General features: G+C 40.8%; 1 long non-coding RNA gene across 1 annotated transcript; it reads right to left on the bottom strand.

Moving 5' to 3' along the window:
• Nucleotides 1-23198: 23198 nt before the first annotated feature.
• Nucleotides 23199-57744, bottom strand: LOC116655659. The gene is made up of 3 exons (XR_004310729.1): nucleotides 57633-57744; nucleotides 56647-56942; nucleotides 23199-23409 (listed from the first exon to the last, which is right to left on the bottom strand). It is a non-coding gene; the product is annotated as an uncharacterized LOC116655659 (long non-coding RNA).
• Nucleotides 57745-72089: the final 14345 nt, after the last annotated feature.

Below are 72089 nucleotides of genomic sequence, written 5' to 3'. Positions count from 1 at the left end.
TCGTACTTATGTACGCTGATGACGTTAAGCTTTGTCTTCAGTATAAATTCACTAGTGCCCAATCTAGACTTCAATCCGATTTGGATAAATTTCAAAATTGGTGTTTTGCAAATAACCTAAAGCTTAATGGATCGAAATGTAAACTCATGTCCTTTTATCGAACTAGTCCTCACCAGGCTATGTACTTTCTCTATGGGAACGCTTTAGAACGATTAACTCAGGTTAACGATCTGGGAGTCCTTTTAGATTTGAAACTTAAATTTACCGACCATATATCTACCATGGTTAATAAAGCTATGGGTGTGCTTGGCTTTATTAAAAGATGGTCAAAAGAATTTAATGACCCGTACATAACAAAAACGTTATATACATCATTGGTTCGTCCGATTCTTGAGTATGGATCGTGTGTCTGGAGTCCTCAATATGGAGTACACCGAGATCACATAGAATCTGTACAAAAAAACTTCCTGATTTTCGCCCTTAGGGGACTTAATTGGGATGCAAATCTTCACCTTCCCACTTATCATAGTAGACTTTTATTAATCAACTTACCATCATTAACAAATCGTAGAACGATGCTGGGTGTTATGTTTCTATATAATCTTATATATGGTAATGTAGACAGTCAGCATTTACTAACACGCTTAAATTTTAACGTTCCTAGTAGAAGGACTAGAAACTTCCGTCCTCTACTCCTTAGCCATTGTAATTCGACATATGCCCAACACGATCCGTTCAGGGTATTATGTTCGGACTACAATGGTCTCTACCACACCTTGCCACTTTGCTCCACTAACAATCTTAAATCCTTTATACTAAACGCCTTATCTATGCAACACTCTTCCTCGTAATATCTTACCCCTACTCTTCTCCTAAACGTTCTCGGATCTATCCCCGCGATTCGAGCCGTACGTTATGCGGCAGCGTCCCTCGGTCGGTTGGACGGGAGGTGGGCTGTACGTATGCAGTGGGAACCGCGCGAATATTCGTTTCTTGTGCGGATGAACGAAGACATATGGAACAAGAAAGGAAAGCTAACTTCGGGCGGAGCCGAAGTTAATATACCCTTGCAGTTAAGGTTGTGCCATTTCCGATCGTTCAGTAATATAGTTCAGCTATTGGATATAGTTGGCCAATCCCTATGAAATTTGGAATTATTTTTCCCAAAATAGAATCTGTACCAAGTCCCATCTTTCTAACTTAATAAACACCAAAGTTATGGCATTTCCGATCAATCAGTTATATGGCAGCTATAGGATACAGTCGACCGATCCCGGCCGTTCCGTCTTATGTACTACCTGCAAGAAAAAAAGGTTGTGTGCCAAGTTTCAACTCGATAGCTCTAAAACTCAGAGAGTAGTTTGCGTAGAAACCGACAGACAGACGGACAGGCAGACAGACGGACATGCTTATATCAACTCAGGAGGTGATCCTGATCAAGAATACATATACTTTATAGGGTCGGAGATGTCTCCTTCACTGCGATGCAAACTTTTGACCAAAATTATAATACCCTCTGCAAGGGTATAAAAACACTTATTATGTTATATTTGACCAAAATATATTATGTACAAAATTTCATAAGGATCGGCCGACTATATCCTATAGCTGTCATACAACGATCGAAATTGGCATAACTTTGGTGTTTTTTAAGTAAGATGGGATGGGACTTGGTACAGATTCTATTTTGGACAAAATAATCTGATTTGCCAAATTTCATAAGGATCGGCCGACTATATCCTATAGCTTCAATATAACAGAACGATCGGAAATGGCACAACTGCAAGGGTATATCAACTTTGGCTCCGCCCGAAGTTAGCTTTCCTTTCTTGTTTTTCTGTACAAAACTACTCTAGGAGCTTTTTAAATTCGTTATTTCCGGTTATAAATTTAAAGACGGTAGTTTTTTAGATATCTTGATTGCCGGTCTAACTAGTAAAGAATTTAAACTATTTTAAGAACAAATAATTACACTTATTTTAGTTTATTTTTTAAATCATCTACAACATCTGCCAGAAATATATATTTTTTATTATTTTGTTCTTTCCTCGTCACAAAATATTAATGTTGTTTATTGTTAAGCACGGGCTTAAGGTATTAATTAAATATATTGTCTACTCCCAACGCTGTTCTCAAGGGTTCAAATAATAGCTAATAACAAAAGAAAATTTTGTTTGTTTGTCATTGAAAGAATTGTTATTGGAGGTGGCGTCATCTGTAGAATGGCAGAAAATTCGGAATATGATGGTCGATAATCTAAGAAGTTGAGCGAGCATGCAAATTAATAAACGGTTTTTAGAAGTATTGTTTATTCGTTCTCAAGAATGCGACTGATTACTCAGTATATGACTATGCGATTTATGAATGTACATATATTCTTCAATTTCATTTAAGTGCCTATATTTTGTATGTCAACTGCTCCTAGTGATTTCAAAGACAGTATTTGCATCCGTTCTGCCTCTATTGGGGTTATTTCTATAAGAGGAGTTAAGAGGAAATTAAGAATATTTTTTGTATTGTCACAGACAGTGTTTTTTGGACAGCTATTGACTCTAAACTACTCATTTTTAATATTGCTTTAATACATTCTATTTAATAGATATTGAACTTGCATAACCGCTTATAATGGTAAAAAAATATTTTCCCAATATGCGAAATATGCAAAATCTCGCGTTGTAGGGAAATCTTTAAACTTATATACTTATTTTGATAAGTAGAAGTGAAAAATAATAAAAAATCAACTTTAACATTTTTTTGTCGCACTTTGTAATAGTGGTATGCCTATTTTCGGAATATTTTTCTGCTATTTGATTTTTATTCTCCTGTGCCTTTCTATGCGCTTTATTATGAGCAGTCAGAATTATTTCGTCTTGGTCCGCTTCTTAAAGGATCTTTAGGATTTTACCCATTAAATCTTCCGTTATGTAAATGCCATTTATAACCGAGTGGTTTAGATAATTTTGTAATATATATTTCGGCGCACACTAAGAAATGTGTGGAAGTTGGTATGAGTGTATGGGTATGCTGTCATCCTTATAGGAATATTGAACAGTCATTAATTGCACTGTGACTGGTTTTGTGTGTGTGTGTTGTCGCTTTAAGAAATGTCGTTTTAGCAGGGCGACAGTGTAGTGTCGCTGTCGCCGAGTGTGGTTCGGTGGTAATGAAAGAAATAAGAAGGGAAGACGCAGGCAGGGACACTTGCAATTTGGTCGTCGTGTGTGCAAAACCGAAAATCGTTGTGCTAATACGATGTCGGAAAATAACGGTGCTGCAACATATACATTAAATCATTGTCTAAAAATTCTGACTGTGATATAGTGTTTCATGAAATGTAGGGAATGGAATAGTAAATTTATAGACATGTGGGGGTTCTTTGTGAATAATAATTTGATTTTTAAATGCGTTTATTGGGTACTTGGAATACTGATTATGTGAAGAACTTTGAACACTATGTTGTGTCCCAGTTTTTAAATTGACTTTATCTTGCTTAAGCATCAGCTACCACATTTTCCTTTCCTGGTTTATACAGTAGTTCCGTATTATATTCATTTAGGTATGACTTCCATCTATTAATAGCTATTCCACCTTTCCAATTAAATCATGTCTAAGGGGTTTGTGGTCGGTATAGATATTTACTTTAGACCCACCGTAGAGATAGCTGTTCAATTTTTTTACAGCCCAGAACACGGCTAGCATTTACTTTTTCGCGGTTTCATACCCGGTTTCGCGGATTGGTATTTCAGCTTGTGACGACAACACGGGTCCTATTGCATGATCTAAAGCTTCTGTAGTTAGTATAAATTCTTTGTTAAAATCGGTACATTGTAATACTACTTCGTCAAATACGAGTGCGTTTTTAAGTTTCTCAAAAGTTTTAATAGCTTCGTCATCAAGTTGAATAATTTTTCTTGCTGAGGTTCTCTTCAATATTCGTCCGTCTTCCCCTCTAAGTATTCTTGTGAGTGAATTGGCTATTGCAGCGTAGCCCATAATAAATCTCCTGTAATACCCAGAAATCTCAATAAATGATCTGAGTTTCTTAAGGGTTTTAAGGAAACCACAAACAATACAACCCGAATCAAACAACATAACGTATTTTTAACAAAAGCCTACTTGATTTCTTAGAAATATTTCAATATTGCCATCATTCACAAATACAAATTGGCAACTTTGAATTCTCGAGAACCAAAATTCAGTAACCTAATAATAACATCAATATCCGTCTGTCTACACAGCCGAAAGTGCAAGCAGCCGAACGCTGCCGGTCCTCTGCGATAGACCCACAGTTAGCTTATGTTTAAGAACAAAACAAAAATAAAATAAAAAAAAAATAATAATAAAATTTTCTATTGGTATTTGCTATTATTTGAACCCTTATGAACAGCGTTGTAAGTAGACAATAAATTTAATTAATACCTTAAGCCCGTGCTTAAGTATAAAGAACATTATTATTTAGTTACGAGGAAAGAACAAAATAATAAAAAATATGTATTTCTGGCAGATGTTTTAGATGAATTAAAAAATAAACTAAAATCAGTGTTATTATTTGTTCTTAAAATAGTTTAAATTGCTTATGTTGAGCTATCAGCGTTTTAATAGCGACCGAATTAATAAAACGAGGTTCAATTTACAATTCAATTTATTATGGGTCAATTTAACCCCAAAACAAATGCAGCGGCCGATCCAAACACCGCCGAATATACAAGTGCCTAAAACCTAAGGGCTTGCGCAGAAGCTCCACCAAAGCTCCCAAAGTGCATGCGCTACAAAAGAACAAAAAAGCGCATGCGAATCTGGGAGAAACAAAGAATATGGAACAGCTGATAACGGGCAATTAGTGGACCGCTGCGGCTAGTTACACTGAGAGAATTAAATAGAAATAATTAAGATATTTGATGCTGGCACAAGTCCCAATAGCTTACTAGTTTGAATGGCAATCAAGATACCTAAAAAATTACCGTCTTGAAACCGAATACAACCCGAAATAACGAATTGAAAAGCTCCTACTCGAGCTTTTATACAGAAAAACAAGACAGGAAAGCTAACTTCGGGCAGAGCCGAAGTTGATAAACCCTTGCAGTTAAGGGTGTTCCATTTCTGATCGTTCATTTATATGTAGACTATAGGGTACAATTGGCCGATCCTTATGAAATTTGGCAGATCTGATTCGATTGCCCAAAATGGAATCCGAATAAGGTCCCATCATTCTAGCTTAAAAAACACCAAAGTTATGCCAATTCCAATCGTTCAGTTATATGGCAGCTATATGATATAGTCGGGCGATCCTTTCGGCAGAACAGTTTATTTTAATCAAAATGGAATATGTACCAAGTCCCATCTTTCTAACTTAAAAAACAACAAAGTTATGCCAATTCGTTCTACGCAGCTATAGGATACAGTCGGCCGATCTCGGCCGATCTCGTTCCGACTTATATAAGTTAGTAATAAGTGGTTGTGTTGTGGTTTTTTATATTAATTTATTGCTTAATTTGTTTCGCACAAGCCCGTTAGGGTTAGGGCTACTGACAAATATAAGATATAACGCGAGCTAAGGCTGCGGAGTTCTGCTTAAGACTAAATTAGAATACTACCCGGGCTGTACTTCGAAGCCTTCGTTGGGCTGCGGCGCAGTTGCCCAGTTGCAGTGTCAGCATTCCGTATTCGGCCAGCAACGATCACTTGTTGCGCAAGTGCCCGAGCCGGTCCGCTGACAGTTGCCCTTGGAATGCGTGGTCAGCACCTCTCTCGTTACGCGTGCGGGCCACCGGATCCGGTGTGCAATTTGGCACTTTTCCTAAATTCTGCCTGCGCGTGTTACCCCTCCCTCCCTTAAATGGTCGTCGTCCCGAGGATCTACTTTTTCTACATCGTCGTCGGCCTTCGATTTCCTGCGGCGATTGGCCTTAAGGTGATATTTGGCGATCCACAGGATTGAGCATAGGGAAAGGGCAGCCAGTAGAATAAGGCAAATGTTGAGACGGGGTCCCGATGACAGTCTTTCTCTGAGGGCCCCGATGTGGTGTAGGTTACTTAGGCTAAGCTCATGAAGAAACGGGAGGCTGAGCCGGTTGTAGTGAGCAATGACGTTTATTATTGTCATAGCCGACACGGCAGGTTTTTTCAGTGAGCTGCCCAGCTGGTTTATGAACCAGGTTCCGTTGAGCGCCACCTTGTTGGAGTACGCTAACAGGTAGGTTCCGGACACCTTTTGTTCCCGGCCTTGGTCATCGGTCACCGTTACGTTAGCATCGTTGATGATGAGGGTTCCGTGGTCCACAATGGTGATTGGATCTAGATGACCTGGGAGCGTGGAGCAGTGCGCGGTGGCCCCAGAAACTATCTGTTGGGCACATGTGCCGTTCTTTAGTTCTTTGCAGAAGGCGGCACCTACCGTTGTCTTGCAGTCGCCGATATTGATGTTTCGTGTTGGGCATTCGGCAACTAAATTCCCGCTCTCGAAGTTCAGGATTCTATTATGGCGTTGAACCGGGTAGACTGTTATTCTCTTACATACGAGCTTAGGATTAGGAAATTTAATGAGAAAGTGCAGAATGTCAAAATTTTGAAAAACACTTATGGAGTCTTTTATGCTCCAAATAAATATAACCACGTTGGTTAATAACTATTAATATTTATTAAAGATAACTGCATGAATAGTGTGGATACAAAGATTTGGTTGAATGTATGTTGTCAATATTAAGATGATTTCTTGAAGAGTGAAGCTTCTTGTAGCGAGCAGTCTTTTAGTATGCCCAAAGAGATTTTAGATACTATGACGAAAAAGAATTTATTCGTTGCAATTTCAAATTGTGTCGGTTGACTCGCTACAGTACTCCCCCCTAGACTTCATGGTGCAAAGCGAGCAGGGAGTCTAATTGTACGCCGGGGTCTTGGAGGTGAGGTTGTTTCCGGTGACTCTCCAAGAGCCTGTAGGTCTGGTCCTTTATTTGGTGGTCCCAACGTTGAGCTTTTTGATACTTTGATACCACTGATACTTTGACTAGACGTCCAGCGACGGATATGGTGAAGTGTTTGTCGTTCCTTTCGATGACTTCAAATGGACCGTCGTATGGAGGTTGAAGTGAAGTGCGTACGGCATCATTTCGTAGGAATACATGTGAGGTGGTTTCCAATTCCTTAAATATAAATGGTTTGGAGGTGTCATGATGAGCTGTTTGTGCTGGACGGATCTCTTGCATGATTTTTTCCAATTCTTTGGCATATTCCGTTTGGGATTGTATTTTGTTTGATTGGTGGAAAAACTTTCCCGGCAACCTGTGCGTAGTTCCGTATACTAGCTGTGCGGGAGTTGCTTGAATGTCCGGTTTGTAAGCTGTGCGAAGTCCTAAAAGAATCATTGGTAGTTTCTGTGGCCAATTTGCATGGTTTTTGCACATGATAATATGCGGTTGTACGTAGGTGATCGATTCCCTGTAGCCTTGATAATTCATTGAATAGCCTCGATTCGAATTGTCTGCCTTGATCCGTTGTGATTCGAGCCGGTATGCCAAATCTGGAGATCCAGGAGCGAATGAGGGCGGATGCTACGGTATCGGCTTGCATGTCTTCAATAGCGATGGCTTCTGGCCACCTCGTGTACCGATCTATAATGGTGAGGCAGTATCTGTACGGGCCAGATTGTGGTAGTGGTCCAATAAGATCCAGATTGATGTGCTCGAATCTTTGGTTGGGTAGTGTAAAGTTTTGAAGAGGTGAGCGAACGTGACGGGTGATTTTTGATCTTTGGCAAGGAATGCAGTGTTTTACGAACTCGGAGATTTCTTTGTGCATGGAGGGCCAAACGAATCGTTGTTTTAAAAGTTTTTATAGTTGCCTTAACTCCACCATGTGCAATGTTATGTAGCTTCTCGATGATTTTGTTTCTAAGCGGCTGTGGTATGAAAGGCCGTACGCTAGAAGTAGATATATCGCAAATTAGTGAGTGATATGTATGAGGAATATTTACTGCTTTTAACTGAAGAGAGCTGGTGTTGGAATTGAGTAGTTTTTGGAGTTCTGGACAGCGTAATTGCGCATCGCTTATTTCATTATAATTAATGCAATTATCTCCGATGGCTTCGATGCGGGAAAGCGTATCTGCGGTTGTATTTTCGTCTCCTCTTACGTGTGTTATAGATGTGGTGAATTGTCCTATGAAATCCAATTGGCGAAGTTGTCGCGGGGATGCTTTTTCGGGTTTTTGATCGAAGGCGTATACTAAGGGTTTGTGGTCTGTACGGATGTGAAAAACCCTGCCTTCCAGCATGTGACGGAAATGTTTTATTCCAAGGTAAATTGCTAGGAGTTCCCGATCGTATGTGCTATATTTTCGTTGTGTTTCTGAGAGCTTAATGCTGAAGAATCCCATTGGTTGGTATTCCGAGTTGATGACTTGATGTAGAACCGCTCCCACTGCTATGTTGCTCGCGTCTGTGCTTAGCGAAAGGTTTGCGTTCGGTGCAGGATGTGCCAATAGTGCAGCTTGTGCTAAAGAATTTTTGCAACTGTTGAATTTGTCGATTGTTTCTGTTGTCCAGTTGATTGGGGTGGAATCGTTTTTCTTATTGCCTGGTATAAGCTGCACTAGTGGAGCTTGATGTTGAATAGCATTGGGGAGGAATCGTCTATAAAAGTTGATCATTGCGAGGAATCTTCGTAATTCTTTGGCCACCTTGGGTAAGGGGAAATTTGTAATGGCGTTTACCTTGGTTTGTAGAGGTTTAATACCCTGGTGGTTAATTTTATGTCCTAGGAACTCAATTGTTTCTTTTCCGAAACTACATTTGCTGGGGTTTATCGTGAGATTGTACTCTTGCAGTTTCTCGAAAACTTGGCGCAGATGGATATGATGTTGTTGTATGATGGCCGATGCGACTGCTATATCGTCGACGTAAACAAAGACAAAGTCTAAATCCCTGAATGCTGTATGCATGTATCGTTGAAATGTTTGAGCTGCGTTACACAGTCCAAATGTCATGTGTGTGAATTCAAACAGACCAAAAGGAGTAGTTATGGCCGTTTTAGGGATGTCTTTAGGTTCTATTGGGATTTGATTGTATGCGCGGTTGAGATCGATCTTGGAGAAAATAGTTTTTCCATAGAACACGTGTGTGCAATCTTGTATGTGTGGTAGTGGATACCGGTCCAGTATGGTTTGCGCATTGAGTCACCGCATAGTCACCGCATGGTCTCCATTCGTTTGGGGTTCTCGTGGTGGTAAAGGCTTGGCTTGCTTGGCCTTCTTGACCACCGTCCGGTATGCCGTTCCCCACGGGTCCTGTTCAGCGGCGTCGCACATCTCCAGGAAACACCGTTTTTTTGCCTCCTTTATAAGGGTTTTTAGAGCTCTCCTCTTGTCGGCGAACTCCTGCCGTTTGGGCTCGAAGTCCGGTCTTCCCCTGGCTCTTTGGTGAAGCCTTCGAGCTCGGAGGCATTCCCGTTTCGCCTCGGCAATCTCCGGCGACCACCATAGGACCGGTTCATGGTGTCGGGAATGGTTTCTGCTGAGCTTCATGCTAGCTCGGCATGCCTGCTCCACCGCCAGCATTATATGTTGCGCACCGTCTTCCGCGTCTCCGATCGGGTCTTCCATCCTTATTCCTTGCGCGAACCTTTGGGTGTGCAGCGTCGCTGGGTTGAACCTTATAGGTCTCGAGCCTGGCGTTTCTCTTGCTCCGTTTGAGGTGTCGCAGATAATATATTTGTGGTCGCTGCCAGTGTACTCATCGCTGAGGGCCCACGTCGTCCTCCTGAAGAGCCTGCTGCTGCAAAATGTGAGATCTATCACCGAGCCGCATCCTGCTCTGCTGAAGGTGTGCCGGGAGCCTGTGTTTAGCAGGGCCACATCCAGGGTCGCGAAGGTTTCCAGGAGCGATCGGCCTCTTGCATTGGTGAGGGCTGACCCCCATTCCTCTGCCCAGGCGTTGAAGTCTCCTCCCACTATCACATCGGTTATGGGTCTAGCCGCTTCGGCCACCTCGTCTAGCGTGCGTCCAAACTGCTGGAGTGTGAGACGCGGCGGTAAGTAGCAGCTTATCAGCCAGATGCCATTCACCTTGGCTTGGACAAAGCCTTCGCCGGCGAATGTATTTTCTGGTTGGGTGCCGAAGACCCAGATTGCCGCACTCTGCGTGGAGTCCAAAATGTAGTTTTGGCTCCTTGTTTTTCTAAATGGCTCGCTTATTAGAGCCACGTCTACGCGTTTGTCTCTCGCATATTGCTCGAGGAGGCTTTGCGCTACTTCGCAATGGTTGAGGTTTATCTGGATTATCCTCATTTCCGTCGGCTCCTAGTAGCCTCTATATTGCCCAGGGGGCATCTCTTACTTCCGGCGACGTGTGCCTGATCTGGCTTGTTGGCTGCTGCGCAGAGAAAGCACTTTGCCTCGCTCGTGCAAGTAGCGACTTTGTGTCCTGGTTTCCCGCATCTTAGACACCAGTTGCTCCTATCCGTCTGCTCTTTGCAGAACGCGGCGATGTGCCCGAAGTTAAGGCACCTGTAACAGCGACGCTGGGCCTTGCGCTCCCTGACTCTGCAAACGGTCCATCCTATCCTCAGCCTCCCCTCACTCAGAATCTTGGAGGCGAGATCTGGGCCCGCTCCCAGAGTGGCGACTTGGGTGCCAGAGTAACCTGGTCGGAGGGACTTCACCCTGAAGGCCTCCTCCTGCGTGCTCATTTGGGCTACGATCGCTGCCACTAGTTCGTCCTTTGTGGTGAGGTCGTCCAGATCGCGGATCTCAATATTGGTCTCCTCTGTGACCGCTCGCACGCTCGCTGCCTCGCCTAACACCTGGGATAGCGTCTGCCTCAAATCCAAAACTTTGGCGTCTTTTCCTGCCGCCAGTTCTAGCAGGAGATCACCTTTTGCCGTGCGCCTGGTTTTTTTAACGTTTTGACAGACGTCGTTTAGCTTCCCATCTTGACGGCGAGTGACTAGCTTGAGAACATCCCCATACGTGCTTCCTGCGTTGCCCGTGATAATGAGCGCGTCGGGACGGCTTTTCCTGGCTAGGCTTTTCTTGGCGCCCTTAATTTCAGCGGCCTGTTTGCCTTTTTGTAGAGGAAACTTCTCCGCTGGGCCTTTCGTCCTCGCTACCTTGCTGTATGTAGCTCGCACGGGCGTGGTCTGCGTTGCTTCCTCGACGTGGGCCTTATTTCCGCCTGCTTCTCTGTTGCAGCTGCACCTATCCCCTGCTTCCTGATTTGGGGCCATGAGGGTTTGGTCTTTCAGCAACTCCTGCAGTTCCTTCAGTCTCGCGAAAGAGTTCTTCATCCCCTGGTTTATGCTTCTGACCCTTTGCTCGTTGACCTTAGCGAGGAGGTCCAGGAGGATGGCGCCCATCTCATCGATGGGAGATAGAGGAGTTTTTAGCTTTTTCTCAGGTTGGGAACTGCTGGGCGGTGAATTTGGTTCCCGATACCTTTTCGGGGTGTGGTCGCTTGCCGTCTGTCGGGGGGGGGGTTCTTTTTATTTTGTTACCCCGACCGAAAGCTTGTAGCTCCTCCGCGGTCTCACTTGTAGCACATACTGAGCCACCGGCCAAGTGTGCCACCGGTGAAGCAGTTTTGGTTGGAATGATGGTTAGGGCCTCCAGAATCCTTGCCCTAGCCGCGGGGATTTCCGCGGGTGGATTTCCACTATTGTGGGTGCCACCTGGAGTAATTTTGTTTTTTCCCTCCATTCCTTTTTTGGTTGTTGTTGCATTTTATACCTGCTGCCAGGCTTGCAGTTTATACCTCCTGCCAGGTACCGTAGCTGCCGGCCAATGTGGCACAGACGCAGACCACGCTGCCGCCCAGTATGGGACAGACGCAGCGTGGATTTTAGGCGGGGGAGAGGGACAAGAAGAGGTGGGACATCCATCGAAGCATCGATGGGGGATATACCGCCCCTGCTCGGTCGCCAGTGCCCCATTACCAGGGTGTACCGCCGCGGCGGTGGGGTTGGCAATCGGTCCGATCCGTGACCTTGTACACCTTGTCCGCAGCACTCTCAGGGTGTCACTCTCAGGCTGTTAGCAGCTCTCTTGTCTCCTACATGCGAGCATACATTTAGGCGCGACATATGGTAGCACCTGTGCACCCGGAGAGTGAGAGGACACCCTGATGGACGATGTGTGATTGTGTTGAATTGTGTGATGTCTTTGAATTCCTCCAACAGTTGAGCGAATGCGTTGGATTTGTTGAATTTTTTAATAATTGATGAATTTTGATGTGTGTGGATACCACAGCATGTCAAGCGTGTTTTGGCATCAACTAACTTAGCCTCCTTAATGTTGACAAGAAGGTTGTAGTGGTGTAGAAAATCGGATCCAATGATTGGAGTATTGGTATCAGCAATAACGAAGTTCCAAGTGTAAGGGCGACGTAGTCCTAGGTCCAGTGTCAAGCGGATGGTGCCGTATGTTTTTATTTCTGTGCCGTTCGCTGCAAAGAGTGTATGGCGATTAGCGTTTTGTATATTGTTGTGAATAATACTGTATGGAATGATCGAAACGTCGGCTCCTGTATCGGCTAAAAATGTTCTCCCAGATTGGGCGTCTGGTACAAAAAGTCGGTTGCAGTAAGAAATTCTGTGAACATTAATTTGAAATGCTTGATGATAAGAAGAGGCGAAATTACTTAGTCCGTCAAGGCTGCCTCCTGATCCTCTGACGGTTGCATTTAGTTTTTTTGGTCGTCCTCGTTGAACGCTGTAAAGGAGCATGGTTGGCTGCAACGCTGTGCATCTCTGCCGTACTTGTTGTGGTACCAACACAGTTGTTGGGGCGATCTATCGTTAGAAGGTGCATTGTTGAGGTAATAATTTTGGGGTCGCTGATTATTTCTGCCACGCGTTTGATTGTGATTTAGTAACTGTCCCAGTTTGTTGTTAATCTGCTGCAGAGCCTTGTCGTTATCGTCAAGTCGTTTGGTCAGCGTTATGACGCGTTCTTCTTGATGAGACTGCTGTTGTTTGTTTTTTGAAAAAGCATATACGTGGTCAGACGCATCGTCGTTTAAGGAATCCATAACCGCATCGGCTGCTTTTGCAAGTTGTGAGAGTTTGGTCTGCGGTGAGCTTCCTAACATGCCGACAATTACCGCGCGTACGGGAGGAGGCAAACGTTTGATCCAGTAGCGTCGTACTACTGATTCGTCGCAGGTTGCCTTGGTTTGCTGCAGTTGGCAGAGTAAGTGGCTTGGGCGGCTGTCGCCGAGCTGAATTCCCGTTGCAAGTCGGTCCAAACGTACCATTTCCGAGTCCGTGAACTTTGAAAGGATCGCTTCCTTTAAGGTGGAGTAAGGGGCAGTTTCGGGTGGATTGTTCACAAGATCGTGTACTTGTTCCAGGTATTTGGGGTCCTTGTAGTGCGAACCAACTTTCTAACTTCGTGAAGAACATTTCTAAGAACGGCATCTTTCCAAATACGGATTGGATCATGGCTGTGCTAGTGAATTGCGCAGCGTCTTGCGCGTCAGCGAAGTCTTCGTTTTCGGCCATGTTATGAAATACTTGTGTGTATGTACTCAAGACTTTGATGTGATTTGAAATTGTTCTAGTTGTCGAGGGTCACTAATTATGGAGTCTTTTATGCTCCAAATAAATATAACCACGTTGGTTAATAACTATTAATATTTATTAAAGATAACTGCATGAATAGTGTGGATACAAAGATTTGGTTGAATGTATATGTTGTCAATATTAAGATGATTTCTTGAAGAGTGAAGCTTCTTGTAGCGAGTAGTCTTTTAGTATGCCCAAAGGGATTTTAGATACTATGGCGAAAAAGAATTTATTCGTTGCAATTTCAAATTGTGTCGGTTGACTCGCCACACACTTATGCTAGATACTTCTAATATTTCTACCAAACTAATATTAATATTAATAGGCTGTTTGTCTCTGAATTCGCTTACATCGGCACCATCTAGAATAGCTGGGTTTACAATATTTAATTTTGCTGGGGTTAGGCCCATAAGGATGTTTTCTAGGTCTGTAATGATGATTCTATTCTTGGCTAAAATGATTTCTAACAAGTGTGTTTCCTTATTTGTTTCGTATTTCTGAATCTGATTCATTGCGTTAGCGAGCTCATTTAGACGTTCTTGAAATTTTATATTTAATTCTGTCTGACCTTCATCTGCCCTCATTAACCTGTCCTGATTAAATCTTACCTGCTCCCAATCATTAAAGTCTGTACCAATTAGATTGATACTTCTAGAAGCCCTATGGTGGAACTTAAGGGTGGTCACCAACTTGCGAATATGTCCGTTGCTATAACTGGTGTTCTGTGGTAATCCGTGAATGTCTTCGTCATTGTTTCTGTCTGGTCTGCGTAGTCCTGGTAGGTCGTCATGTTCGTTGCGTGCTGTAGGTATCCGTAATTTTCCCAGATTACAATGTCATTGTCTTCTATCGGGATATAGTCCGCGTTCGTGTAATCGTTTAGTTTTAATGTCGCGTCCGTCTTAACAGCCGTTAGTATGAAAATTAAGAAATATTTCTGTAACCTAGAAAGAATAAAGAAAGAAAAAGGGGGTAGGTCAAAATTTTGTGAAGACGATTAACGTAGATTGTCCTTGTGGACCACCCTCCCTTTAATAAGGACCGTGGTCCCCAGGTCTGCATCAATAACCTCTTCTGAGAACAGTGGTGTAAGCTTATTCCCCAGGCGTTTGTTTGCTTTCAGGAAAACCTTATCGCCCACTTGGTAAGTTTTATGAGTTCTATCTTTGTTTACGTGTTCGAGGGTTTTCTCCTGAGCTTTTTGAATTTTTTTTCTAATTTCTGCCTCGAATTCTGCGGGTTTTGGGTGTAAAACGTCTATGGGTTTTTCGTTAGTCACCGAGTGAATGGATTTATTATATTTATTAGTTACAAGAAAAATTATCTCAGTGGTGTCAATTAGATTTTTTTCCAGCTTCAAACATCGTTCTATTTCAGCTAGGGTGCTATGGAATCTCTCTACCTGGCCGTTTGAGGTGCTGTGTAGAGGTGGGGCGTTAGAAATGGTAATGTTATAGTTGTCCGGGAGAATGGATTTTATGGTCTCGGAATTTAAGGATTTCTCGTTATCGCAGTAGATCGTTTTCGCTTTTGGAAAAAAATTCGCTATTTGCATTATTGGAGTTTTTAAGTCCACAATAGCTATTGACGCGATCACCTGTACTGTGGCGAATTTCGAGAATTTGTCCACACACGTAAGGAAAAGTGGTAAAAATGTCAATGTGGAGGATTTCCCCTATAGAAGTAGGTATAGGTGTTTGTGCTACTGCCTGTTTGGATGGGTGGCGTTTGTACTTTGCCATGGAACAGATTTTGCAGTTTGATGCCACATCTGTTGCCAGCCGGAACATTTTTGGAAAAAAATAGTCCCTTAGGAATTGTTTCACATTTTCCTGGGCTGCTCGATGCGCTCTATTGTGTTCGGTTACCATGATCTCTTTCTGTTCGGTTCCGTCCGTTATGTCCTGTACAAAGCATTTTGAATGTCTGAACGTAGTGTTTCGGAATAGCTCCACGAGTTCGTGCTAAATAAATGCCAGGATTGGTAGGGAGCAATATATTGCGTTTACCACTTCGGCGTTAACCACCTCTTGCAAGGTATTTAGTAGGTTACCGCGGTCATTTATTTTAACTATGTGTCTAACTTTGCTTTTAAACAGAATGAACGTGTCTATGGATGAGCTCTTACTCTCTTCAATTATTATTTGATTCCTGAAACAGTTAACCGGGGTGTCCGTTGTGGCTATGGTGTACGTTAGCGATTCCTCGCTATGTATGGTAGCCATATCGGAGTCCTGTTCTTCCTCTAAAGCGTTAATGTTTTGGCAACGGGACAACGCGTCAGCGACAAAGTTTTCTTTGCCGGGTGCATAAATCACCTTTGCCCCGTGGTCGTCAATAATTTCTTTCCAGCGCTTTAGTTTAGCGTTAGGATTTTTATCAGAGACGGCGTAAGTGAGTGGCTGGTGGTCGGTAAAGATCTGTAAGTTTTTTACTCCATACAAATAATTGTGGAGTTTTTGTAGTGCCCAGACTATGGCGAGGAGTTCTCGTTCGTTGGTTGCATAGTTCTTTTCGTTATCATGCAGAGTGCGTGATATCATTGTAAATGGGCGACCAGCCTGCGATAGAACCGCCCCTAGACCAAAACCTGATGCGTCCGTTGTTAGATCGAACGGTTTCTTATAGTCTGGGTAGGAAAGTAAAACATCTTCTGATGCTAGGATTTCTCTTAGTCTGCAGAATGTTTCCATCTGTTCCTTGTTCATTTCAAGGCTTATTTTTCTTGATTGGTATTTACTGGTCTTACCGTTTTCGCCCTTAAGAATGTTAGTAAGAGGCCTTGCAATTGCTGCAAAATTCTTAATAAAACATCTATAGTAGCTTGCTAATCCAATAAAAGATCTCAGCTCGAAAAGGGTCTTTGGTTGGGGAAATTGTTTGATGGCCTTGACCTTTTCGGGTGAGGTCCGTAAGCCCCCTTGTGTCACTATGAATCCCAAGTATTCAACGCTCTTTTTGAAGAACTTTGATTTTTCTTGAGATACTCTCATACCTGCTTCGGAAAGTTTTCCTAGAACCTATCTTATGCCATTAAGATGGTCCTCTTTCTTCTTTGAGTATATTATGACATCGTCTACATAAACATAGCATATCTTTGAAATTCCATCTCTTAGGACATCATCGATAGCTCTTTGGAAGATACTCGGAGCATTCTTTAGTCCGAATGGCAATCTACAGAATTCGAATTTACCATTGTTTATTGAGAAAGCCGTTTTTTGTCGGTCTTTCCCTGCCAGCTCTTTTTGGTGGAAGCCGGATTACAGGTCGGGTGTTGTAAAAAACTTTGACTCGCCCAGGTTCGACAATATTGTCGTAATCGCAGGGATAGGGTATCTATCGTCTACGATTTTTTCATTTAGTTTCCTAAAATCGATAACGAGTCGATTCTTCTTGGCCCCGTTCTGGTCAGTTCCTTTTTTGTCGACAACCCACGTTGGATTATTATAAGGAGACTTGGATGGCCTTATTACGCCGTCCGCTAGAAGTTGTTCAACCTCTGCGTTGACGAACTCAGTTACACTCATGGGGTGGAGGTACGACTTTGAGTACACCGGTTCCCCATCTGTTTTATGTGTAGCAACAGTATTTATATTGAAAGGAAGTGCTTCGTTTGGATCAGCGAAGGCTTTGTAATTTTCCCCTATCATTTTGTCGAAGGCGGTTTTTACCGCGAGGGGAACGTCCTCGTCATCTATTTTGATAAAGTTGACATTTTCTGCCTTAGCGAACTGGATCTTTTCGGATCCATTATTAGTGTGGAAAGTATTTGCAGTAAAATCGAGTTTCGCATTCACTTGTTTAAGCAAGTCGAGACCGATAATACCGTCAAAATCCTTTAGGACTTTGAGAATAAAAAATGGTGATTTAACATTCCTCGTCATCTATTTTGATAAAGTTGACATTTTCTGCCTTAGCGAACAGGATCTTTTCGGATCCATTATTAGTGTGGAAAGTATTTGCAGTAAAATCGAGTTTCGCATTCACTTGTTTAAGCAAGTCGAGACCGATAATACCGTCAAAATCTTTCAGGACTTTGAGAATGAAAAATGATGATTTAACATTAAATATGGAAGCAAAACATTTCTTCTTGATTTTTGTAAAGCCGTGGATTGACTTTACGTTAAAAGGGGTGTCCACAGCCCCGGGAGTGGAGTAATATAATTTTTTGATGTACCTGTATCGATTAAAAGCTTTATTTCCCTTCCTCCCAGCGTACGTGTAATGCACGGGCAGGGACTTTACCCTAAAAAATTAATAGAGTCTTCCGCGTCCAGGTCATCTTCTATTTCTGTGGCGCATGCCTGCGCAACGGAATCATAATCTTCTTCGCCGGACTGCTCCTCGGGCATGAAGTTGATTTTCTGTTGGGGCCTTGTCGATTGCCCTGCTACCCATGCCGAAGGCTGTCTAAAACGGGATGAGGAATCTACATCCATAGGCTCCGCCCTTGGTTGTTTCTGGGTGTTTCCCGTATTATTGTATGGTTTTTGTTTAAAAGAACCGGGTTGGTTATTGCCTCCTTTTTGAGGTCTGGCAAAGTAAGAGGTTTTTTGTATTGCCCCCAAATTTCGACTTTGTTCCTGGTCTGCGGGCCAATTCTTCCAGCCCGCTTGTCGCTGGTTGTTTGGTTTACCCACTTTTTCCTCGCTGTGGCGAGCAAAACTAGCCGCAAAAATACTTCTTTCGTTGCTCGATTCGGCTTCTTGGGCCAAAGCCAATGCCGATGGCAAATCTTGTGGTTGCGCGGGAAATACGGCCATTTTTAATGATTTTTTTAGGCCGGATATAAACGCATGCAGGGCGTCGTTCCTGAATTTTTGGTTCAAAACGGCTGCTGCGTTAGCATCGTGGGTCATAATAATTTTATTTGTCAAAAGCGTTAGCTTCCGTTCTACTTCATCATAGTATTTAAGTAAGGGTAAATCACCTTGCCTTAACAAACTTAATTCTTGTTGAATTACGTGTGTCGGAGTTTTGTCCGCATACGTGAAATCTAAACGTGCCAAAATGGCATGGAAATTTAACACTGTATTATATGAAGACAGTGCAGCGGACGGTGGTCCTCTTATTTTGTTTCTGAGGATTGCGACTGCTTGATAGAATCGACTGCTGCCTTCGTAAGGCTCGAATACCCTGTATGCTGCTGTGGCAGCCTGCCTCCAGGAGACGTAATTCTCCTGTTTCCCTTCGAATTCCGGGACGGATTTTACTATATGTTTTTATTCGTACTCGAATTTCGGAGAAAAATTTATTTTTTCACACTCAGGTTTCATAAAAAAGGGAAAAATATATTTTTTTAAATCTTGTATTTCCTTAATGTATTAATTTTTTATTTCTCTTGAACGATATGTTTAACAAGTTTTAATTTTTTTGGAAACGGAGAAAAAAAAGAAATTTAATTATTTTCTCTTTCTTTTTTTTTTTTTTTTACGTAGTCACTACGTAGTCACTACAGACCTAGCGAATCTTTTTTATTTGTTTTTTTTCTTTCTTTTTTTTTTAAATTTCTTTTCTATATTATTTATTTTGCACGACACAAACAGCCTACTTACATTTTCTTATATTTATTTTCCAAAGTTTTCTGCAAGTTGCCGTCGGCTTTCCTCCGCTTCAGTGTGTTGATTCCCGCGGAGGGGGGCGAGGGTTACCCTACAGCTCCCTTTACTTGTATTATTCCCGCGGAGGGGGGCGAGGGTGTTCTCTGCAGCTCCCTTTCTCACTGCTTCGTTGTTTATTTAGAATTTTATGCAAGATCCAAAATCTTGCAATACAATTAATTTCATTTTAGAACTTTTCGTTTTTTTTTTTTTTAATGTTTTTTTTTTTTTTTCACTGTTTCTACAATTTTTCGTGTAGAGACAAAATATATTTTTTGTCCGTATTTAGAAGTTTTTGGGGTTTGATATTCTTTTCGTCTTTTTTTGTTTTGTTTTTTTTTTTTCGCACTTGTTTATTTCTTTTATTATCGACTACTTTTTTCTTGTAGCCGAATTTTACACTTTATTTTTATGTAGTAATTTTCTGAATTAGGGTGCGGGTTTTTTTTCACGCTTGGGCGCCAGTTAGTAATAAGTGGTTGTGGTGTGGTTTTTATACCCTTGCAGAGGGTATTATAATTTTGGTCAAAAGTGTGCAACGCAGTGAAGGAGACATCTCCGACCCTATAAAGTATATATATTCTTGATCAGGATCACCTCCTGAGTCGATATGAGCATGTCCGTCTGTCCGTCGGTCCGTCTGTCTGTCTGTCTGTCTGTCTGCAAACTTATCTACGCAAACTTATCTCTCAGTTTTAAAGCTATCGAGTTGAAACTTTGCAAAGCTTTGGTGTTTTTTATGTTAGACAGACGGGACTTGGTACAGAACTAATTTTGGGCAAAGTAATCTTGTTTTATATGATATCCGGTGTTTGTTCTGTATATATCATAAATTTTAATATTTATAATCATTTAAATAATAATTCAAACAAGAAAGGAAAGCTAACTTCGGGCGGAGCCGAAGTTGATATAGCCGTGCAATTAGGTAGCATTTTTTATCATTATTATATATATATCGGATCGTATATATAAACCCTAATAACCCTTATAAACTATGATTTTACGAAGCAAGCGAAAAAATGTACGGCAACAAATACGAGTATGAAGATTCACATTATTTTTTACACGGAGTCAGATGTTTAATTTTAATAAAAGCCAATAAAAAATTTTAAAAAAAATTTTTAATTATGTTTTTATTTATAAAAAGATTTTATATAACAATGGTCATACTCGTATATATATTCTGATTTATGACCTGCTAAAGTATATTTTATGACGCTTTTTTTTTATTAGTTTATAAGGGCATAACAAGGAAAATCTGGGACCTATCCTCTGTGACATCTTGATTGGTTACATCTTTGGGTTTTGAACCCTTTCCAGTTAGGAAAACCAAAAAAAATTTGCGGTAATATGCATTTCCTAAAACGATCCCTTTTTTCCAAACCACATAATTATGCAATTGAAACTTTATGGTGTACTGGTTCAATGTACCATAGGTATTACATACATACACAGCTGGCCAAAATAATAAGTACACAGATATAGTGTTATATCGATATAACTCGATTTTTATGTAATGCACACCCGCCATTTTTTTTATATTGATAAGTTACAATGTTACACAATTTCTAAGACAAGAATGAAATATGGGAACCTCGTGGATTCAATACTAAGCTTAATTTTCTGCTGGGTGGGCGATTTTGGTCTGGTCAAAATAATAAGTACACCTGTGTATTTGATAAATTTTAAAGGATTAAAGCTAGATTCGAGTTAAGATATGTTGGTTTTTATTATTTCCTAGCATATTTAAGTATATCCCAGGAAAAAAGAATTCTATAGTTGGGCAAACAAAAGAGTTGTACAACAGAAAAAAGAAAAATTGCTTTAATTCTGCAAAAGGAAAGATAAAATCTTCGGGAAATCGCTAAAAGACTTGGGCAGTCATTATGTTTGGTCCAGAATGCCCTAAAATTCAACATTCAATTCGAAACTCGAGGTCGGAAGAAGAAATCCTGTCAAACGACCGACACCCGAATCCTAAGTTTTTACTGCTCATCCATTGCTGCTCATATTGACCATGAAATATCGTCTAGATCAGTTCGTCGAAGACTTACTAATGCTGGCTTACAAGGACACATAGCCAGAAAAGTTACTCTCCTTCGAGGGAATAAATTAAAGATGAGGAAACAGTTAGCCCAAAATCATTTGGCATGATCTGGAACAGAGGGTTCCAAAAAGTGGAATAATGTCCTATGGAGCGACGAAACAAAAATAAATCTATTTGGTAACGACTCCAGAAAGAATGTACGACTTGTTTCGTCGACCCAAAGGCATAGAATTCGACGCCCGGTACTCGAAATAGACCGTTAAACACGGAAGCGGAAACATTATGATTTGGGACTGTTTTTCTTGGCATGGAGTCGTCCCGATTTACGGATTACCGATACTATGACCCAATTTGGATATAAAATTATATTGTCTGACATAATGCTGAGGAAGACATGCCCTTGAGTTGGGTCTTTCTACAGGACAACGACCCAAAACACACATCAAAGCTGGTCAAAGCTTAGTTCACCGAAAACAAGGTGGACATTATGAAGTGGCCAAGTCAAACTGCAGACTTAAACCCAATAGATAACCTATGGGGAGAGCTTAATCGTCGGATTGGCACAAACACATTTCAAAATATAGAAGAATTGCAGCAAAGACAAGGTACGAGAGTTGTTTGGAGACGTGCCGTAAATTAAATGCCCAGCATGCCGAAACGGATAACAAAAGTTATACAAAATATGGGGGGATATACTGGGTATTAGCATAAGATTACTATAAAAAGAAAAAAATTGAGAAAATGTTTTTTATTTTTAAGTTAGAGGCTTTGAAGAATTGCTGTACTTATTTTTTTGACCAACCCTTTTTTATGTTTTTTAGGTTTAATCGACCATAAATTCTACAAATTTCGTGAATTATTCTTATGTTAAGTATTTTTATAATCAACATTATGCCAGAAAACTAAAAGAAATTAGAATTGGTTCGTAACGGTTATCAAAAAAGATTTACGTGACATAGAAGAAATCTTATGAGCATGTACTTATTATTTTGTCCAGCAGTGTAAATAATTCATATAAATGTTCCTATATCAAATATGTAGCAAATTGATCACACAAGAATTCCAGTGTAAATCACTATATGCTTAGTCGGCATATCTAGCATGCGCGACAGCGGTATAGATGCATGACACCTTCTAACTCACATACACACAAATGCACTTGCATATACTAATTATTTACGTGTAAAATATATAATGTCGATCTAGTATTCAGCAGCGTCTCTGCCGGCAAAACCGTGCATTATTTGGCTATATAAGTAAATGCCAATAGATATAAGAATTCATTCTTATTATTCAACAAAGAACCTCCAAACACAACGCCAGAGACATGGACCTTTCCTTGGGCAAACCATCATTGCAAGGAATTCAGTACAATGTAATCATCTCCTTTGGAGTTATAAAAACTTAAACGTATGATCTTAATTAAGTGCCTCAAATAGAATTTATCTGGGCTGGTTGTAGGCGTGTTTTATCTGAAACCAGGGTTAGGTTTGAAGCAAGATTGTTAGGCTTCTTATTCTGGCGGGATGGCGAGAAATCAATTATTACAACAATTTCCACAAATAAATAACATTCAGCTCATTTAGTGGCTTTAACATAAATAATGAGCATATACTTTTGAAGAATTTATCGAAGTCAGAGATTATTTTTTAGTAGTTGATGTTCAACCCGATCCATTTGTTAGATTTTTAGCTCAGATTTGAATCTTCCCGACGTCTTCCATCCTACTCGGTCGAGTAGACGAACGAATGGAAGAGATTCTACGAAGATAGAAGAGAAACGGTATTCATCCTGGTATTCATCAAATAATTTAAACTTTTTGACCTTGAGAAAATTATAGTATTATTAAAAGTGCATTTAAATTAATTTGACAAAGAATTTCACATTAAGAATTACTAACTAAGAAACAAATTCAATTTCAAACAAATATTTGTATCAAATATAACAAATAAATATTTAAATTAATATAATATAAATCATAATGTATAAAATGTAAAACTGCATGCCCGAGACATTTTTTTTATAGATCTTAAACAATCAACAGCACTTTTATACGAAAATATAGTATTATTCAAATCCTGAAGCTTCAGTAAATTTATTTTGTGTGTTTTAGTGTTTTCTCTTTCGTACTTGACATTTCCATGTAATTTCGAAATTAAATATGATAGCCACAGCACATTTGTTTTTGGAGCGAAAGATGACCAGTTGTTTCTGCAAAAAATATTATTTTTGTTAGATAAATAAATTATAAGATTTTAATAATGTCTTACATTAATATTTTATAATCGTACCTCCATTTATTACAGAGAGGATTGTAATTTTGAGTCGATTTAAGCATGTCCGTCTTTTCGTCAGTCCATGTCCGTCTATCTGTTTCAACACAAACTAGTCTCTCAATCTTAAAGCTATCAACAGCTATCAACACAAATAGCCATCAGTCCCGATCAATCAGTTATATAGCAGCTATAGGATATAGTCGAGCGGTCCCGGCCGTTCCGACTTATATACTGCCTGCAAGCAAAAGAAGGATGTGTGCTTTAAAACTTTAAAACTGAGAGACTAGTTTGCGTTGAAACAGACACACAGACGGACAGACGAACATGCTTATATCGACTCAAGAGGTGATCCTGATAAAGAATACATATACTTTATAGGGTCGGAGATGTCTAAATCACTGCGTTGCACACAAAATTATAATACCCTCTGCAAGGGTATAAATATGTAGGCAATGAATGTGGCCAATAAGAAAAAAATTAAATTTTCATCCATAACATGACATAATACCGCGATTTTAGATTCACTTTCGATTTGTGGTTAATCTGCATATCTAGAACTCTCTTAATCATTCGTGACGTTGTTTTTCTATGGCTTTATTATGGCCCAGGTGATCTTTTATAAGATCAGAGAATTACATATTTTGTGGCTTAACTTAACTGTTTAGGTGGTCAATGTTAATGAGGGACTAAATCCAATGCGACTGTACGTTTTTGTTGAACCGTCTTAGTGACCCGTTGTGTACCTTTATACTAGAAAATATTTTGATTCTTAAAACTAATAACTGAAATGTTATGTTAATACAAAAAAAAATATTTCAATCATGTGGGTGAGACCTCCAACATTGGTAAGATACCAAATATATTTCTATTCGGCCTGTTGTCTTCTCCGTCTTGTTGCGCGGCCTTTTAACTATTCTCCTTGGTCATCCCATGTAGTACGAGGCGTTTTTTCTGGTTCGATTCGTGATTCGTGAGTGGCTCGATTCATAATACTTATAGAGATACAGGGTAGAGCTACTAAGTAGCTCTAAGTATGAGCGCTGGCTCGTTTTTTACTCGCGAGATTCTGCGCAGGCAACGGTCACGCGTTTGAAAATTCAGATGATAATTATTTTCGCTCTTGATCTATTATGCAACAGGTTCCAGACCTATGTATATGAGGTCTCCACCTTAGAGTTGTGGACCCCGGCTGAGTTAGAACCCTTTGCGAGTTGTAAGACAGGTTCAATGGACATATGTCGGCATTGATGAGTTCTGGATCGCCAAAGGAAATACCAGGCTTCCTCCTGGTGCACATCCTAGTCTAGAAGCTGGATCCTTTAACCCAGGTTAAGTGGGAGGAGACTCAAGCGGCTGCAAGGAGGATACTTTTCTTACTTGGGAAGCTATGTCCCGGTTTTTGGAGCAGCGTTGTCTCTCTTGAGATGGTGAACCTCGCGATCGACACATGCGCCAGCCAAGCACATGACAAGACGTAGACCAACGTAGATAGACGTAGACGTCTACGTCCAGTACATGGTAATTAAGTCTCTTATCGATGCGTGCTCTGTGTGTGTGGCTTCAACTCACGCAATATTTGCAATATCTGCCCGGGGTTTGATGCCCTGATGAAAAGCCACGCAGAAAAGCAAGGAGAATGTCGAATTTGTCATCGCATGCATCACATCTCCCTGCATTACCGGGATTTTCCGCCTAGACATGTGGTGGGTGCATTCGATTAAGACCCGGCTAGCCAGCCAGATGCAACTTCGCCACAAGGCTTGGCAATAAAGTGGTTTCAACCGAAAGAAATTAATTTGGTGTCTTCCTTCTGTATCGGCATTCTGATTATTCGGCACGGCAATCATCGCTTTCAAGATAATGAGTTTAAACCCAACGATCATATAAATATTTTTGACTGGAGTATCCCAGCAAATTTTGTGCTTGGTGCAGTCTCTCCTACGAGCTCTTCTATATTCATGCTTTTGGAAAATTCCAAGCGTTTAAGAGGAAATTAAGTCGTTGCCAGCAGTTGTGGATCCAATGTGGTGCATTTATGAAGGAGTATCTGGATTTGGGCAGCCTCATGTCATTGGTTCTGGCAGCCTCGAAGGACTGTTGTCTGTAACTTTTGCCTCATCATTGCGTTCTTAAGGACAGTTCCACGACGACGCTCAGCGTTTGGCGCAACTGCCACCGGATACTCTCGTAATGGCTGACTGGTGATAAAAACCAAGCTGTTCTATCTTTCAACTTAGATCCGGTCTCATTGGTAGCAACAACCAGGAGCTCTTAAACAAGGGTCATTTGCACTTGAGGAAGTGGTTCAATGTTTTTGCTATTCTGGAGCGTATACTTGATGAGGACATGGACGCTCGATTTTGTCGTCTGTAGCGCCCTTCTATGAACCAATAGGACCTTTTTTTGCAAAAAAATTCTAAGCAACAGATACATGAATTTTACTGATCCGAATGAAGACGATAATGTTCAAACACCCAAGGTCAAGGCCACACCTATATGTGTGCGTCGAAAGAATTGTACTAAATTGGTTCACAAAATTCAATAATGTACATTAGAAGAGGCAACATAAAAGGTCAACGATGAGAAAAATTCTCGATCCGTGACTGTAACGCTATCAGCTTTTTGATAGCGGTTGAATCTAGCGGTTGAATTTCGATTCGTTTTAAATATTTATTATGGGTCAATTTAACCCCAAAATAAATGAAGCGGACTCAATGGCGAATATACAAGTGCATAAAACTAAGAGCTTGCTCTACAAAAGCTCCCAATGTGCATGCGCTACAAAGAACAAAGCGCATGCGAATCTGGGAGAATCAAAGAATACGGAACTGCCCATAACGGGCAATTAGTGGACCGCTGAGGGTAGATACACGGGCACAAGTCCCAACATCCTCCCCCGTTATATAATACAATATTGATGATGATCGCAAAGTCTATAACTCTCGGTTGCAGGCTTTCGTAAATAGCAAATAGAGTGGCGGGAAACATATTTCTGGGATGGCGTGGAGGCGGACCTTTCGATTGCTGCAGCACACTCGTCGACAATTAAAACATAATTATCGTCAGTACAGTTAAGGTTGATGCAGGATTGGGAGGCTGGAACAACAGCCTTGGCAGCTGCAGGCGGTAGCAGCAGTGAAGCAGACAACTTCCCTCTATTGGAAGGGTGCAGGTTGGAGTCCAGAATGGAGTTAGACCTGGGCGCTGACCTAATCGGCACCGGTGACAATAAACAAAATCCCAGGCCAGATGAGGCATTAGGAACAGAAGTTTCAGAAAATCCATCGCAGACCACTGCCAGACGTGACGTGGAAATGTCGACCTCGGGCAGTAGCGTAGATAGGGGGTGGATCAGGGGGATCAATCCCCCCATTGGGTCTGAGAATTATAAGATGATATAATCTCAAAATTGAAAAAGAAACACATTTTTACGCGATGACTGTGCAGTACAGCATTATTATTATTATTATCGCAGATTGCGGATTATTATCGCAGTGTAAAATAAAACTAACAAAAAAACAGGATATTATTCTGAGTCATATCCCCCCCCATATCAAAAAGCTATCTACGCCACTGACCTCGGGGGGAGCGGGGGCATTGATAAGATACAATTGGCCACTTCCTGGTTAAATAGACTCGACTGGATGTCGCGGTCCAGCGGGGACCATTGGTGTCGTCGAAACGAGTGGAGTGTGCAGCTAGCCTCATAGAGTGCTTGGTCATTCCCACCTGGATGTCAACATGCACATCAGCTGCAAGCTCGGAGAAGTATCAGAATAATTCACTCCCAATTTCACTTGAACTCAATCGCTCTATTTATTGAATTGAAGTGAATTTATTTCGCAACAAGACTTCCAATGGCTCCAGTACAATGATAGTGAACTCGTACTTCTGCACTGCATCCTTGACTTTATGATGCAGGGCTTTCATCTTCTGGTAGGTCACCTTTGCTCTTCGCAGCAACAGCCTTTTCCTGCTTGCAGGAACCGAGGCACTAGCTACGTCTCCAGACTCCATTACGTAATTATCGTGCAAGGTGCAAAGTAATGGAAACGAAAGCAACAAGTTTTCCTTTACAAGGTTTCATTTAAGCACTTCAATGACCACAAATAAATGGAACTGCTGATAACAGGTAATTAGTGGACCGCTGCGGTTAGATACACTGAAAGAACTAACTAAAAATAATTACAATGTTTAATGCTGGAACTAGTCCCACCAGTGACCAAATATCTCTTCAATGGAAAACTTAATTACTTCACAAATTGACTCAAACTACTATGACAAATATATAATGTAGGTTTAAAAAAAAACAATGCAGAATCTTCTCACGTAGTTCTTAATCGAAGACAAATCTGTTTTAATGCAATCGATGTAACTATTGATTTAACATTGATGACTATTGATTTAGTTTGTCGCGAGTGGCAAGCCCATAGATTACCTGCCTTAAAATAGGTTCTAGAAATAGCCACGGAATTTGTTGGCACTTAATGCCTTTAATATACATCCCTAGCATTACCAGCATCAGCCGAAGTGGTCTTACTGCTGCCAACAAGGCGTTCAACTGAACCACAGATTCCTATATATTTAATGTTAATGGTGGTGTATTTCTAAAGCTAAAAATCGGCTATGAAACATATTGAAGCTCCATGGAAGTGATTTGTAAAATGGAACAATCTATTTATCGCCACTTTGAGAGTGAGTAATCTCATATAAGCTTAGTCTTGAATCCTCAAGTACCTCAACCCATAAATAGGATTAAAACCGATACACAACTGATAAACAACCGACATACAAATCAATGGCTCCTCTGTCATCTGTTCCCGCACGGGGACTACCATCAGGACCGTTTTAGGTAAACTTTCTCTGTCAACCTTTGTAGGCCCTGTATCAATTTTAGGTGAACTTTCTCAGTCAACCTTAGAAGATAATGGTTGTTATTCCAGGACCTACCGTTTTTTCCCGTGAGCTTTCCCAGTACCAAGAACAGATACCGAGATTACGAATGATTTTGTATAGGTGCACCCTACTGGCGGTCCGCATCGCGGGAGCAACACACGACGCAGGTTAGGTATAAGTACCACGAACTGATACCGAGATTACGAACGTTTTGTATAGTTGAGTCCTACTGGTGGTCCTTTTCACGGGAGAAACACACGACGCAGGGTAGGTATAAGTACCACGAGATGGTACTGAGATTACGAGAGATTTCGTATAAGTCCTACTGGCAGTCCGTTTCACGGGAGCATCACTCTAAGTAGGTTAGTTTTAAGTACCATTAGATGATACTGAGTAACGAACCGATTTAGTCTGTATTCGCAACTATCTTTATTGTGGACCAGATAATATTTTATAAGACCAGAAAATCACAAGTTTCGTAGCTTAACTATGGTTAGCTGGTAAATGTTAATAAAAGTACGTACACTAAGGTCAATGTTACAGAAAGTACGTGCTATGGCTAATGGTTAATGTTAAAGAATGTACGTGCTAGGTACTCGTTGTGGGTCTGCTGACTCAGATCGCTTTGTATCGGTTTTCTACTCAAGTCGCCGGGTTTGCTTGTTCCGGTCAGTCGGCCATTCTTAGCGCTGATATAGCTGATTTCTGTTTCTGGCGCAGTCTATTAGAGCTGGGTTATTAGGTATTGGCACTAGGTGCCAAGAACTAATTTTATTAGTATTAAAGTTCAAGTCAATTAAAATCCGTGGATATTGCTTAGTTGGTAAATTAATGGAAATGTAATCAAACGTAAACATGATAAATAAACAATTGAAAAATGTTGTATTACAATATTTTTTCGATTGCATTAAATTGAAATTCTGTTCCAGTCTTGTTATTAAATAACTGGAAACCGCATCTAACCGGATCTAACAAAATTTTTTGCATTATCGCAATGGATCGTCTGGCACTTTCCTCGACGTCCAAGGAACCGGCGTAGAGTGGCCAAAAAGACGTCTGTTGTGAGGTCGCTTACCAACTCCAAGTGAATCGCTTTCTCAAATTAGTCTTGTCAGGTCGTTTTCCTCGAATCTTATGATGAATCCATATGGGGACGCAGTAATCTACTCCCGAGTTAAAAAACGGGAGAGTCTGTGTAACTCTTTCGACTGGTAGATTTCCCATAATTTGACTCATTAATTGGGCTTAAATCTGGTACATCGTACGCAGTTGTGTAAAATGCTTCGTGCCATTGTTTTGTCATTGATGATCCAATATTGTTGACGATTAATGCCTTGCAAGGTTGGATATTTTGCATCAATATGCATCTGTTAGCCTTATAACAAAACCTCAGCATCTACGCAACAATCCGTTGCAATTTGTAAAAGGAATTACTGTGCCTATAGTTGAATACCGCTTCTCCCAACGCATCCTTAGCGGCCATGCTCGTACATGTATTGCAGCGCCATAGGACTTTTCTGAGGCGTCCACAAAACTGTGTAGTTCTTGCGTGACTGGAACCTTTCCGTTTCTTGTCATGGTTGCCATTTATATCGAGTTTGCAGGTCAGAACGATAGTTTTTCCATTCTGACTGAAGTTCTAAGGGCAGTTCATCATCCCAAGCCATTTTCAATTCCCAGAGGTGTTGCATGAATAAATTTTCTTTTACGCGTAAACATACCTATTGGGTCGAAGATTTGTAATAACTCAGAGCAGACCACTCGCTTTGTTATAACCAGAGCTTTCTTTGCACTAGTTCTTCATTATTTGAGCACCATTTTCGTAGTTTGAAATCGGGGGTAGTAGTATTTTGTTCATTTAAAAATTTTGTTGCCAAATATGGGTATGTTTTGGTTCCATACGTGACGGTTTTAAGTCGATAGTACTTAAGATCCTCAGATGAATCGTTTCTTCAAAATATAAGTTAATGGAACTTTTTATCTGGATTGACCCATACTTTTTCTATGTGCTCCGTAAATACATATCTGTGTGTTCTGAAGCGTAGCAGTATAAACAAAAGCTCGCTCTGAACGATGCGACCTGTATGTAGCTTTGCCCGAATGCATCGAAAACCCCTCATAATTTGGTGCTGCTGCTGTTAGGTTTGAGAACACAGTGATATGGTATGAAATAGTGATTTTTGGGCACATGTGTTGTTGGAACAAACTTCATAAATCCCAAAGCTTCATATTCATTAATAGAGCCGGAATACCCTTTCCGAGCATCACCGGTTGATCGTCACTCTATTGTTAAGAACATTTTGATGGCAATATCTTTCGACTTCGTGTTTTGTGGCAATATCTCTTTCGACTTTCTGCTGATTTGGAAGGAGTAGCGAGTATTAGTGCTCGGTGCCGATTGGTAGATCTATCCTTTCAGGCTTATCGAACTAGGGATCAGCTAATGGACACTCATTGGGTATTAACAATTAGCAATGAGTAATTGGTGGAGCTTGTTAGTCAGCTATGATGTGGGGAAGAACAAAGGCTGCTCCTCGCTGGCTGAAAGAGAGTTACATACTCAGTTACTCTTGCTCTTCTCATTCTTGGTTATCCTCCAATGCATTCTATCCGAGGCTTTGTATCGTACCGTTTTAGTGACAACATTGATGGTAGACGCTCAATGATCAAATTTATCTATGATCCTGAGTCTGGCAGGGGTCGAAATTTAGATACTTGTCCGTTATCTGCCTGGACCGCTACTTTGCTGTCGCAAGAAACTTGTAATTCTTGTTAGTTGCTGCACCGACAGCTGGGGAATGAAGTCTTGTGGTTTCCAGGTGCAAGAGGGTGTTATACTTTTTGACGCACTCGAAACCATTCCTTCCTTTACATTCCTTTGATTTGTGGTCGGTCTTGAAACAGTTGACTCACATTTTTCGTTTTTGTACGGAATTTAATATTTAAGATACTGTTTTTGCGCGAAAATTCTCACATTTATATAACGCGTGATATGGAGACTTCCATTAGTAGGTAGATGCTTGTCTTCCTGACGTACTGGATGCGCACGCCATATTTTTTGACCTTATTGTAAATGGTGCCGTTGTTTTTCCTGAGCTCAAGGTTCTGATTCTTTGCTCTAGGAATTCCTGCGTCGTTTGTAAGGACTGTATTTACTGAGTTGCCTTTTATGAAACAAGCGGATAACTATATTCGAAATGAGCTGAGGATTTTCATACGATCCAACTATTACGGGGGTACTCTAGTCTAGAAATTTAAAAAATCTATGATTTTTTTTCATAATTCGATAGTTTTGATATTCAAAAATAGCGTTTTTCTAGAAACTACTTTTGTTGATCCGGTAGCCATAATATCTCAAGTTCTAATTAGTCGATTTACTTGAAATTTGGCATGGTTTGAAATTTATTTTTAATATTTTTAAAAAATTCAAAAAAAATGAAAAATGTTGTGAAAAAATAGACCTTCGTTTGGGTAGCCATTTTAAAAACAAAAAATTTGTTTTTTATTTTGCTGATTCATGACATAGCAACATTTGTATTCATTAAGAATCTATCATTGTTTTATTTTTCAAATGACGAGAAGACTTGAAATCTTGGCGATTTCAATGCCTCGTTGCTTATATATATGTATATAATTTCACGAAGGGGGTACGAATGGGCAACTCATGAGCAACGCGCTGACAAATGCATGCTCGCTCAACTTTTTAGCTTATCATGGTATTCCGCTATTTCTGCCATACCACAGATGGCAGTTTCAGTGGATCCACTATATATCTAATAATAATATATGATGCGTGGCGCCTTCTAGCGGACTGCGACTAAACTGCAAAAGTATATAAACTTCGGCTCCGCCTGAAGATAGCTTTCCTTTCTTGTTTGTTTTTAAAATAGTTAAGAACAAGAAAGGAAAGCTAACTTCCATTTTTCAACTAACCATTTTTCAAGCCAAAATTGTAATGAGCAAATTTGCCATTGGCAATAATTAGCGTCTCACCTACTACCAACGGTTTCATTACCTAAAATCATATTTAAATGTAGAAGCCCTCGTCATAAAGAAACGGGAATAGGAACAGGATGGAAAGCTGAGTTAACAACCTTACGACACTCCTCAGCGCGGAAGCTAGCGGATAGTGCCGACGAATACTGGAGTATTTTTGTTTTGTCATCCGAATTAGACATCGATACGCGCCAAGCTTGGAATGAGTGCAATGAGTCACAATCGTCACTAATCACACTTTGGAGCATATTTCCGCACCAGGCATCAAAGGCCCTTCTGCCCACCATCGTAGCAAATGTCGTCTACTACTATATGCAGGATAGTAATTAAGACGGGATCTACCATTACATTGGCTTGGGAAGCATTCATTTAACAAATTGGCGTACGCCGCAAGATTGCTCGGGTCTAAGTCCATCTTCTCTACCATTGAAGCAGATTTACACGCTACCCTAGGCACGCCCGGCTTAATCGACACTCTCATATAAGCATTTGAGAATTTATACACTGGAGAAACTGGATATCTTGGTAATGATTAATCGTGTGCAATTAATAAAGTCTTTGGTTGGGTCGTTACAGGTTCTTACCCATTTAAGGAACTTTTCTCGCCCTTCGGGCAACCCTACCATGAACCGACTATGAACTGAAAACTTATGTAGTCATCACTTCAAATTTCAAACAAAATATGACCACGTAGCGGATGTTTATAGTAATTCAATTTTTTCCCACCAGCTAAGTTGTGTGCGTTATATGTAAATATATATAAACATACATGTTTATGCGAACGGTGCAAGTTTTAACCTTTTACTTTGTATGTATGTAGGCAGCCACGCCGCTGCCGACGTAGCCGTCAACGCAGCCCGCAAAGCAAAGAGTATTTTAACACTTAAAAATAAAGATGTAAAGTTCATTCGGATAGCTCTTCGGAACAGAACAATAAAACCCCTCACTCAGAATATTAAACCTGAAAACCATTTATTTTTGGCGTACATACATATATATAATTCAAAATTGTTTGAACAGCTCTTTGTAAAACTGTCGGCTTACTGATTTCTGGTTCGGTACTAGAATTTTGAAGCGTCCGACGGGACCAATGCTATCTGCAAAGGTTTATTTTGCCTAAGTCGATGCATATTTTTCTCCCCCAACGTTCCCCTCTTTCTCCTTATTTTTCAATGTCGTATATATTTTTATTGTTTTTTACAACTTTGGTGTAGGGAACAGCATTTCTCCCTCACTTTATTTTTTTATTTTTTTATAGAGTACATCAAGTGGTTTTTATACACAAGGTGCGTTCCATGGTGAAGTGTGAACACTCTGGTTCAAGAAAGTGTGAACACTCTGGTCCAAGAATTTACGGAAGCCTGAAATAATGCAAATGCTATACGTCTCCCTTATGGTCGGCGATGCTAGAAATGGTCCGAACGACATGCAGAACGGTATTCAACAGGGTGAAGGACGGTGACAAGTCAGCCCTCTAGACTGACTACAAGGCGTCCCTGGCCACTGGCAAAAAAGCCATCCGAAAAGCTAAGAGCTCCTCATGGTGCTCTTTCTGTTCGGAAAATGAAAATAAAGGTCAAGGAAAATCCTATCCCAATCAGCCACGATCCTAGGCTATCTTAAGAGGGCATGCGCAGTTGGAGCGCCAAAAAATAGACATTTTTCCCGAATTTTTTTCTCGTAAACTATAAACTTAAATTTGAAAAACAAAAAAGTAGAAAATATTGAGCAGTTTCAAAGCTACGCCCCGTCGAAGTGACGTCCGTCTGAAAAACACGGGTCGCGGTGACCAAGACTGTGGAAATCTGGATCGTTTGAAATCAAAAAATGAAACGGATTTACATTTATTGATAGTTTGTCTAGTACTTAATCGATGGATATTAAAAAAAAAATATTCGACAAAATGGCGACCTATCAAAGATGAACAATCGTTTTTGTAAAAAAAAGCGGTAGTTTTTTAGCTGTAAAAAAAAAGTTTTGCATAAAAAAATCAATCCTTCGATTAAGTACTAGATTATTATGTATTAAAAAAGCATGCTAAATTTCAAGACAATCGGGTCACTAGTTTTCCAGTAAGAGTGGTCACCGACTTCAAAAACGTAGTTTTGAGAAAAACGTACTTAAGTTTCAACTCACTATTAGATATACCGGACGCCCCTACCTTTAAACATGTGTATCTCAATGAATTTTCACCGGATCATTTCAAAATTTTGTGAACACATTTCTAAATATATACACTTTCAGAATATGCAAAAAAAAAATTAGATTTTTTGAAAATTACAAGTGCGCATGCCCCCTTAAGAAAACAGATGACATACATAGATATTATTTTTAATCGTTAAAAAAAAGTTGTACCGAGAAAATGTTGTTTAAACCTATTTTTACATGGCATATATTAAATGAATCCTTATTGAATGAATTTTTTATTTATTCATAGCGAACACTGAAATTTTGAAGTCCAATGTCGAAATAATACAAAAGTATCCCTTTGTACATTTCCATTACACATTTTGTTTTTATTATTGTCTACGGGCCATGCATATACGGGCATTTCCTAATGCCACAAGCGTACGCACCTAACATCGAGAGAAACAGAAGTTAATATTGCCTTGCAGTTAGGTAGCAGCCAATATTATTATATATATCTCGAAACGTATATAGTTGGCCGATTCTTATGAGATACAAATTTTGGATAGAGCCATAAGCAACTTAAAAAATAGCAGATGCAGATATTGGATATAGTCGACCAATCCTTCAAGTCCTTAAGTGTCCTTAAAAAATTTAAGTGAAGGAGACATCTCCGACCCTATAAAGTATATATATTCTTGATCAGGATCACCTCCTGAGTCGATATAAGCATGTCTGTCTGCCCGTCTGTCTTTCAGTTTCTACGCAAACTAGTCTCTCAGTTTTAGAGCTATCGAGTTGAAACTTTGCACACATCCTTCTTTTGTTTGCAGGTAGTATATAAGTCGGAACGGCCGAGATCGGTCGACTATATCCTATAGCTGCCATATAACTGATTGATCGGAAATGCCATAACTTGGTTGTTTTTTTAAGTTAGAAGGATGGAAGTTGCAATGGATTCCTCTTTGGGCAAAATAATTCGATATGCCAAATTTCATAAGGATCGGCCGACTATATACGATCCGCTATATATCTAATAATATAAGATGCGTGTCGCCACCTAGCGGACTGCGACTCAACTGCAAGGGTATATAAACTTTGGCTCCGCCCTAAGTTAGCTTTCCTTTCTTGTTGTAAGTTGTACCAGTTGTGCCAGTTGTAAAACTGGCGTCAAAATCCGAAAAAACACGAATAAAAGGCAAAAATTGCAGTTTTTTGTGTAAAAATGTTGTCCTTCTTGTTTAAAAAATATGAAGATCTATTTTTTTTTTTCAAAAGCTAAAACCTTTAACTATTAAAAAAACCGGCACTTTTGAAATCGGTTTAAAAACAAGAAAGCAAAGCCAACTTCGAGCGGAGCCGAAGTAACCCTTGCAGTTAATCTTGCTGATGACGCAGTTTTTTCTTCCAAATAAACCAGTTTCTTTAGTTTTTAATTTAATAAAAATCTATGCAAATACCAACTGCGTTCTAAAATATGTTTTTATTAAGAGAATTATGGGGGCAGGAAGGTTTCAGAGGCTGAAAAATAGCAGATTTTTGCGATTTTTTTTTTATGTCTGAGTAAATATATCAATTCAATTTTTTTACACGATTAATGGCTATATTTGGAGAGTATTTAGGAATTTTTATTTTTAAGAAATAATTATAATTTATCCCGTGACGGGTAGTCGGCCGGAGTCGCTTCCAAAAATTGGTCTCTTGCGGTGCGTAAAGTCTGGCCTTACAGTGTTATCGGATATACAAAAATGAATTGATTTACTTAAAATATTAGTTTCTTGTGCGGATGAACGAAACCATTTTGAAAAATATGCGATTTTGAATTTTTGGCGCGGTTTTAAAGTCGGAGGTAACATTTTTACATAAAAATCCGCCCATTATTGCCCGTAAAAATGGTAAACAAAAATTTCAAAAAAAAATTCATCCGCAAGTATTTATTGTATTAAAGATGAGTGCAAAATTTTATTTAGATCCGAGCATTACTTTTTGAGTTACGTTACGCACCGACTTGAAAAAGTTGTTTTGAGAAAAACGCGTCTAAAGTTTTAAAAGCTTTCCATTGCTTTGTATATTGGAGTATATGGAGAGAAAGAAACTAGAAAATCGGTATCTCAGCAAGTTTTAGTCTGATCGACATGAAACTTTCACAGGATATTCCTAAGATAATGTTCTATTATATAAAAAAATTTCTGAAAAAAAAATTTTTTTGAAGTCTCAAACCATCCTGCCCCCTTAATCGACTTGTATTAAAAAATAATTGTACAGTTCAATCTTTAATAGTTTTGATAATATTTCACTTCAAACGCGAACACCAAGGGGGCGTTAATCTGGTGACGCGCAGTGTATATAGGCGAAGAATTAAAAATTTTCTGTAGGCAACCGATCTAAATGATTGTAGGTTGATCGGTTGTAGGCAACCGATCTATACCAATCGAAAGGTATTATTTCAATTAGATAATTTTTGTCCAAACATATTCCAAAAGTTATTTGGTTTGGGAGAAATAAGGGTGAAAGTAAAAAAATTTTTAATCACTAAAGTGGGGCTGGTGGACACATTTTAGTCCCCAGACAGAATATATTTCTAATGCTAAATACGCGTCGATTGGTATCAACCGACCCGATCCGACATTTCTTTCAAAAGTTATTTAAAAAATTCGTTATGCGACCTAATGACAGAGAAGCTCGAAGTTCTGTCGGCCTGGGCGCAAAGGAACGGGCTGGGAGTCAATCCGTCCAAGACAGAGCTCGTGCTGTTTACCAGGAGGTACAAAATACCAAATCTAAGGCTTCCGAAGCTCCTAGGGGAAACACTAGTTCTTAGTGATAGTGCGAAGTACCTAGGCATCACACTAGACAGGAAACACTGGACTGGAAGCTGAACACCGCAAATAGGACTAAGAAAGCGGCAATAGCACTCTATCCTGCCGCAAGGCGGTAGGCCTGAAATGGAGAATGTCCCCCAAGATAGTCAGATGGTTATACACAGCGATCATGAGACCAATCTTATTCTATGGAGTTGTGGTCTGGTGGCTTGCCCTGGACAACTGCTTATGCAGGGAAATGTTCAGGAAGACGCAGCGCATGGCGGAAGTCTGTATAACAGACAGTCTACGCACTACGCCTAGCGATGCCCTAGATATCATCCTTGACCTACTACCGGTAGAACTGATGGCGGTAAAGATATGGAGCAAGAATAGTTTTGGTCGACCAACCCACCACTAATTACAAAATCATCATCCCCTCGAGGGAGGAATGGGATGCCCGGACACCGGGACTTCATATCTACACAGATGGATCAAAACTCAACGGCCAGGTGGGAGGCGGTTACTTTTGTGAGCATTTGAGCCTAAAGGAGTCCTTCAGACTTCCTGACCACTCCAGGCTGAAGTAGTAGCCATTAGGGAAGCACTGGAATCCCCAGCACTAAGGGGCAATCGGGGTACAATATTCATCTTCTCAGATAGTCAGGCAGCGCTCAAGGCACTTGACGGATTCTCGTCCAACTCCAGGACAGTCAATGATTGTCGCAGATCTCTCAACGAGATGCTTCCTCTACCTAGGAGAAGCACTTCGGTGAAACCCTTGCCCTAGCGGTAACACAAGGAGCCCTAGCGGCTCAAGTGGAAGCGGGGGGGTCTTCTAAGTCCCCCTAGCATCACCCTAACTTAACCTATTCAAAAAATTCGATGTTTTCTTCTTCTTCAAAATGCCAGTGTGTGTCCGTTTGTCTGGTTGTCTGTTTGCACTATTTTTTCTTGGCAATCCTGAAAAAAATTGGAGATGTTTGTTACTATCATATGAGCAACTATTGTTCTACAACTTTTTGAAATACCTTAAGCTTACGTCAAAAAATTAAAAAAAAACGTTTTTATTTAAAAACTTCATAACTTTATAATTAAGATATTAAAACGTGCTTTACACCGTTGAAAAGGTTTTTTAAATATCTATTTCACTTTCTTTAGTAGTGAAAATAGTAAACAAGAAAAAATACTCTGAAAATAAATTTTTTTTTTAAGAAACAAAAATAATTTTTTTAAATTTGCTTATTTGATCTTATTTATATTGCATGTGGAGATAGCTTTTGAGATGACGCAACTTTTGATATATCGCTTATATCTGGCAAAATTCGTTAACTCAAGATATAGTCCTGCAGCTACCAATTTTGGGCAGCGTCCTGAGAAGCTTACTTATGTGTGTGTATTTGATTGGCATTTTTGCTTTTTGGAGTCTGCATATATTTGGTCAATACCCTAACAAATATGGAGTATATCTTTTCAGCTTTTAGTTTATTTATTTAAAAATAAAATCCAAATAAAAAAAGGGCTTAAAAAGTAAAACATAAACACATTGGCTCAACTAGGACTCGAACCGTTCCCTTCCGTGTTAGGAACCACAACGTTCTCCATTCGGCTAACCTCGAACTTTTCAGCTAGAAGGCAATGATGTAATTTGATGTAATTCTACTTTGTGTTTCCGTGTCTAATGTCTTAATGAGAAGACTCACAAATGCACAAATTTACGAGTAAACATTTAATGCATATAAATAAAACACTGTTTTACTTAAATTATAGCCACCACCGTTTTTGGGCCAAATAATGGACTAAAAGCTATAAAAAAACTAGGCAAAGCAACTCCGCCAATACTTTTCTAATATTTATTATTTTATATCGCACACCCAAAAAAAGTGTTACATTCAACAATTTGTTTAACTAGAAAAACTGGAAAATCTTTTTTTTTTTAATTTATATACCAATCGAAAGGTAGATATTAAATTGTATTGTATTTATTTAGATAATAAAAATATTAAATATATCAGTTTATTTTGAGACTGCTATATTAAAAAAAAAACAAGAATGGAAAGCTAACTTCGGGCGGAGCCGAAGTTTATATACCCTTGCAGTTGAGTTGCAGTCCGCTAGGTGGCGCCACGCATCTTATATTATTAGATATATAGCGGATCGTATATAGTTGGCCGATCCTTATGAATTATGGCATATCAAATTATTTTGCCCAAAGAGGAATCCATTGAAATACCCTCTGCAAGGGTATAATAAATTAAACAAAAATCTACCCATAATAAAGATTTTTCTGCTTGGAATCGAACCCACGACCTTACGATTCACAGACAGATACCTTAATTATTGAACCATGGGGTTACAGTTTTTCGCGCAAAATATTTAGAATGACATCAAAAAATTATTAGTGATTAATAACTAATATTGAATATGCGTAATTTCGAACGAAGTTTGACATTACGGCCGGAAAAGGCGGTGACATGAATTTCAGTACTGCTGGGTTTTTTGAGCTTGTTCATGTATGTGTGCAATAAACTTAAAAATATAGAGTAAATTCTTTCAACTTTTACTTTATTTGTCTATCGGACGACTATATCCTATAGCTGCCATATAATTGATTTTATCGGAAATGCCATAACTTTGATTTTTTTTTAAGTTGGAGGGTTGAGACTATCCACACATGTTACATCTTATGGTCAAAACATCTTATGGGCAAAATTCATAAGGATCGGCCGACTATATCCTATAGCTGCCATATATTTATTCTGTGGCATGTTTTTTAAGTTAGAAAGATGGGACTTAGTACAGATTGCATTTTGGGCAATCTTCTCCAATTTGCAAAATTGTATTAGGGTAATTGGCTTAACTTTGTTGTTTTTGAAGCTATAATTATGGGACTATCTACGGTTTCCGTTTTGGGCAATCTAATCCTATGTTTCATAAGGATCGGCCGACTATATCCTATACCTGCTTTGTAACTGAACGATCGGAAATGGCACAACCTTGCTATTTTTAAAGAGGCTTGGGGCTGTTTATATAATTTTATTAGACATTTCCTTGTTGGTGAAATTCTCTTAAGGATCGGACAACTATATACGATTCGATATATATAATAATAATATGAGCTTCTGCTTAACTGCAAGGTTATATCAACTTCGGCTCCGCTCGAAGTTAGCTTTCCTTTCCTTTAATTTTTTTTTTGATAATTTATTATGTATAGAAACTCTCGTAGGGATTGGCCTCTCATCTGTTAATTTGTTTAAACAACTTTGTTTCCAATAATTACGAACAATTTTGGATTTTAAATAGAATTTTGGGAAAATTTTTAATTAAAATTTTTGAACTAACCAAATTACAAAACCTTTGTAAATTAAAAATACGTATAACTCAGAACCACTGAAGCTATCGAAAAATTCTTTACGTCTTTGGAAAGGTCAAAATGTCAAAATCGTCTTTGAATGTCAAAATATATAGAGATAAAAAAAAAGAGTTTTGGTATTTATCCTTACAATTAAAGTATTGCTAACTGGGAATCGCCTGTCCAGAGGTTACTTTAATATTCTATATATTATGTGTTCTATTTTAAATAACTGAAGATCAATATATACAAAAAAACAACTGATATCATAGAAAAAAACCTCTTGACGAGGTAAAGTACCGGTGACGAACCTGCATGCGAAACCCAAAATATCTGATATCAATTTTAGTGACGAAAATATGCTATATAGGTGTACAAAATTGCATATAAAAAATATTCATTTTCGGCACGTGCAAGAAAAAAAAAAAAAATAAGAAAGAAAAGCTAACTTCGGCGGAGCCGAAGTTGATATACCCTTGCAGTTCAGTCGCAGTCCGCTAGGTGGCGCCACGCATATTATATTATTAGATATATAAAAGATCGTATATAGTCGGCCGATCCTTATGAAATTTGGCAAATCAGATTATTTTGTCCAAAATAGAATCTGTACCAAGTCCCATCTTTCTAATATAAAAAACACCAAAGTTATGCCAATTCCGATCGTTGTATGACGGCTATAGGATATAGTCGCCCGATCCTTATGAAATTTTGTACATAAGATATGTTGGTCGAATATAACATCTATCTTAAAAAACAACGAAGTTATGGCATTTCCGATCAATCAGTTATATGGCAGCTATAGGATATAGTCGACCGATCCCGGCCGTTCCGACTTATGTACTACCTGCAAGGAAAATAAGGATGTGTGCAAAGTTTCAACTCGATAGCTCTAAAACTGAGAGACTAGTTTGCGTAGAAACCGACAGACAGACGGACAGACGGACCGACGGACAGACGGACAGACGGACATGCTTATATCGACTCAGGAGGTGATCCTGATCAAGAATATACATACTTTATAGGGTCGGAGATGTCTCCTTCACTGCGTTGCACACTTTTGACCAACATTATAATACCCTCTGCAAGTTTAAAATTTGAAAATTCCTCTGAAAATTTCATAAGGATCGGCCGACTATATCCTATAGCTGTCATAGATCGATCGAAATTGGCATAACTTTGGTGTTTTTTAAGTTAGAAATATGGGATTTGGTACAGATTCTATTTTGGGAAAAACAATCTGATTTGTCGAATTTCATAAGGATCGGCCAACTATATCCTATAGCTGCCATATAACTGATTGATCGGAAATGCTATTACTTCGTTGTTTTTCAAGTTGGAAGGATGGGAGTTTCAATGGATTCCTCTTTTGGCAACATAATTCGATATGCCAAATTTCATAAGGATCGGCCAACTATATACGATCCGCTATATATCTAATAATATAAGATGCGTGTTGCCATCTAGCGGACTGCGACTCAACTGCAAGGGTATATCAACTTCGGCTCCGCCCGAAGTTAGCTTTCCTTTCTTGTGATTATTAATTTTGACCCATGTCCATGGGAAACTACGTGTCGTCGGACGAAGAAATAATAGAGGATGACCTAGACGCAGAGGACTCTATTAATTTTTTAGGGTAAAGTCCCTACTCCCGTACATTACACGTACGCTGCCAGGAAGGGAAATAAAGCTTTTAATCGATACAGGTACCTCAAAAAATTATATTACTCCACTCCCGGGGCTGAAAGGAGTCGTGGCTGTGGACACCCCATTTAACGTAAAGTCAATCCACGGCTTTACAAAAATCGAGAAGAAATGTTGTGCTTCCATATTCAATGTTAAATCATCATTTTTCATTCTCAAAGTCCTGAAAGATTTTGACGGTATTATCGGTCTCGACTTGCTTAAACAAGTGAATGCGAAACTCGATTTTACTGCAAATACTTTCCACACTAATTATGGATCCGAAAAGATCCTGTTCGCTAAGGCAGAAAATGTCAACTTTATCAAAATAGATGACGAGGACGTCCCCCGCAGTAAAAGCTGCCTTTGACAAAATTATAGGGGAACATTACAAAGCCTTCGCTGATCAAGACGAAGCACTTCCTTTCAATATAAATACTGTTGCTGCAATTAAAACAGATGGGGAACCAGTGTACTCAAAGTCGTACCCGCACCCCATGGGTGTAACTGAGTTCATCAACGCAGAGGTTAAACAACTTCTAGCAGACGGCGTAATAAGGACATCCAAGTCTTCTTATAGTAACCCAACGTGGGTTGTTAACAAAAAAGAAACCGACAAGAACAGGACTCACAAAACTTACCAAGTGGGTGATAAGGTTTTCCTGAAAGCAAACAAACGTCTGGGGAATAAGCTTACACCATTGTGCTCAGATGAGATTATTGATGCAGACCTGGGGACCACGTACCTTATTAAAGGGAGGGTGGTCCACAAGGACAATCTACGTTAATCGTCCTCACAAGATTTTTACCTACCCCTTTGTTTCTTTCTTTATTCTTTCTAGGTTACAGAAATATTTGTTTAAATTTCATACTAACGGCTGTTAAGACGGACGCGACATTAAAACTAAACGATTACACGAACGCGGACTATATCCCGATAGAAGACAATGACATTGTAATCTGGGAGAATTACGGATACCTACAGCACGCAACGAACATGACGACCTACGAGGTTTACGCAGACCAGACAGAAGCAATGACGAACACATTCACAGACGACCACAGAACACCAGTTATAGCAACGGACCTTAGACATATTCGCAAGTTGGTGACCACCCTTATGTTCCACCACACGGCTAATAGAAGTATCAATCTAATTGGTACGGCAGGACCTGTTAATGAGGGCAGACGAAGGTCAGACAGAATTAAATATAAAATTTCAAGAACGTCTAAATGAGCTCGCTAACGCAATGAATCAGATTCAGAAATACGAAACAAATAAAGAAACACACTTGTTAGAAATCATTTTAGCCAAGAATAGAATCATCATTACAGACCTAGAAAACATCCTTATGGGCCTAACCCTGGCAAAATTAAATATTGTAAGCCCAGCTATTCTAGATGGTGCCGAAGTAAGCGAATTCAGAGACAAACAGCCTATTAATATTAATAGTAGTTTGGTAGAAATACTAGAAGTATCTAGCATAAGTGTTTTTCAAAAATTTGACATTTTGCACTTTCTCATTAAATTTCCTAATCCTAATCTCGTATGTAAGAGAATAACAGTTTACCCGGTTCAACGCCATAATAGAATCCTGAACTTCGAGAGTGGGAATTTAGTTGCCGAATGCCCAACACGAAACCTCAATATCAGCGACTGCAAGACAACGGTAGGTGCCGCATTCTGCAAGGAACTAAAGAACGGCACATGTGCCCAACAGATAGTTTCTGGGGCCATCGCGCACTGCTCCACGCTCCCAGGTCATCTGGATCCAATCACTATTGTGGACCAAGGAACCCTCATCATCAACGATGCTAACGTAACGGTGACTGATGACCAAGGCCGGGAACAAAAGGTATCCGGAACCTACCTGTTAGCATACTCCAACAAGGTGGCGCTCAACGGAACCTGGTTCATAAACCAGCTGGGGAGCTCCCTGAAAAAACCTGCTGTGTCGGGTATGACAATAATAAACGTCACTGCTCACTGCAACCGACTCAGCCTCCCGTTTCTCCATGAGCTTAGCCTAAGTAACCTACACCACATCGGGGCCCTTAGAGAAAGACTGTCATCGGGATCCCGTCTCAACATTTACCTTATTCTACTGGCTGCCCTTTCCCTATGCGCAATCCTGTGGATTACCAAATATCACCTGAAGGCCAATCGTCGCAGGAAATCGAGGGCCGACGACGATGTAGAACGAGTGGATCCTCGGGACGACGACCATTTAAAGGAGGGAGGAGTTAACACGCGCAGGCAGAATTTAGGAAAAGTGCCAAATTGCAAACCGGATCCGGTGGCCCGCACGCGTAACGAAAGAGGTGCTGACTACGCATTCCAAGGGCTACTGTCCGCGGACCGGCTCGGGCACTTGCGCAACAAGTAATCGTTGCTGGCCGGATACGGAATGCTGACAATGCAACTGGCAACTGCGCCGCAGCCCAACGAAGGCTTCGAAGTACAGCACGGGTAGTATTCTAATTTAGTCTTAAGTAGAACTCCGCAGCCTCCGCAGCTCGCGTTATATTCTTTGTCAGTAGCACTAGCCCTAACGGGCTTGTGTGAAACAAATGATTAATAAATTCAGTCAACTCCGCAGCCTTAGCTCGCGTTATATTTTATTCTTTGTCAGTAACACTAACCCTTACGGGCTTGTGGGAAACAAATAATTAATAAATTAAATATTGTAAAACCCACACAATAATATTAACTTATATATACACTAGGGCGGTTCGATTTGTAGGGGGTCAAAAAAATCGCCTAGGCACATATGATTTTCGGATTCTAGGGATCAAAATAAGAAACTTTGCTCAAGAAACCATACCTCTAAAATAAATTCTGATGTGCCTCATTTTAACGTGTAGGTACCCAAAAGGTAAAATTCCAAAAACTCCTGTTTTGACCCATTTAGAGTGCCCCAATCGAGTCCAAATGTATGAACGACACCCACTAACTTTGGAGGGTTGACCCACCTATGCTAGTGGTACCCCCCTGGGACCCCCCTAGGGATTCTCCCATACAAAAATATCAAGAAATCACCATTTTTGGAGATCGTGTATATCAGACAAACCGTCCTTATGTGCTTTGTAGTGAAAAGGTTTTTTTATTTAAAAAGATTGTTGAGCTATCAGAGTTTTAATAGCGACCGAAATAATAAAGACTCCACAATTCGATTTCAATATTTTTATTGGGTCAATTTAACCCCAAAACAACGGCAGCGGCCGATCCCAACAAAACCAAATATACAAGTGCATAAACCTAAGAGCTTGTGCAGAAGCTCCACCAAAGCTCCCAAAGTGCATGCGCTACAAAAGAACAACAAAGCGCATGCGAATCTGGGAGAAACAAAGAATATGGAACTGTCAATAACGGGCAATTGATAGACCGCTGATCTAGTTGCACTGAGAGACTTAAATAGAAATAATTATGATATTTGATGCTGGCAAAAGTCCCAACAAGGATCATGTCATAAAAGTATTCGATTTTTCGTAAACATTATAAGAATGTCATCTAACGTCTTCTACATTTATTCAAAACATCAACAACAATGAACCTGCAAGGTGAAATAGCAACAACATCATCAGCTATCGGAATCCCAATGAGTCATATACCCAAGCATGATGTTGCTGTTTTTGGTGTGTCTTCTGATTTGAATGCTCTTAATTTACAAACCGATCTGGATATCTTGAGATATTATTTGTACTTGAGCGAACGTGCTAAAACAGATCAAAAAAAGTTTTCCTATAAACAATTCACTAATCACGTAACAGATAGGTTGGTTGGAATTTGGGAAAAACTTGGTATGGAAATAATTTCAAAAAAATATGTTGCTGTTAAATTGAATAGTTTGGTTGTCAAATACCAAGCCGAATACAGACCTTTTAGTATTCAAAGGTACTCTGAACGAAATTTTTTATATTGGAGCATATAAATGCGATTTGACGGCAGCTCAATGTAGCTGCGGTTTGGTTCCAGAACGCCGCAATGAGTTTATGCAAGATCAACATAATCAGACTAACAATTGATGCATTTCTAATGAAAATTCAAGGGCAAGGGACATCGTCATGAATGCCAACATACGAACATACCGATGATACAACATATGTAACGATGATGGTTGATGTTATGAATAGAAGTACAAGTTCACAATACACCGAAAGATACGATTGTTTTAACTTTGCCTTGATGTGTGACAGATTTGTTGTGTCTAATAATGTAGCGTCAACATTGGCAATCAGTCTATTCAAATATTTTGAAATGAAAGATTAGCATGGCGAACCTCTAATCATGGATTAATCGAAAGTTCGTAAAGAAAGAAAGATAGACAGACGAACAGTGCTCCGCAAAACGTTTAATGATTCCAGTTCCGACGACAGAAAAGATGATACTTTTACGAGAGAAAAAATTTATGACAATTAATTATTCTTAATTAATAATAATCAATTAACCGAATCGTGTAACGGTATTAGCGATCATTCCTAGACTCTATACTTGCGGGGCACGCTTTATTATCCGTCTCTAGCTCGCCGGCTTTGGGGGTGGTGGTCTTGCTCCGTATAGAATCCAATACCAACTACTCAATATTATTAATAAGATGAAAATTTATCGTGCTGCGACAAAAAAAAAATAATCAAACAGGAAAGTTGTGAAAATTTTCAAAGAGTATACGATAACCAGAAGAACGAAAGGACAAATTCAGCGAAACTATTTGAAAGAAAAAAAGGTGAGAAATGAAAGGTATGAAATCATATATATTTTTAGGTGGTGAGCGACTTTGAAAGAATTGCGTTGGAAAATATGCCTCCTGTTGCAGAACAGCACAAATATTCCACCGATTCGCAGTACTTATAAGACATGGCACATGCAATTTCTAATGGCGTGGTTTCTGTGGATCTGGCTAACATCAAACCAGGGAAAATTGTACATTCTCGCTGGTTCTCTAAGGCCGCTAGATTATTACGATTATATGTGATAATGAAAAAACCATTAAAAAATTTAAGAATTCTGGTTGTATTTATAATTAAGGTTTATGTGCCAATGTATTTTAATATCAAGTATTACAGCTCTGTCGTATACGGTAGTGTATTATTTTTCAAGTACATTACTTGGGCACAATTTCTGGAGCCAAATTTACGCACTGTTGTCAATCTTGTAATTCAAAATAATTCATATTTTGCACATTCGGAAAATATCTTGCTATCAATGTTGTTTGATGATAGGAAAGAGGTGCGCGACACTGCTATCAACAAAATTTTACGATATCGAGACAATGTTGAAGATCCATCGGAACTTAGAAAATATAAAAAACCGGATATAAACTTCCATTGCTTCGATTACACGAATCTGATTGATTTGAATGATATAAATAAGGTATTTGAACCACCATTCACCCGAATCGTTCCGTATGAAACATTGAAAGAATATTTAAATGAAGATGATTCACCATTTACTGATCGGAATATTCCATTACATATAAATTATATTTAAGATGCCGTCTTAACGGCAGATCCCCTTGTCTCCTCGGGTGGTCCCACGCAGATTCGTTGGATATTCTTTGGATAGTCCCACGAAGATGGACGACCTGATCGCCGCTGGTTGCTGGCCGGCTGGCTGAAGATTTCCCAAAGAAGAGTTAGGGAGATTAGGTTGGAAGGGTGACTGCCCTTCATTAACCGCTGGCCTAGGGACTCAGTCAGTTACCAATGATAAGATTTTACGACAAGTTGTCGGAGTAGAATTTGCATATACGAGCTTTGGCTCTTTATTAGTAGAATGTCAAATCAAAACTGAAAACTCTTAACTGTACTTTAACTTAGCGCGGCCGGCAAACCGACCGCTCGTCTAGCGAAGTGCTGACCTAGCAAAACAGCATATCGTACCATACCGGGAGTCGGGTTCGGCCACCGCCCCTAAAGACGTTTATGCTGTATCTGCATATAAACATTAGGGTGATTCAATAATCGCCCAAGATTTTTATCGACTTATATTCTACTCATTAATAGTGTTAACTACCCTCCCCTTAAGACTATGACCGTCCTCGGTCATCTGGAACTTGTCGACGACCTGCTGGATTTCCTGCGCGTCTCGTTTCCTCTTCAAGTTCATCATGAGGAGAATGGAGCAGCTTATGAAGATACTGGCTGCCACGCCAACCGCGAACCAGATATCTGTAGAACCAGCCGATTTCACTTCCTCCTTAAGGCCTTGGATTTCTTCCAGGTTTTGATTGTTAATCCTTTGGAGGAATGGCATGCTCAGCATGGGATTATGGCCGATGATGTTCAGTAGCGGGGATGCTGCCATGCCTGGAGTTTTTCTTATGGCTTCCCGTATGTTGGAGTATTTTGTACCATTGATGTAAGCCACCCGCTCGAATGTAACAAGGTGCGTACCGTTGGTAACTATTTCGGGGCCATTATCGGTGCTGACCTTGGCTGGGCACTCGTTGATTATTATTACTCCTTCGTCCACCAGTGTGATGGGACTTAAATGGCTGGCCTGTGTTTCACACAGTGCAGTGCCGCCCGCGTGTAGGCCTCGAGCACATGAATCGTGGGTCGCCAACTTGCAAAATGATGCATAAGTTGTTGGTATGCAATCGGTGACCGCTAGGACGTCGTTGTTGCACTCGGCTACTATGTTCTCATTTAGTTGCAGGATGGTGTGTTGGTGTGACACCGGGAAAATTGTGACCTTCTTACAAGTATTTTTAATGCTAGGGTATGCGATTATCATGTGAATCATACTATCGGACTGAAATATTTTAATGCTAGACGCCTCAATTAAGCTAATAATGGGGACTTCTGTGGGGTGATCAATCAATATAGACTTCAAATCATTGTGATTAAAAATAGCTGGATTTATAATATTGGCTTTAGCTAGTGTGACTGTAAGTATCAAATTTTGAATTTCAGTTATTAATATTCTATTTCTGGCCAAAAGGATCTCGAACAAGTGTGGAGTGTCAACCATATTATTTTGTTTTGCCCTTATAATTTTGTTAACAGCCTCTGTTAATTCATTAATTTTGTTCTGTGTTTTCGTATTAATAATCACCTGTCTGTTATTGGATTCTATTAGTCGTGAGTCGGATATTTTTAACATTTCAAGGTCAGCGGCATCCGGGGTGCCCGCTATTATTTTAAGTGCCGTGCCTAAAAAGTCTAGGCTCCTGGCAATCCTATGGTGTACCTTTAATACGGACAATAAGCTTCTTAAATGGTCGGTGTCGACGTCTAACAATTTTCGCATATGCGACTCTGGGAAAAAATCGGATAATCTACTAGTTTCTTCTATCATTAATGCAAATTCTGACAAATTGCTTGAGTGTCGCAACAAGTTTCTCTGTTCCCACACCAGTGCAACTCCGTCCGTGATTGGGATATATTGGGCATGAGAGTAGTCCGTTACTCTAGCGTTAACTATAGTTAAAGTTATTAACATAATTTCCGCGATCCTGTAAGAAGGCGAAAGGTTAGATCTACTGTGTGTTAAGTGGCGTAAAGTGTACTGTGTGTGAAAAATAAGGAAAAAGCTTGAGAGGGGCATTATCTAAGGTTGTCCTTATGAACCACCCTCCCTCTAATGAGGACAGACGTTCCCATGTCTGCTTGTACATGCTCTTCCGTGTACAGTGCGGTCAGTTTGTTTCCTAACCTTTTGTTATTTTTAGGTATACCTTTTCTCCTACCTCAAAAATTCGGTTTTGTCTAGTAGGGTTGCACCTATCTAGATTAGTTTGTTGGGCCTTCTCGATATTATTTTGAATTGTTAGTTTTTGGTCGTCGTTGGCTAAGTGCAAGGCATACTTGGGTTGCAGCTTTGTCACTGAGTGTAATGTTTTATTATACTCTACCGTGGCTCTCATAATGAGCTCGATGGTGTCGTCAATTTTTTTGTCGATTTTAATGCACCTAGCTATCTCCGTTAAGGTACTGTGAAATCGCTCCACTTGCCCGTTGGAGCTGCTGTGTGAAGGGGGTGCATTAACAACGTCAATATCATACTGATTTTTCAATAATGAGGTTATGGTCTCCGAGTTAAAGGACGCCTCATTATCGCAGTATATGACTTTAATGTTTGGAAAAAAGTTTACAAGTTGCAGTATGGGGCTGCGTACGTCAACTATAGCCCTAGAAAGTAATGGCTGTACTACAGCGAATTTTGAAAATTTATCTACGCAGGTTAGGAATAATTTCTTATCCGTAGAGTAGATATCTATATGTAGTCTTTCACCCGCGTATGAAGGGATAGGTGTGACTCCCAATTCCTGCTTCTTGGGGTGTCTGTTGTACTTAGCCTTGGTGCAAGTCTTGCAGTTTATGACCACTTCATTAGCGAGTTTGGCCATATTCGGAAAATAGTAGTCCTGGAGGACTTGTTTAACATTTTCCTGGGCAGCCCTGTGGGCGCGGTTGTGTTCGCATGTAATTATTTCTTTCTGCTCATCTGCATTTGTGATATCACCCACGAATTTCTTGCAGTGCCAAAACTTGGTTGCTGGGAATTCCGCAATTAATGCATGTTGGATACATGCTAGTGTGGGGAGGTCGCAGTAAATGGCATTAACAAGATCCACATTAACTGCCTTCTTAACCAGTTCGAACAGAGAGTCTCTGTTGTCAAAGTGGATAATGTGACGGTTTTTTGTCCCGAAAACTATGAAATGTCGCCGTAAAGGCTGTTTTGCTTCTTCCAGAATTATTTGATTCCTGTAGCAGTTCAAGGGTTTGTCGGTAGATTCGACCGTGTAGGTCAACGAAAGCTCGCTGTGGATAGTGGCTGCGTCAGATTGGGGTTCGTTTTGCATAGCATTAATATGCTGTCGGGACAAGGCATCAGCGACAAAATTTTCCTTGCCAGGCTTGTAAAATACTTTAGCACCGTGTTCTTCGATGAAAGCTTTCCAACGTTTAATTTTTGAATTAGTATTTCGCTCGGATATAGCGAACGTTAGAGGTTGGTGGTCCGTAAAAATGCGGATCTCCTTTGCGCCATATAGGTAATTCTGTAATTTCCCTAAAGCCCAAACAATTGCTAATAATTCTCTTTCATTTGTTGCATAATTAAGCTCGCAGTCTTTTAATGTGCGAGATATCATTGTGATTGGTCTGCCGTTTTGGGACAGTACCGCACCGATGCCGCTTGCAGAGGCATCGGTGGTCAGATCGAAAGGAAGTTTAAAATCCGGGTAAGCCAGTACAACATCTTCTGATGATAAGATGTCTCGCAGGCGCTTGAACGCTTTGCGTTGGATCTCGTCAAATTGGATAGAAACCTTTTTTGACATGTGTTTGCTAACCGTGCCATTTTCTCCCTTAAGTATGGAGGTGAGTGGCCTAGCTATGGCAGCAAAGTCTTTGACAAAATTTCTGTAGTAACTTGCTAATCCTAAAAAGGATCGGAGGCTAAACAAATTCTTTGGTTCGGTGTACTCTTGTAATGTTTTTACTTTTTCAGGGTCTGTTTTGGTTCCATTGGGAGTGACAATGAACCCTAAAAATTCGACAGTTTCCTTGAAGAATTTGGTTTTTTCTGTCAATCGCCCTTTGGAAAATGCTTCCTGCATTTTTCAGTCCAAAGGGTAAGCGGCAAAATTCATACTTTCCTCCATTTATGGAGAAAGCAGTTTTTTCGCGGTCTTTTTCGGCAAGATAGATTTGGTGGTACCCTGATTTTAGGTCTAGGGTAGTGAAAAATTTTGCCTTTCCTAGGTTCGCTAAAATCATAGGAATACTTGGCATGGGATAACGATCGGCGATGGTTCGTTCATTCAGTTTCCTGAAGTCGATCACCAATCGTTTTTTTTTGTTGCCATCGTTATCGAGCCCTTTTTTGTCAACAACCCATGTCGGGCTGTTAAATGGCGACCTAGACGGTCGGATAATGCCATCCTTTAACAGCTGTTTGATTTCTGTGTTAACAAAATCCGCTGCTCCCATTGGATAAGGATATAGCTTGGAATATACGGGTTCACTAGTCTCCGTACGAATTGTAGCAATGATCGCTGTGTTAAATGGTAGCGCCTCGTTAGAGTGCGAAAACACTTGTTTCCTCTTAATGATCATTTTTTTAAATTCAGCTTTCACTAAATTTGGAACAACTAAGTCGTCGATATTTGTGAAGTTCACATTATCGCACTCGTAGTATTTGATCTGTTCAGATACGTTTCCATATCTGATTACGCTATTGCATAGATCTAATGCCGCTCCGGCCTGCGTTAGTAAGTCGAAACCTATTATGGCATCAAACGTATTTTTAGAATCAAGTAAAAAAAATGGAGCCTTTAGGCCGAATATGTGCATTAAGCACTTTTCTTTTACCTTACTGGAGCCATGGATGGAACTCACAGTAAATGGGGAGTCGACAAGCATTATATTCTTCAGCTCCTTTAGGGGCCTTACATAATTTTTTGCCGCTCCAGTGTCTATGAGAATTTTCATAGTTCTCCCCGCCAGCCTTCGCTCGATGAAAGGTAAGCGGGACCTTCCTCTAAAAAATTGATAAGGTCGTTGGCGTCGAATGTGTCACTGTCGTCGTCAATTGCATTCAGTGCGGCTTCAGCCGCGCTGTCGTAATCGTGGGTTTCCTCCGCATTGGCGGTTTGCCCGATATTATTTACTCGCTGGCGCCTTTGGCCGGTCATTCTCTCTGAAGAGATGGGTCTCTTCTGGGTCTGCGAATTTTGGACCTGAGTATTATTTCCCTGCCTGAAATTCGTAGGGTGTCTAAACTTAGAGGATGATGGGTCTACGTCCATTGGTTCTGCGGCGATCTCTCGATCCCCCCAGTTGTCTTGTTTACGCCAGGGACTATTATTTTGATTCTTGTTTGCCTTTTTGAAAAAATGAGGATTTTTTTCTGAGCCTCCGTCGGCACCAGAGTTTTTTCCTTGTTTCTCAAACGCGCGGTTATGGCACTTGTGAGGGTCAGTATTCTGATTTCTTTGCTCGACTGCCTTGGCATATGTGGCCGCGAACACACTTCGTTCAATGCTGGCCTCTGCCTCTCTAGCTAATGCCAATGCTGCTGGCAGGTCTTTGGGCTGTGCTGGAAAAACAACGGCCCTGAGCGATTTTTTTAGCCCTGAGATGAATACGTGTAGGGCATCAGCCCTAACTTCTGTATTGAGCAGCGAGGCTCTTTCATCGTCATGCGTCATTACAATTTTGTTGGTCACGAGGGTCAATTTTCGCTCGACCTCATCGTAGTACTGCATTAGGGATTTTTCACCCTGACGGACCGACTCAAGTCCCTGCCGCAGTAGGCGCAAGGACGTTTTATCTGCGTAGGAGCAGTCTAATCTAGCCAAAATGGCTTTAAAATTAAGCACTGTGTTGTGTGAAACTAGCAACGCGCGCGCTGGGCCTTTAATTTTGTTTCTAATAATAGTGACGGCTTGGTAATGCGCGCTACTGCCTGGATAGGGTTCGAATAATTCATAGGCATCGGAGGCGGACTGCCTCCAAGCCACATAATCGTCCTGTATACCGGTGAAGTCTGGAATTGATTTAACTATATCTAATGGTATGTCGCACTGTGCCGCTCCCGGTACTGAGGCCACCCTCTGATAGGATTCTACCTCTGGCACTTCTACACGCATATTTTGTAACTGTTGATTAACGGCACTGATTTAACTCGCAAATTCGGCCCTAAGTCTCTGTTCCTGATTGGCCAATGCGGCCTGAACTAACGCTTCTATTTGAGCCGCGTTCATGGTGTGTAAGTCTGCCTTTGCTTGTGCCCTATATCTTTGGGACTCTCGAATTATTTCTTCTTCACTATCACTTTCAAATGCACGTCTATTTTCCCTGTATGGGCCCTGAAAACTCATGGGGCCACTAACTTGCTAACACAAGACACCAGTTACTTTGAAGCCGAATATTTTAATTCGACAGAAAATTGTTTAGATTAACAGATTAGATTAACAATTAACAAATGGGAGCTTTACTCCTGCAAAATTACTCAGAGAGGTTTATTTTTATTTAAAAACATCTTTTTGTTTTTTTCAAATTACAGTCACACTTTGTTTATGATTTTGAATGATTATAATTATTTACAATTATATTTTATTTATTTTTTTTGTAAAAAATTTTTTGTGTACGAATTTTTATTTATTTTTTTTTTTGACAATATGTATTGAAGTTGTATATTGCTTGTTCAGCCCACTTACATTTTTTTGAGCCGTGGGTTCTTGTTGTTGTTGGGCGCCAATTATATTTAAGATGCCGTCTTAACGGCAGATCCCCTTGTCTCCTCGGGTGGTCCCACGCAGATTCGTTGGATATTCTTTGGATAGTCCCACGAAGATGGACGACCTGATCGCCGCTGGTTGCTGGCCGGCTGGCTGAAGATTTCCCAAAGAAGAGTTAGGGAGATTAGGTTGGAAGGGTGACTGCCCTTCATTAACCGCTGGCCTAGGGACTCAGTCAGTTACCAATGATAAGATTTTACGACAAGTTGTCGGAGTAGAATTTGCATATACGAGCTTTGGCTCTTTATTAGTAGAATGTCAAATCAAAACTGAAAACTCTTAACTGTACTTTAACTTAGCGCGGCCGGCAAACCGACCGCTCGTCTAGCGAAGTGCTGACCTAGCAAAACAGCATATCGTACCATACCGGGAGTCGGGTTCGGCCACCGCCCCTAAAGACGTTTATGCTGTATCTGCATATAAACATTAGGGTGATTCAATAATCGCCCAAGATTTTTATCGACTTATATTCTACTCATTAATAGTGTTAACTTATACAAGGAACGGAACAACACGTTCAACCGTTAGCTAGCGTTTCCAAACGAGTAATACCGGAAAATGTAGAGGCTGTTATGGAGGCGACATTAGAGAGCCGGGCGAAATTGCCCAAGGTTGAATCCAAAGAAGACTTCAAACAATAATTTTTTAATTTCTTTCCTATGTTCTGATCAAATAAATTGTTAAAGAGAAAATAAAGATCCAAAAACAAAATAAAAACATTTTTTCCTAGAAACTTCCTAGAAACATTTCACTGATTTTACCTACACGTACCTACACGTTAAAACGAGGGACATCAGAATTCATTTTAGAGGTATGGTTTCTTGAGCAAAGTTTCTTATTTTGATCCCTAGAGTCCGAAAATCATATGTGCCTAAGCGATTTTTCAATCGACCCACCCTAATATACACCCCTGCTAAACATGGCAATTCTGCTAAATGCGGAGGGACATTCATTGGTTAAAGGTATATAAGTCGAAAATAGGCCGAGGATACACCCAAAGTGGAAACAAGCAAAAGGGTGTGAATACACAAAATCGAGCAGTTGAAAGAATTATTGGCCTAAAGTGGCAATAAAAAAGAAGTGAAAAAATCATCAAATAAAATGTCCGCGGATTCATTCGTAAATGATGTGAGTAATTGCGATGGTTCTCAGTTCTAGTCGAACTCTCAATACTCAGTTCTAGTCGAAAACCGCTTTTTTGAGCTTTTTGAGATAAATTTCGACCAGTATGAACTTCCCGAGAAGCTAAAATACGTAAAAGCGGAAAAATAAATTAATTTACAGGCTACGCTGTTGTTAGAATCGAAGAGCGTACGTGATTATGGCGATTTAATGCGATAATGGAAGATGTTCGAGGATCGCTTAACAGTACAGATGTGCACAACGGTAAGGGCAGGTGCGCAAGAGGTTGAAAGAAGAGTTCCTCCATAAACATATGCGGCATATAAAGTGGTAATTTATAAGCATTTAATATTAAATCAAAAAAACACAAAAATACAAACAACAAAAACAGAGAAACAAGAATACCTACATAATAAAGAAGATTTTAGGTTATTGCTTACAATACCTTTTTTCGCATCATTAAGACTTAGAGAACACAACACTACACCAACAACAAACTGAAACGGCAGCAAGAAACTGCTGACATGCAATCGACAAAATATTGTAACACAATCCACACTTATAAAATAATTTACCATTTTTACGTTTTGCTCGTAACGTCACGTCGCTGCCTGCAGCTTCGTCTCTGCTTCAAGTTAGCTTTATTTTTTGTTTCTGTGAAATTAGTAGCCACGACCAGGGCCGTCGAGAGCCATGTCGGGCCCCGGGGCATGGATTCCTCATGGGCCCCTTTTCGTTTCGCTATATAAATGACGTTTGTAAATTAGTTTTGTTAATATAAAATGACTTGTTAGTGAGATCAACCAATATCATTTTCAATATTTATTCATTCTAATTAAACATTCATATATTTCTTTGTCAATTTTGGCCCCGGGAAAATTACCCGGCTGACCCCCCCTCTCATCGGGCCTGGCCACGACGTTTAGTGTCAAATATTTACTCACCCCAGTTTTTTTCGCATCATCCTGTAAATGTCATATTGGTAGTCACCAGTTGCAGTAAAAAGTTCAGCATCAGTTGAGAGATCATTAAAATGGCAACATTTATCTATAGTAACTCTTGATAAGGTGTAGTCAATAAGTGTAACGATTACTCCTTTTGAACAAACAGCAAAATTCTTGCCGTTAAATTTGTACAAAATACGTTTTTTGTTGGTTTTTTCAATTAATATATTGCCCCAATGAAGAAATCTGTGTTCGAACTCATATACTTCCTCGCCAATTGCCAAAGTTATTATCACCTATAATTAGCAAATATATTTTTTTAATGTTTTTGGTAACTTGCAAATTTTCCAAAATCCCACATCTAATTCGTAAATACATAACAATACATATTAATTTATTGATTTTATTAAGACTGTTTTGCCTAATGCTAAGACCTAACCTTCCAACGCCAAGACATACCTCAGCAACAAAAGACGCCCCAGCAACTGTGAATAGTCCGGCCAATGTATAATCCAGAACGGAGGCAAACTTAACTAGCAATCACAGCCTAAAATCCGAGTCGAACCCGGGAATATCTGACCTAGCTACATGCAGCTTTCTATAAAACCTAAGTTTAGCTAAACATCATATAGAGTTTCCTCGCGCACGCCTAGGCATGCAGGTCATCACCTCGTGGACTTCCGTCCACAGTGATAAAAGATTATTTTCTCTACAATAAATACAGTCGAGAGCGAACTACAGCCAGCGGTAATACCAGCGGTAATTAACATTTTCAGCATGCTGCATCTGTCAGAACCACCAACACATTGAACCGAAACACATTCAACACACATCCGAGGCCAGTCATCCGTATCCAGACCTCAACTTCTTATCATGCCCACCTCCCCTGGTCTCAGCAAGCGGCTAACTTATAGCGGCCAAAAGACAATCCAGGAATACATAAGTCAAGCCTTTAATAAGAATTTGACTCCGACTAAGGGACCTACCGTTACTTCCGCGATTCCAAATTGGAAGCTACAAGCAGCATAACGCTCTACGGATGTACAGATTAGACTACTGCATGAATGCATCCAAAACGACAAATGAATCACTTATTCTAAAAGTGGGTACACTTTTTTTTGTGCACAGTATATTTGGGTGTGAGTGAATAGGGTAGTATTGTCTGTTTTGATTGACAGTAGTCTCACTCATTCCATAGTTGTACAGCTGTTAATGAGGACAGCAAAATTGGTGTGCAGTAGTCAAAGCACTGTACAATGTTTTGGTGTGCAGTTGACTTACTGTACAGTGAGTGAAACTTCATGACTGGTACATACACACATATATGTATAGTTCTCATGTGTATGTATTTCCGATTAAAAAATTGATTTGTTTTTTCGTTTTAAATGTATTTATTATAAAAAAAAAAATTTTGAAATTATTTATATTTAAATTTAAACTAATTATAATAATTATTTTATGTTATTAAAGTATCTACATTTAAATTATCAAACTTGTGAGTTCATTGCACGAGAGTGCAATGTGAGTTCTTGTGAGTTCTCCTTAGAATCCATGTTTATCCACTTATTACAAATAACTGCACTCATCTGTACAGTTGTTCACAGTCAACAATCAAGCTGTACAGCGTGTTTAAAAAAGGAAAAATATAGTACTCCCTACGAAGAGTACAACCATATAATGAACTCACTCGAAGTGAGTACACTGAAAATGTTGTGCTTTCTTATTGTGACCTATAGAGTATACTGTACAGTAAAGAATGAGTGCAGTGTTTTTGAAAACACTACATTACTGTAAAGATCTGTTCTGCCACAAATGAGTGCATTCATGCAGAAGTCTAGTAAAGATGTTATTTATAACATTTTTAAAATAATAGATACACCTTCAAACTTTATATTTATACCCTTGCAGAGGGTATTATAATTTTGGTCAAAAGTGTGCAACGCAGTGAAGGAGACATCTCCGACCCTATAAAGTATATATATTCTTGATCAGGATCACCTCCTGAGTCGATATGAGCACGTCCGTCTGTCCGTCTCTCTGTTTCTACGCAAACTAGTCTCTCAGTTTTAAAGCTATCGAGTTGAAACTTTGCACACACCCTTCTTTCTGTTGCAGGCAGTACATAAGTCGGAACGGCCGGGATCGGCCAACTATATCCTATAGCTGCCATATAACTGATTGATCGGAAATGCCATAACTTTGGTGTTTTTTAAGTTCGAAGGATGAGAGTTTCATGGGGGTTCCTCTTTGGGCAAAATAATTCGATATGCCAAATTTCTTAAGGATCGGTGAACTATATACGATCCGCTATACATCTAATAATATAAGATGCGTGGCGCCACCTAGCGGACTGCAACTCAACTGCAAGGGTATATAAACTTCGGCTCCGCCCGAAGTTAGCTTTCCTTTCTTGTTTTATTAATCGTTTATTGGACGCAAGGGAGGGAAACGCCATTTGGAATACTGCTGCCACAGCGTAATTTATTTCTCCTTTTATCGCGCATAGAAAATTTTTTGCAAGAAAGAGAATCTCTGCCAACCATACAGGCGGTTAAAACTAAGGGCAATAAGTTCTGGTTCAATAAAAATTAAAGGATGAAAAGTTAAGAAAATGAGCCTGAGAAAATTTCCAGGTCAGCAGGATTTTCTGAAATCGATAAAAGAGGTCTTGAATTAACAATTGAGGCTATGTGGCACAAGAAAGTACTCAACTTCTCGAAGTTAAGAACTGCGGTACCAACTGCCCGATACATGTGGTGTTTTGGCGTCTTTACTGCTGCTTTCAAAATTTATTGGGAACGAATTTTCGCATTTAACGCCCCAGGACCAGAGTTCAGGTTCATCTCATGAAAATTCGTCACTATAGCCATAATATAGATTGGACATATAAATTATTTAGTTTTCTGGGCCGGCTGGCTGTGCCTCCGGCTGGTTGAATATCTGTGGCGGGGGGCGGCTGTAGGTTGCTGTCGTTGGTGGCCCTCGTCGCAATAGCTCCCAAAGGGTTGGGTAGTGGTGACCACCAAGGTTGGCAGCCACTGCACAGTGGTTGCGCTTATAGGCCATAATTCAAAAAATCCGCAGAACAGAAAATTTTGCGAAAAGTTAAGGAACTGTCTACACAATGTCCAAGTCTTTCAATGGCAAACCAGATTTTTCTGGAAATCTAAAGGGACTTTCTAAAAATAGAATGCAAAGCTTGTACACGTGTTCAGTTTTGCAGCGCAGCGGCATTAAGTTAACTCTTCGTCAATAAAATAAATTTTAAAGTTGAAGGTATTTACTTACGAATTACTTATTGTGAAATTGATTTGATAAATATTTTGTTCGTTATGTGTTTTTAATAAATTATACATTTTGTGTATATTATGTGACTTTTAGATATGTTGCCCCCCGATTCTCCATTTATGTATGATATCAGTGCATTTGCCAATGTTTTCAGGTAATAAAAATGTTAAGTTCAGCTGCCGAATTTTGCCAATGTGTACATATATACTCATTAATATGCTCAAGCTGTCTTACTATATTCAAGGTCAAATTCGCGAAGCTCATTTTCCCAGCACATTTGATTTATTAGAAGATATTTGTTAATATTTATTTCACTCCAATTAGCATTCAATTAAATTTTATTTTTAATGATTTAAATACATTTATTCTTATATACATATCATAAAAGGAACTTTAGAACCTCATTTCATTATATTTTGAAAAGCTTGTGGGATAACTCCTCTACATTTTTATACTCTAAATAATTAAAATACAAATAAATTGGATGCCTAATAATGAAATTTTGAAACCGTTGCCATACAATACTACTGCCATACTTACTACGGTGCTATGAGAGCTATAGGATACAGTCTTCCGATGTATCCAATTTTTATACCCTTGCAGAGGGTATTATAATTTTGGTCAAAAGTGTGCAACGCAGTGAAGGAGACATCTCCGACCCTATAAAGTATATATATTCTTGATCAGGATCACCTCCTGAGTCGATATAAGCTTGTCCGTCTGTCCGTCTGACCGTCTGTCCGTCTGTATGTCTCTACGCAAACTAGTCTCTCTGTTTTAAAGCTATTGAGTTGAAACTTTGCACACATCCTTCTTTTGTTTCCAGGCAGTACGGAACGGGGATCGGTCGACTATTTCCCTAAGCTGCCATCGATGATCGATTGATCGGAAATGCAATAACTTTGGTGTTTTTTAAGTTAGAGGGTTGGGACTTTCCACACATGTTATATTTGGCCAAAATATCTTATGTACATCGTATATACATATCTTTTGTACATCGGCCGACTATATCCTATATCTGTCATAGAACGATCGGAATTGGCATAACTTTTTTGTTTTTTAAGTTAGAAGGATGGGATTTGGTACAGATTCCATTTTTGAATCTAAATTGCTGGATTTCATAAGGATCGGCCGACTATATCCTATAGCTGCCATATAACTGAACGATTGGAATTGGCATAACTTTTTGAGCATTTGAAAAAAATTTCACATTAATATCTCAACGGAAAGTATTTATGGCCGCGGCTCCATACAAGCCCAACCACTGTGCACTGGAGAGTCGGATGATAGCTTCGACTTCCTCCCTTCTTCCGAAGTTTACGGTGGGGGATACTTATCTCCGTTGTTACGGCCCTTAAGGCACGATAACCAAATTCAATAAGTAGAATAAATGTAACGGCTGAAGCCGGAGTTTTATAATCGAGCTAGAGCTCTTTATTTCAAATCCAAATTAAAACTGAAACTTTAGAATTAACAAAAGCTAATGCTTGGCCGGATGCCCGTGGCAGACCGCTGACCTTGCACATTTTGCAGAAGTCATACGATCGCTGTCAGCCAATGAGACTAAGCCACAGCACATAAAGCCATAGCTGGCTAAGCTCTCGGGCCCATTAGGCTGGAACCAATTTAAGGTGGACCATACAAGAGTGTGTTAATAATAGTAATAATAAATAATGATTAATAATAAAAATTTATAACATTAATAATGATTAATATTAATGAAGGGGATAAGAATTGGCCTGCTCAGTCTACGCTGGGAGTTGGTTGTTAACTACTCCCCCCTTAAATTAGACGCCGTTCTCGGTGATAGCCAATTCGTCGATGGACCTTAGTAACTGGGATGCCTCTCGTTTGCGCCTGCAGTGTTGTTGGAGCATGATAAAGTCGCATAGTGTGAGGCTAACGGCGACTCCCGCGGCGAACCAAATCTTCGGGGATCCTATTAGTTCCACAGTATCCTCGATTTTTTTTTTAATCAATTTTGAGGCATCTGCCAATTTCCGCCAGGGTACTGAGAGTACTGTACTGAGTACATTGGAGCTACTATGTAGCGGTGGGGCATTGGCGACATCGATGCTGTATTGGTTTTTCAGCAATGATGTGATTGTTTCGGAATTAAAGGAGGCCTCATTATCGTATTATATGGTCTTGGTGTTAGGGTAGAAATTTACCAATTGAAGGATAGGTGCTCGTACATCTATTATTGCCCTAGAAACCAAGGGCTGTATGATAGCGAATTTGGAAAATTTGTCAATGCAGGTTAAGAAGATTTTTTTTGTCGGTTAAAAAAATGTCGATATGCAACATTTCCCCAACATATGACGGGATAGGTGTAGTTCCTAATTCCTGCTTCTTGGGATGGTGGTCGAAGTTAGCTTTATTGCAGGCCTTGCAATTTGCGACCACTTCGCTAGCTAATTTAGATATGTTCGGCAAGTAGTAATCCCGTAGAATTTGCTTTGCATTCTCTGCTTTGCAGCCCTATGATCACGATTGTGCTCGGTGTTAGCGATTTCAAGCTGTTCGTTAGCGTTGGTGATGTCGCTGACGAAGTTTTCACAATGCCAAAACTTTCTCGCAGGAAATTCCTGCCTCAAGGCATGTTGGATATGAGCTAGTGTAAGGAAATCACAGTAAATCGCGTTCACAACGTTGGCGTTAATGATTTCCTTAACAGATTCAACAAACGAGTCCTTATTATAAAAATTAATGATAGGCGGGTTTTATTTCCGAAGATTATGAAATCCCGACGAAGCGGTGGGCTTGCTTCTTCCAAAATGATTTGGTTTCTAAAGCAGTTAAGAGGTTTGTCTGTAGTTTCTATGGTGTATGAGAGCGAACGCTCACTATGCACCGTGGCCGCATCGGAATAGGCATCAGCCTCTAGGTTATTCAGGGGTTGCCTCGATAGCGCGTCAGCTACCAAGTTTTGCTTTCCGGGTGTGAAAAACACTTTCCCGTTGTTCTAATCAATAAACGCTTCCCATCGCTTAATCTTAGCGTTGGTGTTTTTGTCGGATACCGCATATATAAGAGGCTGGTGGTCTGTAAATATCCGTACCTCCTTGTTACCGTATAGGCAGTTTTGGAGTTTGCCTATTGCCCAGACTATCGCCAATAATTATCTTTCGTTGGTGGCGTAGTTCAGTTCGCAGTCCGTTAGAGTGCGTGAAATCATGGTAATAGGGCTTTTATTCTGGGACAGTACCGCGCCTAATCCACTCGCTGAGGCGTCGGTGGTTAAGTCAAACGGTAATTTGAAATCAGGGTATGTCAATATGACATCTTTCGATGCCGAAATGTTACGAAGGTGATCGAATGCATTTCGCTGGGTTTCATCAAACCTGACAGCTACTTTTTTGACATATTCTTGCGGACCGTCCCGTTTTCCCCTTTGAGGAACTCTTTTATTACTCTGACTTTTTCTGGGTCTGTTTTTGTCCCTCCTCCGGTGACAATAAATCCTAAAAATTCAACGCTCCCTTTAACTAACTTTGTTTTTTCCCGTGCCACCCTCATGTTGGCATCGAGTAGGCGCCCAAGCACTGTGTCAAAGTGCTTGACATGATCCGTTACATTTTCGGAAAAGATAATAACGACGTCAATGTAGACGTGGCATATTTTGCCGATTTCTTCCCGCAGCACATCGTCGATGGCTCTTTGGAAAATATTCCCTGCGTTCTTTAGACCGAAGGGTAGTCGGCAAAATTCGTATTTCCCACCATTAACTAAGAACGAGGTCTTCTCTCGGTCCTTTTCAGCCAGGTAAATTTTATGGTACCCTGACCTTAAGTCTAGGGTGGTAAAGAATTTAGCTTTCCCCAAGTATGCTAGAATCATGGGTATGCTTGGCATGGGGTAGCGATCGGCGATCGCTCGTTCAGCTTCCTGAAGTAGATTACTAATCGCTTCTTCTTGATACCATTATCATCAGTCCATTTTTTGTCCGTCCTTTGTTTACAAAGTCCGTTGCCCCCACAGGATAAGGGTATAACCTGGAGTAGACAGTAGCGAATAGTAGCGATGACCGAAGTGTTAAAGGTGAGCGCCTCGTTAAAGGTGAGCGCCTCGTTAAAGATGAGCGCCTCGTTAAAGGTGAGCGCCTCGTTAGAGGTCGAAAACACCTTAATTCTTTTCAGAATATTTCTTTTTAATTCGGCTTTGGCCGAACTTGGCACCACTATATAATCGATTTTTGTGAAATTGACATTCTGACAGTAAAAAAATTTGAGCTTTTCAGTGAAGTTTGCGTATTTTATTACGCTGTTACCTAGGTCCAATGCTACTCCTGTTCGCGTTAGCGAATCGAAGCCTATTATAGAATCGAACGTGCTCAGTGTATCCAGTGAGGAAAAATGGGACGTCTAGTCCAAAGATGCGCATTATGCACTTGTTTTTGACGTCACTGGAGCCGTGAATAGAGCTCACAGTGAAAGGGGTCTCGACCGGCATTACGTTTCTTAGCTCCTTTACGGGCTTCACGTAATTTTTTGCCGCCGTGTCGATGAGAATTTTTACTGTTTTGCCAGTCAACTGTCGCTCGACACAGAAACAAGATCGCACAGCTACTGCTCCTGCTTGAGGAATACATATTACAAATTTGTCTGACTGCCAGTCTCAGGACATCATACTCACCTGTGCCTTCTCTCCTCTGGCCACAAAATGGGATATTACTGGAATCGGCCACCCACAGTTCGCTCGGCCATCCACTACTAAACTAGACGATTTTCCATGACCTAGAGCGTCGGCAACCTGAAACGAGAAAAGAAGATACAAATATCTTACAAGGGGTTCTACATCAAAGTGCTATTGGAACTCATCTTATTATATCTCCTCCTTCAAAGCTCCTGTCCAATGATGACCTTCCTCCTGCTTCTTTTGCTCCAAATGATCCTAGCCATGAGCGCCCATTCTTGCTGGACATTGTTCCTGGAAAGAAAAGAGAAAAATAAATTTATTTCTGACGCCGCTAAAACCAATCAAAATTTAGCCTACTTACCTCTTCGATGACCCTTCACCAACATGCAAAACCTGCAGGAATAAAGGGCAAATTGAAACAAGACCATGGATCATGGGAAAACACTTGCAAATATTTACCTGGAAATTGCCATCCCACGCTGCCGACACTGAGGAACTGAAATGATAAAGGAAAATTGAAATTAATACGCTCCAAATATCCCCACTGAAGGGAATTGATGCCTGAGAAGCTATTGCACTTCCAAGGATGGCACCTGATCCAGGATCATCTGCGTACCTGCCTCTTAATGTCGTCCTAAATATCTGTTTTGAATCTTGTCTTGAAGTCCTCATTGTTTACATAATCCTACGTCTTCTTCTTAAATACAGCATTCCATGATTTTCATCAAAAAATTTCTTATTAACGACGCTGACTGCTGACTAATTAACTATCTGTGATACTCACCTGTGATAACCCATATCCACTTGACGACTTCCACTGGATTCACCTGCAAACGTACCTGATTAGCTTAAGAAAAAACACTGACAATTGGAATACTAATAAAAAGAAGAAACCAAAACAAAACTTACCCTCAAAGACGACACGACCCGATGCACCAGAAAGACGACGCCCTTGAACATGTCAACCGGCAAAATCCTCTGTCCCACAATGCCGTCCCTCAATGTGCTGTCCTAAATGTCTCCCTGAAATGCAAAAACTTACAAACTTTTAAATTTCTTCCTATATTTACCCATTTCTGCGATGAGTGCTGCCAACCTGCACCGCCTGGTGGTCGGAGTTGCCACCTGGGGCAAATGACCAGAATTAAGAGCTGCCAACCGGTCCCGCCTGGGAGTAGGAGTTGCCACCTGGAGGAAGTGAAGAAAAATACCAGGAACAAAGGAAATACCAAGTGCCAAGACGACCATGGGACGAATTGAGGCCCGACGACCCCAAAAACAACAACAGGAGAAAGTGCTCTCTCCAGGAGCCCACCAATTTCATGGAAAGTCTCCCGGAACAAACGTTGCCCTTTGGGTAATACTCCGGGAGACTTTTCTCTTCCCTGTTGAACACAACCACTTGGGCCCTGGAGCAGTGCGGACTGGCTTTAAACCAGCCCGCCAAATCTTTCCTTTTTTGAATTTGTTTAAAGTAAAATAAAATATAAAACGCCAAGTTATTTGTTAAATTTTTAAAATTCCTTTAAACAAAAAACAATAAAACAAAACATAAATTATATAAAAAAAATAAAACAAATTGAAGTGACTTATTAATTAAAAGGAGACTTAAAAAGGAGATATGGAGGACACATGGACAGAAATACAAAAGGAGATGGACAATTTCAACCTGGACAACATCGAGCCATTTACTTCGTTGGACTTCTTTGAGATGGCCATGATCTGCAGGCCTTATGGTGATGATTCCTGCGTGATTGTGTGTGACGCTAATTCAAGGACTCCCCCCGTTGACCCCTCTTCCAAGGCGAAGAGCCCGCCAAAAATAATTCCCAATAAAAAAACCCATACACACACACACTCACAGTCAGATCCACTTTCTCTCTATGACCCCTCTTCCAAGGCGAAGAGCCCGCCAAATGCAGGAGATAAAAGTAATAAGACAACAGTTCCAATAAGCACACACCCCCATACACTCACACAAACACAGTCACACACACATACTGCACCACTTTCTTCTCCCTTGCCTATAGGGATTGAAATTGGCGCGAAGCAATGCACCCAAACTCACCCACAGTCACACACACATACTCCACCACTTTCTTCTCCCTTGCCTATGGGGACTGAAATTGGTGCGAAGCAACGCACCCAAACACACCCAAAGTCACACACACATACTGCACCACTTTCTTCTCCCTTGCCTATGGGGACTGAAATTGGCGCGAAACAATGCACCCAAGCACACTCACAGTCACACACACACCATGTCCTACTTTCCTTTTCCCTGACTACGGGTCCTGAAATTGGCGCGAACATTGAAATCCAAGCAACCAAGGCTTCCGCCTTGCCCAAAATAACAACAAGCCCTTCAGCTGATCGTGAGCCACCTGTTGGTTCAAACACAGCCACAAACAAAAACAATAAACGGCTGTTGTCTTCCTCTCCAACTACGTTAACCAACGACATCAAGCGAGCCAACCGGGAGTTTGAACATGTTGCGCCCAAGTTGGACCAGCTGGCCCATCCAAACAACAACACAACAAAAAACAACAAATCCCCTAAAAAAATCCTATCTGATGAGTTGTTGAGAAACTTTTTCTCACAACTTAACGATAGCGATGCAAACCCCCCTCCCCCCAATGCCCCCAAAACCACATACAGCCAGATTTTGCAGCAGGAGCCCGATTATTTATCCCCCACCAGATCCGCCAAACTTGCAAAGTTCAAAGACTGAATCAAGCAAACCAGCCCCTAAAAAACCAACTCTGCTTAGAGCCAGCGAGTCCAGCTCGGCAGACATGGGCCCCGTGGTTTTTAATGTTAAAGCTACGGTCCACACCATGCCCAATCATAATCCTCAGGGTCCTGCACTGATGGAGGTTTCCTCCCCCTTCCATTACAAGCCTGAAAAGACTCCTGTCTTTTCCTGACTCCTCTCCTGCCAACGGCTCTACATGGAACGTGTGGAAGCTAGAGCCGAGGCCAATAGGGTAAAGGGAAACGGGGCCAGGGAAGGGGCCCCAATTAATGGAAACACCAGCAACAAGAACAACAACAATAAAACTCCTACAGCGATGGCCCCTCCCATTGTCCCCCTTCGTAAGCCCCCGGTCCCGCTAATGTCCTTGCCCTTGCGACCGCCTAACAATGCCCTTGCTTTGGCCCAATGCCACCGGTGCCAAAAATATGGGCACAAAAAGGGCTCATGCAGACGAGCCTTCGTCTGCATGAAGTGTGCAGGGCAGCACCCCACCACAGCCTGCAAAAAGCCCAGACGTGTACCCCCTCGATGCTGCAACTGTGGGGGTCGGCACATAAGTGCCTATAAGGGTTGTAGGGTTTTCCAGGAGGTGAAGAGAAGAGCGGCCCAGGATACCCTCCGTCCGGTTGCTCCGCCTGAGCGTCAGCGGAGTCACCGCCCACTAAAGAAGGACGTGGGTCCCTCCCAGAACCGAAACGAGCCGAGCAACAACAACTACTGGACTATCCTTCAAAATGACGAAATGACTCCTACCCCCCACCCTTCTATTAAACAACGGCCCAACAAGGACCCGCGCTACCACTCGACAAGGCATCAGCAAAAATCCCCCTACCACAGGTCAAGGATGGCTCAAACAAATTCGGACCGAAGGCCAAACCAGCAACGGCAATATCCCTCGGAACAGCGCAGCAACTACAACCCATTTAGGCAACAGAAGCGACCAAATCCGGCAGAGGCGCATCTGGCTCGCTTTCAGGAGAGGCTCCAACTGGAGCAAGAGGGAAAGGAGCGCTCCCAACGGCTTCGAGGGCAGGGATGGCCAACTCCTCAGGAGAGTTTGATGCAAAAACGGACTGGCGCAGCTCTCAACAACTCGCGCCAATCCAGTGTAAAATCCCAGCTGCACTGGCACAAGCTGCTGGAGAAACTGGCACTCACCCACGAGGCTGCCCAGTCCAAGCTGCTTGAAAAGTGGCTACAATTGAGAAAAAAATAAATAAATTGTCAACTCTGTTTATTAAAATCACTAATATGTTTGACATAACTGAGGTCTCACCGAACAATAACTCTCTAGCCTATCCTATCTCTAACTTATCCTGCTCCATTCAGACAATCGAAATGGCCTCGATTCTAGAAAATACCCTTGACGCCAATGACTGCCTCTATGTTTAAAGCTCCTAAGACTTTAAAGATTGTCTCCTGGAACGCTGGGGGCATCCAAAACAAAATTGACGAGCTCTCATCGTTCTTAAGTGGACGAGATGTTGACGTGCTGCTCGTCAGCGAAGTTAGGACAGGGACCTTTCATATCCCCGGATACAAGGTTTACACTGCCTTGAATCCAGTGTCGCAGCGCAGAGGGGATGCTGCGACAATAATTCGTAGCGACCTTGCCCATTCGGTCCTTGTACCTAGAAAGGAAGAAGCGGTACAAATCTGCCCAATTGCCGTACAAAATGTCATACTTGCCTCCATCTATTGCCCACCATCTGTGAAATGGCAAAACGACGATTTTCCTCGCCTCCTCAAAGGGATAGACCAACTATGTAATCCACAATCACTGAGGTTCATCATTGCGGGGGACTGGAATGCAAAAAACCAGATGTGGGGAAACGCTCGTAGCTGCAACTGAGGGAAATTGTTAGCGGAAGCAGTACAAGCAAAAAACAGATATAACATACTTGCTACAGGAGAGGCCACTTGTTATCCCTTTAACAAAAAGGCAAATCCCTCGGCAATAGATTTTGCCGTGTATTCGGGTTTCCTCCCTACCCACATCTCCATCTCATCGGTATCCGAATTATCCTCTGACCATGTCCCACTCATCATCAATGCGGCACTGGGCAAAACTCCTTTAATCAGTCCAGATGTCGAACAGGGTGCGCCAAGACCTCCTCCCCTCCCACGAGGATCTCACAGAATCAAAGCCTTCAGGGACCATCTGGAAAAATACATTCTTTTAAACACTGAAATAAACAGTGGGGAGGATATTGATGACTGCGTTGGCATTTTACTTAAAAACATTGAGAACGCTGCTTTACACGCCACTCCCATCGCAAACAACGCCTCCCGATATTCGACCACACATCCCTCTCGTCACATGACCAAGCTTGATAAACCAGCCAGCATCCTTTTCCAGCTATTGCAAGCATGTTTCTCCAAAATGAAAGAGGATCCCTCACCTGAAAATAAAGCAAAGTTTTCCAGAATAAGAAATAAGTTTAAAAAAGCAATTAAAAGACTAAAACAAGCCCAGGTAAACCGCATGCTCCTCAATCTTGACCCTGAAGATAGATACAACATGGCCAAGATTTGGAAAATTACCAGGCACATCAAAAGTCAACCCCAATCTGACCATCCTCTCAAGATCCCAGTACAGTCCAGGTCCTCTGGACACTCGCCAGCTTCCTCCGACCACATATGGACCCGTTCCTCTAAAGAAAAGGCGGACGCCTTCGTCAAATACCTGGAGGATAGGTTCTCCCCCAAAATGACCACTCTGGAACAGGAAAGAATTGCTATAATAAATGATCTTAATGATTTCTATGCACACTCACCTTCTCCCCCCTCGGCCCCGATTTTCTTCAGGCTGGAGGAGCTCCAAACACAGATTGCTGCTCTGGCGACCGCGAAGAGCCCTGGCGAAGACCAAATCCAAAACGCCCTTATCAAATTACTACCAAAGAAGGCAGTCCTCTACCTATTGCATATTTACAACTCTGTTCTAAGACTCGGCCATTTCCCCCATCAATGGAAACTAGCTGTCATCACCATGATCCATAAGACGGGGAAGCCAACTCATTGCCCGGACTCCTACAGACCCATAAGTCTGCTCTCTGGCTTTGGAAAGCTGTTTGAGCGCCTCCTTCTCTCCAAGCTTTTCAAGTGTAAGAACTTTGCGGAAGCCATACCAGAACATCCAGAACACACACCCAGAACACAGTTCGGAACAGCAAGTGTTGAGGGTCACGCAACACATCCTGAGAGCATTTGAAGAAAAGGAACACTGCTCGGCCATCTTTTTGGACTTCTCGCAGGCTTTCGATAGGGTTTGGCATGAGGGACTTCTCCAAAAACTTTCCAAGATTGTCCCTAAACAACTACACAAAGTCCTCACCAGCTACCTCCAAAACAGGACTTTCAAGGTGAAAGGAACTGGTGGAATCAGATCCAGGCTTGGTTCCATCAGTGCTGGAGTGCCCCACGGGAGCATCCTCGGCCCAATCCTATACTCGATCTATACCTCTGACATGCCACTCCCAGATGCAGTTCCCATTATATCCAGGAACTGTACTCTTACCCCGACCAAGCTCCTTCTAGCCACATATGCAGACGATACAGCGGTACTTATGTCACACAAACAGCCAAAGGAACACGCAAAGCATCTGCAAGCATACCTCAACGTCATCTCCGAATGGGCAAACAAATGGCGCATGACCTTCAATGTTAAAAAATGCGCCCACGTCTCCTTCTTTTCTGGACAAAATATGACCCAAACCAACCAGACGAAACTCCTCCTCAATGGACAGATCATACCTCAGGCTAACAAATACAAATACCTTGGGGTCACATTGGATAGGAAAATAAATATGAGCCTACACATTTCCCTCCTTTGCATAAGGCTGAGGGCTAGGGCAAAGAGTCTTGAGTGGCTAATTGGTCCGCACAGCCCCCTACCCAAACCCACCAAGGCTACGCTGATTAAACAGCTTATTATCCCCATCTGGCAATATGCCATCCCGGTCTGGGCATCGCTGGCCTCGGACTCGGCAGTGATGAAGGTCCAATCTGCCACAAACGCCATTATAAGACGATCACTGGAAGCGGGTAGGCACACCACTAATAAGGTCCTAGCCAGCACCTTCAACATTAAAACACTTGAGGAGATTTATGGAGCACAAAGTGCTAGACTCGCTAACGCCCTATTAATGCATATAAATCCGGCAGCGCAACACCTTGGCCTTAATTCAGTTACCCCCGTCAGCACAAAAAAACAAAGACCCAGACTAACCAAACAAGTCCTGGATCACTACAATGACAGCAACGGACAAAACACGCGAGTCTTACCGAAATCCTGCACTATCCCGACTCTCCTTAGGCTTGAGATAAAGAAGGAGAACGAAGGCTCCAACAGCGATGTATCCAGGACCAAATACGTGCACCCAAACCTTTCCAGCAAAGGGATTGACCGCCTAGGTGAGAGGGCTATAAACTGGACTAGGAGATCTTTCACCCATGGGGAAATTACCCGCGAAAGGGCTGCTAGGATGGTACGAGGTCAACCCCTATCTATCAGGCGACTTGTCCTTCCAGACGAAATAATCCTAACAGGGGAAAAATACTTCCCACCACCTGTCATCGACCTGCTAAACAGCGAAAGATCCTCCTCCGAACCCCATGACTGATCACAATTCTTCTCCCTGGGGACCTAACGCTAGCCCCTCCGGGACTGCCTCTCCAAAACACAAACCGATGCAGCTTAACCCGTGACTACTCACTGGCTCCTCCGTAGAAACTCCTCCCATATTCCAGCATCGGC

This window comes from Drosophila ananassae, unplaced genomic scaffold (assembly GCF_017639315.1).
Source record: "Drosophila ananassae strain 14024-0371.13 unplaced genomic scaffold, ASM1763931v2 tig00000200, whole genome shotgun sequence".
Lineage (NCBI taxonomy): Eukaryota > Metazoa > Arthropoda > Insecta > Diptera > Drosophilidae > Drosophila > Drosophila ananassae.
This window is presented reverse-complemented; position numbering and strand designations above follow the sequence as displayed.